Here is a 71,094-nt window from a genome sequence, read left to right as displayed (position 1 = left end):
TACCACTTGATGTAGACTAGGCCTGATCTTCCGAAAGGTATGATAGCGTCGATTGGTAGACACTCGACGTTTACGATCTAGGCTTCTGAAAGGTCCTTGTTTGGTTTTGGTAATTGAGTGACAACCTAGGTGGACTAATTGTGTTTATGTGAGATACACAGGTGATTAGTCCACAGGTATATGTGTGTGAGCAACATATGCCATGAAGGTGAAAATGGCTTGGAGATGTTGCAAAGCTCACACATGTGATGATGAAGGAGCTTAAATGCACATGAGACATGACATTGAGTCATGTGATCAAGGTGGAGAAGATCAAGACATGACTTGGCTTGATGGACCGGTTGCAAGCGTGAAGGGCAAGTCGAAGGCTTTGGAGTGATGGACCGCGTGGCGGTGAAGCTTGAACAAGACTTGGCACCGATGGACGATGGCAACGGTGAAGAGCAAGTAGAGTCAAGATCGATGAACCAATATGATCATGTGATGATATGAAGCGGATCATATCATTGTTGATCGTGTTGGTGCATGTGTTGCATCGACATTGAAGGAGATGGAATGGAATGCGCAAGGCAAAGGTATAACCTAGGGCATTTCATTTCACCGGTCATAGGTGTGTAGAGAAGTTTATGACCGGGTTTAGGATAGATGGCCGTACTATCAAGAGGGGCAAACTTGTTTGCATATCGGTCATCTAGTGCCACTCGAGTGATCTAACTTTGCATTGTCGCTAGGATCGAGTGGCGTGGCAAGTTGAGTGGCTAACATCCTTTGGGAAATGATTGTGAAAATGCTAACACACATACACATGATGGTATACACTTGGTGGTGTTGGCACATTTACAAAGGAGGTGGTGTTTGCAGGGGTGAGATGGGCGCTTTCGGGAAAATGGAATGCCTATTTTCTACTGCGCCGGATGCAAATTCTTGGTGGTTAGCACATTGGTGCAAGGGTGAAGAAGTTAGAAGTGAAAACAAGTTGGTCGCGAAGATGCTGGCGTCGGTCAACTGACCGGACGCTGGATCTGAATGCACCGGACGCTGGCAGGCTGCGTCCGGTCAGGCTGACGTACGGTGACGCAGAAGCTGGAGTGTGACCGGACGCTGGCTGCGTCCGATCGCGTTCGACCGGACGCGTCCGGTCATGCTCGGGAGCTTACTGGAAACGACCGGACGCTGAGGGTCCAGCGTCCAGTCAGTTGAAGCTGCTGTGTCCGGTCAGGTCAAGTGACCGTTGGAACCGGGACACATGGTCGTCTGTGGGCGACCGGACGCTGAGGTCCAGCGTCCGGTCAGCACGACCGGAGCGTCCGGTCGGCCCGACCGTTGCCCAGTGAAGGGGTAACGGCTAGTTTAGCCCTTGGGGCTATAAATAGAAGTGGCCCTCGGCCATGGCTGGTGTTGAGCACCTCAAGGGACTTAGTGTCCATGCTTGTGAGTGCTTGGGAGCCCTCCATCACACATATACTTGATAGTGATCATTCGATTGTGTGAGTGAGCGATTCTAGTGTGATTGCATCGTGAGGTTGCATCGAGTGGCGCTAGGTGATCGAGTTGCAAGCCGGTGGTGCTTGTTACTCTTGGAGGTTGCCACCTCCTAGACGGCTTGGTGGTGGTCTCCGTCGAAGCCCGCAAGAAGCTTGTGCGGCGCTCCGGAGAAGTGCTTGTGAGGGGCATTGTGCTCGCCCCGCGGGAGCCGCGAAGAGCAACTCTAGTAAAGCGAGACGCGAAGGGCGACAAGTGGTCCGGCCGGGTCAAGTGCTAGAGCTTGTGGTAAGCACTCCACGTGGGAGAGTGTGACTTGCGAGTCACCACTAGCAAGAGGACCGGCGGCAACCTTGAAGCTTGTCTCAACGGGGACTAGCGTGTTGGCAAACACGTGAACCTCGGGAGAAAAATCATCGTGTCAACTTTGTTCTTCCCGTTGGTTTGCAACCCCCTTACACAAGCTTGTAATTACTTTCACATACATTGTGCTTGTGTAGTTGCTCTTGTAATTAGTTAGCTTGTGTAGCTCACTAGTTACCTTCTAGCTTGTGTAGCATAGAAGTAGCTCCCTTGAGTGGCTAATTTGGTTTTAGTAATCTTGTTAGTCACATTGCTTAGTTTGTGTAGCTAAGTATTTGCGCTCTCTAATTAGGCGTTGGTTGCCTTGTTATTGAGCTTTGCTAGTGAGCTTAGTTGGCTTTGTGCTTTTGCTTACTAGCATGTGTAGGAGCTCCCTTGTTGCTTAAAGTACTAGTGGCATAGGTTTGTGTGACCTTGCTCCTAGAATTGTTTAGGAGAGCTCTAACTAGCCCGGCACCTTTGTTGCATAATTGTTATCTTTGCAAGGTGCTAGTGAACATACTTTGAGGGGTATAGTCTTGGCTAGACCGATAGTTTTAATTCCGCAATTATATCGGTTAGCCGACGCGATTAATTTTAGAAAAGACTATTCACCCCCCCTTTAGTCCGCCATCTCGACCCTTCAGCTTCAAACCAAGATTGATTCGGACCCCCGCAACCGTTACACCACTGCTCCATTGGTTATCAACCACGTGAACGCGATTGACCTCGCGGAAAGGCTTTCCTGCAAGCGAATCGAGAACACAAGCAAGAATGGGATGAACGTAATCTGAAATTGCAAATAAATATGAGGCTTATAAAATCAAGAAGGAGTTCAAGTCTTTATTCGAAAGGACTAATCGCCATAGGCGAACAAGATCAAGAACTAGGGCCCTGGTTCACAGCAAGCGGCCTTGGCGGCGACAGTTGCAGCAAACGATATCTGTTTCATGAGGAAATCAAGAACTAAACAAAACCCAAACACTAAGGAGAGCGACGGCTGCTATTTATAGAGACTTGGGCGTCACCCCCTTGGACGCGCCCCCTAATGGGCCCAAACACGATACACGGTCCAACGGACCAAAAGACGGTGTCGCAGCACCCTGGCAGATTCTGGACGCTGACTTGTTTCGATGATTTCCGTTGATTTCGAAGGTATTTTGACGTGAAACCACTTGGATTGGCTTCCTTATCAAATTAGCTTTCCAACCATATATAGATCGTCGAAAATGGAGTCCGGATGCGTCCTGGGTGACCAGTTTAAGACAGACTGGTCTTGGAGCCCGAACCGGACTCGAACTTAAGTTGGACTGGGCTTCCACCATGAAAAAGATGAATTGGATGCCCATGCTAGACCTCCTCCTCTACTTGGCTTGTATGCGATGAAGTAGTGATGTCCTCATCAGACTGTCTGCCGCTTGGTGGCAGACTGTCCGTGGTCCTCGGACGCTGATGATTGCAATGGACCGGGCACGCGGCTCGCACTGTTCATGGGCTGACAGGTGAACTAAAAGGTCCTTGTTTGGTTTTGGTAATTGAGTGACAACTTAGGTGGACTAATTGTGTTTATGTGAGATACATAGGTGATTAGTCCACAGGTACATGTGTGTGAGCAACATATGCCATGGAGGTGAAAATGGCTTAGAGATGTTGCAAAGCTCACACATGTGATGATGAAGGAGCTTAAATGCACATGAGACATGACATTAAGTCATGTGATCAAGGTGGAGAAGATCAAGACAAGACTTGGCTTGATGGACCGATTGCAAGCGTGAAGAGCAAGTCGAAGGCTTTGGAGTGATGGACCGCGTGGCGTTGAAGCTTGAGCAAGACTTGGCGTCGATGGACGATGGCAACGGTGAAGAGCAAGTAAAGTCAAGATCGATGAACCAATATGATCATGTGATGATATGAAATGAATCATATCATTGTTGATCATGTTGGTGCATGTGTTGCATCGATATTGGAGGAGATGGAATGGAATGCGCAAGGCAAAGGTATAACCTAGGGTATTTCATTTCACCGATCATAGGTGTGTAGAGAAGTTTATGACCGGGTTTAGGATAGATGGCCGTACTATCAAGAGGGGCAAACTTGTTTGCATATCGGTCATCTAGTGCCACTCGAGTGATCTAACTTTGCATCGTCGCTAGGATCGAGTGGCGTGGCAAGTTGAGTGGCTAACATCCTTTGGGAAATGATTGTGAAAAGCTAACACATATACACATGGTGGTGTACACTTGGTGGTGTTGGCACATTTACAAAGGAGGTGGTGTACACTTCGGGAAAATAGAATGCCTATTTTCTATTGCGCCGGATGCAAATTCTTGTGGTTAGCACATTGGAGCAAGGGTGAAGAAGTTAGAAGTGAAAACGAGTTGGTCGCGAAGATGCTGGCCTCGGTCAACTGACCGAACGCTAGATCTGAATGCACCGGATGCTGGCTGGCTGCGTCCGATCAGGCTGTCGTATGGTGACGCAGAAGCTGGAGTGTGACCGGACGCTGGCTGCGTCCGATCAAGTGTGACCGGACGCGTCCGGTCGAGGTCGGTACCTTACTGGAAACGACCAGACGCTGGGGGTTCAGCGTCCGGTCAGTTGAAGCTGCTGCATCCGGTCAGGTCAAGTGACCATTGGAACCGGGACACGTGGCCGTCTGCGGGCGACCGGACGCTGAGGTCCAGCGTCCGGTCAACATGATCGGAGCATCCGGTCGGCCCGACCGTTGCCCAGTGAAGGGGTAACGGCTAGTTTAGCCCTTGGGGCTATAAATAGAAGTGGCCTTCGGCCATGGCTGGTGTGGAGCACCTCAAGGGACTTAGTGTCCATGCTTGTGAGTGCTTGGGAGCCCTCCATCTCACACATACTTGATAGTGATCATCCGATTGTGTGAGTGAGTGATTCTAGTGCGATTGCATCGTGAGGTTGCATCAAGTGGCACTAGGTGATCGAGTTGCAAGCCGGTGGTGCTTGTTACTCTTGGAGGTTGCCACCTCCTAGACGGCTTGGTGGTGGTCTCCGTCGAAGCCCGCAAGAAGCTTGTGCGGTGCTTTGGAGAAGTGCTTGTGAGGGGCATTGTGCTCGCCCCGCGGGAGCCACGAAGAGCAACTCTAGTAAAGCGTGTCATTGAGCTACCCTCACTCAAGGGGTAGGTTCTTGCGGCGCCCGACGTGCGGGCTTAGCGGGTGATGCTAATTAGCCACCGAACCACCAAGTGAGCGGTCGACACAACGGGGACTAGCGTGTTGGCAAACACGTGAACCTCGGGAGAAAAATCATCGTGTCAACCTTGTTCTTCCTGTTGGTTTGCATCCCCATTACACAAGCTTGCAATTACTTTTATATATATTAAGCTTGTGAAGTTGCTCTTGTAATTAGATAGCTTGTGTAGCTTGCTAATTATCTTCTCGCTTGTGTAGCATAGAAGTAGCTCCCTTGCATGGCTAATTTGATTTTAGTAACCTTGTTAGTCACATTGCTTAGTTTGTGTAGCTAAGTATTTGTGCTCTCTAATTAGGCATTGGATGCCTTGTTATTGAGCATTGCTAGTGAGCTTAGTTAGCTTTGTGCTTTTGCTTACTAGCATGTGTAGGAGCTCCCTTGTTGCTTAAAGTACTAGTGGCATAGGTTTGTGTGACCTTGCTCCTAGAATTGTTTAGGAGAGCTCTAGCTAGCCCGGCACCTTAGTTGCATAATTGTTATCTTTGCAAGGTGCTAGTGAACATATATAGTGGGGTATAGTCTTGGCTAGACCGATAATTTTAATTCCGTATTTGTATCGGTTAGCCGACGCGATTAAATTTTAGAAAAGACTATTCACCCCCCTCTAGTCCGCCATCTTGACCCTTCATGAACGGCAGACTGTCCGCGCCCAGGTGGTGGACTGTCCGCCGGCTAAAATCGGTGGCGAGCAGAGTTGCTGGAAACTCTGTCCAGGCTGTTGGAAATAAACGGCAGACTGTCCGGCCCTATAACGGCAGACTGTCCGTCAGCTAATCTTTGAAGAACAGAAGTTCGGGACAGGTTCTGGACATGTTCTCGGTGCGAACGGCGGACCGTCCGGGCTCTAAGGGGCAAAATGTCTGGGGTGACCGTTGGTGCACCTAACGGCTAGTTTCAGCATAAGGGCGGACTGTCCAGACCTACAAGGACGGACTGTCCGCAGTTCACTTTTCAGCACACGTCCAAACGGCTAGTTTGAGGCCTCCCTCTATAAATAGAGGTGGTGGCCAGCCATTTAAGGTGCTTGGCACCTTGGGGACTTAGTGTCCTTGTGTGAGAGTGCAAGGGAGACCTCTAACTCACTTGTTATTAGTGCTAATCATATCCACTAAGTGAGAGAGCGATTCTAGTGCGGTGCATGTGAGATTACAAGTGTTGGTACTAGGTGATCGAGTTGCAAGCCGGTGGTGCTTGTTACTCTTGGAGGTTGCCACCTCCTAGATGGCTTGGTGGTGGTCTTTGTTGAAGCCCACAAATAAGATTGTGCGGTGCTCTGGAGAAGAAATTGTGAGGGGTATTGTGCTCACCCCGCTAGAGCCGCGAAGAGCAACTCTAGTAGGTGGTAAGCACTTCACGTGGGAGAGTGTGACTTGTGGGTCATCACTAGCAAGAGCACCGGCGGCAACCTTGGAGCTTGTCTCAATGGGGACTAGCGTGTTGGCAAGCACGTGAACCTTGGGATAAAATCATCGTGTCAACATTGTCTTCATCATCTTCTTAGTGGTTTGCATTCCGCGAGACACAAGCTTGTATTTACTTTTCATACATTGTGCTTGTGTAGCTTGCTAATTACCTTCTTGCTTGTGTAGCATAGAAGTGGCTCCCTTGCGTGGCTAATTTGATTTTAGTAACCTTGTTAGCCACATTACTTAATTTGTGTAGCTAAGTAATTTGTGCTCTATAATTTGGCATTTGTTGCCTTGTTATTAAGCATTGCTAGTGAGCTTAAGAGCTTTGTGCTTTTGCTTACTAGATTGTGTAGGAGCTCCCCGGTTGCTAAAGTACTAGTGCATAGGTTTGTGTGACCTTGCTCTAGAATTGATTAAGTGAGCTCTAGCTAGCCCGACACCTTTGTTGCATAATCAGGATCTTTTTAAGGTGCTAGAGAACATAGATAGAGGGGTGTAGTCTTGGCTAGAATGATAATTTTAATTCCGCATTTGTTTCAGTTAGCCAACACGTTTAATTTTAGAAAAGACTATTCACCCTCCTCTAGTCCGCCATCTTGACCCTTCAAGTGGTATCAGAGTTAGGTCTCTCATTTATGGTTTTTACCGACCCGAGAGGATGGTGGATTATGGTCTAGATGTTGAGTGTCCATACACTTTTGATGGAACACACTTTGCACGGTGAAAAAATTAGATGATATGCAATTTTAAGTTTATTTGCCCTCAATTGTGGTGGATGGTAGATATAGGCTTTTCTCATGTGTTGAATGAAAATAATCTAACTCAAGCACAAGAGAAATGCCTAGATCTCGACACCCAAGCTATCGACATCATGTATAGATCTTTGGAAGATAGCATATTTGGAGAAATCATTGACATGAAGACCGCCCATGAGATTTGGAGTTATCTCAATGAGAAATATGCGATGATTTCCAATGATGAGGAGAAGCCCAAGGAGAAGGCGCATGAGTGTGTTGAGCATGACCATGATTTGGTGATTGTAGAAGATTGCTCCATCTCATGGTCAAGCGATGATGATGATTCTACCACAAGATCGCATGACAAGATTGATGGTGATGATGATGGATCATGCTCGGACTATGAGAGTGATGTTTTTTCAAGCTCTCCAACTACATCACATTGCTTCATGTCACAAGGTGACACTAAGGTATCTAATGCAAATGTAATTGATCGTGATTCATATGAGGAGCTTCTAGATAGATATGGTTACATGATCAAAGCTTTAGAAAAAGAGATGGCTAAAATCGAGAAATTGAAAATTAAAAACTCTTTTCTAAAGGACACATATGAACAACAAAAGCATCTACTTTATGTTATTACTTGTTCACATGAGGAGCTAAAATTGGCTCATGAGGAACTTAGTGTTTGCTCATGATAATTTGGTACAAGACCTTGCTTTTCTCACTAAGAAACTTTCCAATGAAAAGATTAAAACTAGTGAGAGCTCATCACTTGAGTCAAATGATCAATCACATAATGTTGCTAACCCATGTGATGTAGGCAAAAAGCATGTATCCACCTCTTGTGATGATTTATTATCTATGCCATGTTCTTCACATATAGATGCTTATTCTACTTCTATGTCTTGTGAGACTAACATTTTGAAGAAGAACATTGAGCTCAAAAGTGAAGTAAAGAATTTGAGCAACAAGTTAGAGAGGTGCTATAACTCTAAAGTCACCTTTGAGCACATGTTGAAGACTCAAAGAAGCTACGGCGACATGAGTGGTATTGGCTTCAACAAGAGCAAGATCAAAGGTAAGAGATAGGACAAGAGAAGATATGAAAGAGAGATGAAAAAAGCAAGAACAAGAGAAGCTCTCTCATTTCATATGCTTCAAATGCCATGAAGTGGGACATCTTACAAATGGTTGCCCCAACAAAGAAAAGCTCAAGTTGAAGAAAGAAGAATAGAGGCTAAAGCATGTCAAGTGTTTCAAGTGCCTCACTTGGGGTCACCTTACCTCAATGTGCCCAACCAAGCAATTGGTGAAGCAACAAGAAGAGCCTCAACCAAAACCATAAGATGAGCAAGAGAAAACACCCCAAGAGCAAATCAAGATCAACCATGAAAATGGTGGTGACTTGATAATGAATAAGAAGAAGAAAACAAGAAGGGGTGGAAAAGCAAGGCATCCAATACAAACTCAAGATGCTAAGATGATGAGCAAGAATGAAGATAAGAAGAAAGTCTATGCTCACATTAAGTGCTTCATGTGTGGAGATACATAACACTTTGCCTCGAGGTGTCCTACTAAGCTTGAGAAGAAGGCTCAAACAACTCATGAGAGGCAAGGCAATGAGAAGCACCACATGAGCAAGGAAGAAAAGGCTCAATCAAAAAGAAAGTGCTACTCATGCTGGGAAAGGGGACACATAGCTCATTCATGTCCCATAGGTAATAATTCTAAGCCTATTTTAATTGTTGATAATGTTGTGCTTAGGAAGGATGGCAATGGTACCTCATTGGCTGCAATTGCAAAACATCCCGCTACTCATACTAAGGCATTGACTAAGTATGTTGCTCCTAACTTGAGAGGACCCAAATAAGTTTAGGTACCATCAAAAAGTGGATGATTATTTGTAGGTATCATAGCATTGGAGGCTTGATTCAATAGGTTTCTTATTATTCGTCATGTGTTGAATCATTATGAAGCTTAGTGCATATCCAAACCCAATGCCAAGTGAAAATTGAGTGAAGTTCAAATGTGCTACAACATACAAGTGTCATATTCAAGTTGTGGTAATTTATTGGAATTATTTGGTGCTTGCAAATATTCGAGTTGAAGCTTGCTATGGATGATCATGAGCTAACCAAGGTATATCTCTTATTGATCTTATTTATTTGGGTGCATATGAGTTGATTGAATTGGATATATATGCATATCTTGCTTGCTACGAGATGTTTGAATGGATAAATGCTTAGTAATAAAGTTTGGATTGATTTGTGTTGGATAAATTCATGAGATGACTTTTAATAAGTGGATTGAATGGATACATGTCCTATGAAAGTATTCAAACAAGTCTATTTTAAGTTTTGTTCAATTTGATGAAGAATAGCTCAAGTATTGAAATCTATCCTTTAATTGAGAATCTAAGTGAGCTATGATCTTAGCCATGTTTGAGAGACAAATTTATTTGGATTGGATTGAAATTTGGTATGCATGCTCTAGACTTATGGTATGAGATGCTGTAGAAATTTCATAAGAATTGGATAAGAGATGCTTTGGTTTTGAAGTAGATCTTATCATCTATAGTGCAGCAGTTTTCAACATGTAGCAGTGGTGGAATAATTAAAATCTGGTAGCATTATAGAAGTCAAATGAAGCTCAAATTTTTACAGCTGCTAGATAACTTAGTGAACCACATCTCCACCAAATATAGTGACATTTGAATCTATAAATTGGGAGATATGCATTTTTCTTTAAAGGGTACAGAATCTGCTAGAAAAGTGACAATAGTTGGATTGATCAAGAGTCACTTTGATTGAAAGGTGCTCAAGTTGGAATCATGTTTATAAGTGTTTGAAGTACCTAAGTTTGGATTTAAGATTATCTAGAAGCATGACAAACAAATAGTACAAGGCCATTTGTTTGTGGAGTGTACTTGGTACATAATGGGTACTCAATTGAAGATCAAGACCAAGCTCAAAATGAAGATGAAGTTTATGTTCTAGTGCTTGTTGGAAATCATTGGGTATAAAAAAAGACTTAAATAAGTAAAAAGAAAATGACTTAAAGAAGGATTCAAGGTTACACATCTAAATAAGTCCATCACTTGGATCAATCAATAAATTTATTTCAAGTTAGTATCAAGAATGGTTCCTTGGAGAGAGGTCACTTCTCCTTAGTGTAGGGGCTTGCTACCTATGTGTAGGTAAACCAAGTGTGGTACTTAAAAAGCTAACATGGAAGTGGTGATCTAAGTAACATTTGAGATGCTTAGTTGAACAAATCAAAAGGGTTGATCAAGTAAAGCAAGCAACATCCAAAAGAGAGCTAGTCATGAAAACTCAAATGGTATTCTAAATAGTTCTCTCATGCAAGCATTGATAAAAGAAGAAGCAAGCCAACCACATCATGATAGTGCACTTGATCATTAATGTTTCACATTTCATATGGGTGAAGAGTGGATTTCAATATTGATTATTGGTCTTCACCAAACTATAAATTGGACTTCACATTGCTATTGCGGAGCTTAATTAGAATCTATTGACTATCCTCTACTCCAAGATAGCAAATGTATCATTATAATGTGCATGATCATTTTTATCCCTTACTAGTATGCGGTTAGTGCATATAGTACATTCTTATTAGGATCATGTATGATAAGTGAAAATCTTTAAAATTCATTGCCTACTACTATTGCTTGAATGATTAATTGATCTAGTGGTTAGTGTATGAGTTTGTTCATGAGCTAGTGAACATATGTACTTGATTTATTTTGGATTGCTAACAAGTGATAAGTACAACATTGGCAAGATAACCCTTGAAAGAGGTGTGAAGAAGCTTGTCATTGGTTCAAACCGGACTTGGAAGCTTAGGCAAATCAATTTAGTTCAAGTCAACATTAGAAGCTCATGATAGTGACAAGAGTGCAAGCACAAGATAACAATGCAAATAGATATCTAGTTTGGTTGTTTTAAGTGGTATCTAGATTCAATTGATTTATCAAGTGGCATTCACAAGTGATGTCTAGATCAACATATAAGAGATATCCTACAAGTGGTATATTTTACAAGTGGTACTCATGAAGATAGCAAATATTCAAAAAATAGCCAAAGATTGACAAATCCAATAAGTGGTTCCATGGTGGCAAATTCTTTTAAGTGGTATCACATTTCTACACATGGTATCAATCATACAAGATGGTGGTTTCACAAGTGATCCTCAACTTTAAGTGATCATCAAATAAAGAGTGCATCCCTCACTACAAGAGCTCAAGTTTATCAAATGGATGACCCATGCAATGACTTAGGGGGAGGTGTCCCACCAATTGGTATCAAGGTCAAAAATCCTATATGTGGTATCTTAAGAGCTATACAAGTGATGTCATTCCAATATTCAAGATTCAAGTATCAACCATACTATCCCTAGAGCAACCCTTTGCATCAATAAGAAGCACACTTTTATGAAAATTGATGACAAAGGAGGAGAGATTAGTACAAAGATATTGAGAGAAGTTGGATTTAGACATGGATATGGACAAAGAGGGAGCAACATTGAAGAATATGAGGAGAAGCACATAAGTAAGGGGAGCAAGCTCATGAACTTGATTGTTTGCATTTGAGATGTGCATATTCATGTGCTTTCTTGCATTGCATAAGTTTTTAAATTTGATATGCATGCTTGTGTGTTGTATGCTAGTTATAGAACTTGAATGATGACATGATAACTAGCATGCATAGGCTGGTAGCTAGACTTATGCTTTTTCAAGTGGTACTAGAACCTTTCTTATAATGTTGATCTCACGGAGTTTTAGTATTTTTGTTGTCTAGCTACTTATGGTGCTAAGGATAAACTTAAAGGTGCAACTCTGATTAGTATCACGCTTTAAAGGTTCATTCTATACACCTTAGTATCATTTGGTAGTAATTACTCTCTCATAATTCCAATCTATGCATATGTGCAAGCTTCAAACCAAACACTCTAGTACATATGTAGGGGGAGCTAATACTACCAATTCAGGTTTGTGGTACTTGTCCAAAATTATTTACACACGGTAAAATTGCTTGGGCAAGCAACATGAATCCAAAAGTGCTTAATTTCTATATCTTTGTAGAGTTGTCATCAATTACCAAAAAATGCTCGGATGAAAGGTCCTTGTTTGGTTTTGGTAATTGAGTAACAACATAGGTGAACTAATTGTGTTTAATGTAAGATACACAGGTGATTAGTCCACATGCACTTGTGTGAGCAACTCATGCCATGGAGGTGAAATGGCTTGGATTTGTGGTAAAACTCACACATGCGATAAAGGAGCTCATTGCATGAGACATGACATGGAGTCATGTGACTAAGGTGGAGAAGATTAAGACAATACTTGGCTTGATGGACCGGTCGCAAGCGTAAAGGACAAGTTAGATGCTTTGGAGCGATGGATCGCGTGGCGGTGAAGCTTGAGCAAGACTTGGCGCCGATGGATGAAGGCAACAGTGAAAAGGAAGTGAGGTCAAGATCGATGAACCAACAAGGTCACGTGATGATATGAAGTTGATCATATCATTTGTGATATGGCTGGTGCATGTGTTGCATCAATATTGGAGGAGATTGAATGGAATGCGCAAGTTAAAGGTATAACCTATAGGGTATTTTATTTCACCGGTCATAGGTGTGTAGAGAAGTAGATGACCGGGTTTAGGATAGATGGTCATACTATTAAGAGCAATAAACTTATTTGCATATCGGTCATCTAGTGCCATTTGAGTGATCTAACTTCGCATCATTGCTAGGATCGAGTGGTGTGGTGAAAAGAGTGATTAACTCCTTAAAATGATTGTGAAAATGCTAACACACATACACATAGTGGTGTACACTTGGTGGTGTTGGCATATTTACAAAGGAGAAGAAGTTAGAAGTGAGGAGGAGGTCATAGAGAGCTTGGGCTGCTTTCTGGACAATGGTGGACTGTCTGCCCCTTGGTGACGGACTGTCCGCAGTCCTCGGACGCTGACGATCGGAAGGGATCGGACGCGCGGCTCACACTGCTCATGGGCTGATAGGTGAATGGCGGACTATCCGCTCCTGGGTGGCGGATTGTCCGCTGGCTAAAATCGGTGGCGAGTAGAGTTGCTGGAAACTCTGTCCAGGCTGTTGGAAATGAACGGCGGACTGCCTGGCCCTATAACGGCAGACTGTCCGGGGTGACCGATGCTGCACCTAATGACTAGTTTCAGCATAAGGGCGGACTGTCCGGGTCTATAAGGACGAACTATCCGCAGTTTACTTTTTAGCACACGTCCAAACGGCTAGTTTGAGACCTCCCTCTATAAATAGAGGTGGTGGCCGGCAATTTGAGGTGCTTGGCACCTTGGGGACTTAGTGTCCTTGTCTAAGAGTGCAAGGGAGCCCTCTAACTCACTTTGTGATTAGTGGTAATCATATTCGCTAAGTGAGAGAGCGATTCTAGTGCGGTGCATGTGAGATTGCAAGTGTTGGCACTAAGTGATCGAGTTGCAAGCCGGTGGTGCTTGTTACTCTTCGAGGTTGCCACCTCCTAGACGGCTTGGTGGCGGTCTTCATTGAAGCCCACAAAGAAGATTGTGCGGTGCTCCAGAGAAGAGATTGTGAGGAGTATTGTGCTCACCCCGTGGGAGCCGCGAAGAGCAACTCTAATAGAGCGAGACGCGAAGGGTGATAAGTGGTCCGGCCGGAACAAGTGCTAGAGCTTATGGTAAGCACTCCACGTGGGAGAGTGTGACTTGCGGGTCACCACTAGTAAGAGCACCGACGGCAACCTTGGAGCTTGTCTCAATATGGACTAGCGTGTTGACAACCACGTGAACCTCGGGATAAAATCACGTGTCAACATTGTCTTCATCATCTTCTCGATGGTTTGCATTCCGCGAGACACAAGCTTGTATTTACTTTTCATACATTGTGCTTGTGTAGTTGCGCTTGTAATTAGTTTGCTTGTGTAGCTTGCTAATTATCTTCTTACTTGTGTAGCATAGAAGTAGCTCCCTTGCATGGTTAATTTGATTTTAGTAACTCACATTGTTTAGTTTGTGTAGCTAAGTAATTTAAGCTCTATAATTTGGCAGTAGTTGTCTTGTTATTGAGCATTGCTAGTGAGCTTAGGAGCTTTGTGCTTTTGCTTACTAGATTGTGTAGGAGCACTCTGGTTGCTAAAGTACTAGTGCATAGATTTGTGTGACCTTACTCTAGAATTGATTAAGTGACCTCTAACTAGCTCGACTCATTTGTAGCATAATTAGGATCTTTTTAAGGTGCTAGAGAACATAGATAGAAATGTGTAGTTTTGGCTAGAACGATAAATTTAATTCTATATTTATTTCGGTTAGCTGACGTGTTTAATTTTAGAAATAACTATTCACCCCCCTCTTGTCCGCTATCTCGACCCTTCACCGGATTGTAGGGGCGGTTGGCCAGCCGCCCCTACAAGATATTGAGCTGCCCCTATAAATTATTTTGAAAAATCGCGATTACAGACCTCAGAAAATAGCAAAAAAATAGCAAAAGATTTTTTTAACCCAAGAGGCCCCCACTGGTCAGCCACCCGCCTGCTCCATTGAAGTCACAAGTCGCTCCATTGAAGTCACAAGTCGTGGCATTTTTCACGCAAGAATCGCACGCTACGCGGTTATTGGCCTTCGAACCCATGACCTTCCTCTCGTGCAGCTCTCCTCTACCACTGCACCTCTTTGTCACTTGTGTCTATAATCTATTTTGGTTCCCCACATATTATACTAAATCAAGTGTAAATTGATTGTTTGAGGCCCGAAATAAATTCAAATCAAAATGTTTTGAAGTACAAAGTTTCATAACTTTTCGAGATCGACAACTTTTATTCTGGTAGTTTCTCCATCCGAGGTCGTTTACAAAATTTGAATTTCAAATTTGAGAAATTCAATCGTAGTTTTTCTTGGCAAAATTAATTCAAATGAAAAAGTTGTCAACTACAAAGTTGTATAACTTCTCAAGATTTACAACTTTCGTTTTTTCTATTTGTCCGTCTAAGATCATTTAAAAATTCAAATTTTAAAATTTTGGAAATTAAAACTTAGTTTTACATGACAAGATGATTTCAAATCAAAAAGTTGTCAACTACAAAGTTTCATAGCTTTTCAAGATCTATAACTTTTATTTTGATTGTTTCTCCATCCGAGATCGTTTGAAAAATTTAAATTTCAAATATGAGAAACTCAAACGTAGTTTTTCTTGGCAAAAATAAATTCAAATGAAAAAATTGTCAACTAGAAAGTTATATAACTTCTCAAGATCTGCAGCTTTTATTTTGGTTATTTAGTCATTTGTTCAACCAACATAGTGGTAGTAACATTGTTCACAAATCTTATATCTCTCTCTTGTATTCATAAACTATACGAAAGATATGTAAATTTTGTGAACATGTTACTATCACTCTGTCGAATGAAGAAATGACTAAAATAAAAGTAGTAGATCTTGATGAGTTCTACAACTTTTATATTTATGATTTCTTCAGATAAAATCATTTCACATTTCAAAATGTTCTTTGAAGTTGTCTTTTTTGAAATTCAAATTTTAAAATGTTCACAATAAAATATGACCAAAACAATAGTAGCAAGAACACAATAACTTATTAGAGCATGATTTTAGAAAATTTTAAGAAAAAAAAACAAGTAATTTGATGTTAGTATGAGAGAGAAAACCTAGTTATAAGTTTTTGGCAGAGATTAAACAGAGAAAGCATAGTTCATCGAAAATTTAAAATTAAATTTTAAACAGCATTTTGAAGCATCAAACGAATTCAAATGTAAAAGTTGTAAATAACAAAGTTTTATAACTTTTCGAGATCTACAATTTTTATTTTGGTTATTTCTCCATCCAAGGCCATTTGAAAAATTCAAATTTTAATGTCTAATTTTAAATATTTGGCGTCTCGATTTGTAGCCACCCTTATAAATAGATATATTTATAGGGGCGGCTAAAAACACCAGCCCCTGCAAATAAGAGAGTGTGACATCTACAGCTATAACCCAGACTCTGATGCAGATCCAGTTCTAGAGAAAGGGGCCATGTATGTTCGAGCGAACTAAGATAGAATCGTGATGGTTAGCTTATGCATATAAATCATCATTCTGATACGGATACTAACCTCTTTCCTGTAGATGGTCGTTCAACTACTTCTACAATAGGAAGCTGAAACGAGTTGTGAGCTTTCGTTGTTACTGCACTAGGTAGGTGCTTGCTGGGAGCTGCAAGGTTCTGACAGGGAACAAAAGATAGTCAATAATGAATTAATGACATAAGATAGTCAATAATGAATTAATGACATACTCCGTCCGTCCCTTTTTATCTGTAGTTGTAGTTGGAGAGCTGGACTCAGGTAAGGCAAGTGGCAAAAGACCTTAACACCCCTACATGAGCAATGATTCACACTCTGCAGTTTTGGATGTATATGTCATTAATGTTACCTTTTGATGTGAAACGTCCTCGCTCCCGGTTCCTGTGGCCCGGCGGACGGAGATCTCGACGCAGGGACTCGATGGAGGGCGGCGCGAGAGGATCTCAACGGAGGGGATTGGATGGAGGGCAGGCGCGACGGCGACGTTGCGGATCTGGACGAGATTGGGGATGAGGCTGGGATTTTTTTTAAGTTGGGTGCGTGTGGTGGTGGGAGGTATACTTGACCATCGGGCCGGCCCGGCTCGGCACGGCCCGGGCACGGGCCACGCACGACCCAGAGGATGTCGGGCCGGCACGGCACACGTACCTCCCGTGCCGGGCCGAACCGGGCGCCTGGCCTGGCCAACGGCCTAAGCACGGCCTGTCGTGCCATTTTTCGGGCCAGGCCGGCCTGAAAAGCCAGAGCGTCTTAGCAGGCCGTGCCGGCCCAGCAGCCCGACGAGAGGGGAACGGAGGCGTCGTCGTCGCCTCCAGGCCGGGCGCGGGTGGCGAAGGGGCGGCGCTGGCTGAGAGAGGTGGGAGGCGGTGGCGGCGCTCGACGCCGGATCCGGTGAGAAGAGAAGGGTATGGAGAGGAAGTTCTGGTCGGAGTAGCGGACGAGGCAGGAGCCGTAGAAGACAGTGGGGAAGCAGACCCTGCAGGAGGAGGAGTCGGCGTCGCCGCGGCAGAGCGCGAGCCCGTAGACGGTGTCGGGGACCTCACCGATAGTGGCTGTTGCGAAGAGCTTCCCGGACGAGGAGGCGTTCGTGGGGAGCGTGGCGGCGAGCCGCTGGATCTATTCCCGCAGATCTGCCCCACGGGGTCGCCGGCTTCTAGAGGCGTGGGGGTGAAGACGAGGAAGAGGGCCGTGGCGGATCCGGCCGCACCCGACGTCGACGACCGCGCGTGGCAAGAGGAGGTAGGGCCGTAGGGGCACGCCGGTGGCGACGCTTCCAGGGTGTGGGTGCGGCCAGGTGGTGCGCCGCGCGCGACAGAGAGGAGGGGTGCGGGTGCGGCCGCGCCACGGCATGGGGGAGAGGAGGGGTGCGGGCATGGGGGAGAGGAGGACTGTGTGGGGCGGCGGGGAGGGGGAGGGGAAGGGAGTTAGGGTTCGGGGCGAGGGTGGGAGCGTGGGGGCGTAGGGCTGCGCGGGGGAGAGCCGGCCCGCGGCCGCGGCGTGCGGCTCCGCTTATATATGAGGACTGAGGAGGGGGAGCCGGGGAGGCGGGGACGGTGGGCTGGGCCGGCCGCGGGGAGGGGAGTGGAGTGAGCAGGGGGAGGAGGTGGCCGGGCCGCTGCCGGGCCGGCTGACTCATGCCGGGCCGTGCCGTGCCAGCCCACGGGCCTGAGCAGCGGCCTAGGCACGGCCTGCTGCCTCGGGCCGGGCTAGCCCAGGCCCGTATGTCACCGGGCCGTGCCGTGCTCGTGTCGGGCTAAAAAAGCTAGCTTCGTGCCGTGCCGTCGTGCCTCGGGCTGCATGGCCAAGTATAGTGGGAGGCCAGGGAAAAGGAAGGGACAAGGCATACGCATGCGCATGGTGCGGTAGCTGTACAGCTACGGCCTGATAGCCAACGACAGATATTGACATACGACTGTAGCGCCAACGACAGATAAAAGAGGATTGAGGGAGTATTCTTCTTTTAACCCATAAATTATCAGGAGATGACTTTTCTTAACTGGTGCTGGGTCTGATGGTGAAGAGGAAGATGCCTTGATTGACATGGACATATGACCGGTTCTGCTAGGCCTTGTTTAGATTGCAAGTTTTTTCACTCTCTTTCTATCACATCAAATCTTTGGACACATGCATGGAGTATTAAATGTAGATAAAAAAATAACTAATTACATAGTTTGATTGTAAATTACGAGACGAATCTTTTGAGCCTAGTTAGGCCATGATTGGACAATAATTGTCAAATACAAACGAAAATGCTACAGTGCCAAATACTGATTGCTAACCTCAATCTAAACAAGGCTGGTGCCTGATGTGCGTGTAATATAGAGCATGTTTGCCCATTCCTGTTAGGAAACTTTTAATATGACTTCCCTTTTATCGTAGCCTGTAAAACCCATGGCCACTGTTTACTTTGGCTGTATATGGCGATTTGAGATTTGGCAGCGGGAAACTTCCAATCCCCGAGGCTTGAACTGCCACGGTAATTTGGTACTCTGTTGTTTGCTAGAATTGGAGTCTAGGGCACCCTTTGGATGCCGAATTTTTTTTGACAAAATGCTATTGTAGCATTTTCGTTGTTATTTAGCAAATAGTATCTAATCATAGTCTAATTAGATTTAAAAGATTCGTCTCGTGGATTTCGTCTAAACTGTGTAATTAGTTTTATTTTTTATTTATATTTAATGCTTCATGCATGCATCAAAGATTCGATGTGACAGAAAATCTTGAAAAATTTAGCGTTTTGAAAGGGAACTAAACAGGCCATAGGTTCTGTCTACTAGTTAAAACAGTGTGTGAAGTGAATTGTCAAATTTGGTCTCCATCTACTTGCGCATATTCCCTGACAAGGATGAGTAGTTTTTTTTTTCTATGCCTTGTTTAGATGCAAAAAATTTTGCAAAATGAGCACTGTAGCGTTTTCGTTGTTATTTAGCAATTAGTGTCCAATCATAGTCTAATTAGGCTTAAAAGATTCGTTTCGTGGATTTCGTCTAAACTGTGTAATTAGTTTTATTTTTTATTTATATTTAATGCTTCATGCATGTGTCTAAAGATTCGATGTGACGGGGAATGTGAAAAATTTTGCAAAATTTTTAGGGAACTAAACTGGGCCTTGCTTTAACGTGGGCTCATGGTGTTTGGCCATCTGTACTGGCAGTCTATCTGTGCATAACAGGTCTCGGTTGCGTACGCGGTTAGTTCCGGTGAACGGTTCGTTAGCCAACACACAGCTAAAAATTGGAGAGGTAACAAAAACAAGCGCCTGATTTCTATTTTTTGGAGCTACGGAGTATCCACTTCTGTTTCTGTAATTTTGTCAAGTGCGTTGTTTCTGTAAATGCCTGAGAAGATACTACTCCTATTTCGAAAAACTAACAAAAACATGCGCCCCCCTACAGTGGTTTCTTTTTTTTCCCCGAGCTACCATGGGTGACGGAGCATCATTTCTGTGATTTTGTCAAAGATTGGATTGTTTCTGTAAATGCCTGAAAAGGTACGAGTAAAAATGTTTTGTTTCTGCTGAACCTTGTAAGGAGAATCGAGGTGTGTTTTGGTTTCAATCTGCGAAGCTGCTGTGCGCAGGTAAGTGATAGATAGCGGGAACAAGCCGGTTTGGTATCGTTCATCCACCCATTTCCTTTCCTTTCTCTCTGAACTCTGAAGCGAAGATGGTTGCAGAGCAAAACTTCAGAGTTCACTTGAGGAGTGGTTTCACAGTAAATGCTTATCAGAACGAAATTCAGAATGAACCGGGTGTACCATCTTTTCTCGGATTTTATTTTTATTTTAGCCTAAAAATACTACAATATTAAAAAGGGGCTTAGTAGCGCCGGACATCTGGACAGAAGCGCGTCCGGACGCCTGCAACGCGCTCACCGCTCAACCCAGCGCATGCTTGCTCGTCGGCCCACGCGGCGCACTCCCCCTGCACACACGGATGTGCGACCGAACAGCCAGCGCTGCGCACCTCCCTCGCCTGCCAGCTGGGCTCGCCAGTGGCCAAAATGGATCGGCAGAAAACGGCAACAACGCTCCGGCACCCTACTTCAGCGACGGATCCCACGTCGGGTGGTTATCTCCCACATGCTCCCTCCGGTTGCCCCTACTCACGGACGTGCATCGGAGCATGCACTTGCCACGCCCTGCTATTGTTTGCCCGCGCACCTGTTGTTGCTCGTCTATGCCCTGCTGCTCGGCCGCGCCATGCTACGCGTCTACGTCTACTCGCCCTGCTGCGCCCCCTACGCTCGCCCGCCGCGTGGGGACCGTGTGAGCCCGAGGGATCGCCTGTGTCTCATGAAACACTTGCAACATGGAGAACTTGCTGCAACATACGTCTTAACGGACGAAACATTTGGGATATATGTGCGAAGCCACTGCAACATATGCAACATTTAGATAAACACTTGCAAATATGTCTGTAAAACAAGTGAAACATTTGAAACACACACTTACAACATGGTTTTGAAACACTTGAAAAAACAACTGAAAGCCTTTGCAAACATACGCAACATCGAGATAAAACACATGCAACATATGTGTGAAACATATGCAACATCCAGATAAACACACTTGCAACATACGTCCAAAAACACAGATAAAACATTGGTAATAGACCTTTACAACATACGTGTACAACCATTGTAACATATGCAACATTCCGATCTCCTTTTGCAACATTGATATAAACACTTGCAACGTACCTCGGAGACACCTAAACACTCGAAATATACGTTTGCAACATGCTACTTCAGCGCAAACATCTCCTTGCTGCTTTGCAAATGGAGGCTTGTCTGTGCGTGGAGGTCATCGGTGTGCTCGCCGGTGGCGTGGAGCTCGCCATCAATGCAGAGTTGGACGACGCAGCACAGAGGGCCGGGTGGTGCGGCACGGGTGGCGATGATGCAGAGGGTGGATGGCACGTTTCCTCCTCGCATACGCCTTCCGCTGTAAGGGACATCTCTAAGCTTATGCGAGCCATCTCTAGGTACCTCCTCGCCTTTACGAGCAGCTAGACCTGAGGATCAGGCTGTGTCGCTTGGGGAAACAAAGCGAGTAGAGAGAAAGGGAAACAGAGTATAGAAGAACGTTATCGTAGTGGAAGCAGGGCCATGTTTAGATTGCAAAAAATTTCAACCCGATGAATAGTAGCACTTTCGTCTTATTTGATAAATATTGTCCAATCGTGGACCAACTAAGCTCAAAAGATTCATCTCGTGATTTCCAACTAAACTGTGCAATTAGTTATTTTTTTACCTACATTTAATGCTCCATGCAAGCGGTTAAAAATTGATGTGATAGAGAGAGTGTGAAAAAACTTGAAATTTGGAAGTGATCTAAACAAGGCCCAGATAAGAAATAGAGTAGTGGATGAAAATAAGAGACATGGAAATGAGTATAGAATAAAAAAAGACAGCTATGATGCACACATAATGCCACACGTCCCTCTGAAAAGAGTTGCTGGCGTCGGACGTCCTATTTATTCTGTTCCAACTAAATTTCTAAAAACTATCACTTTAATCACGCCTAAGATCATGGCGCGACAGCTAACCTTGATCACGCTCTTGACTTGACTAACTAGATATACTTTCAGGAAACACTTTCCACTTAAGCTATCGACGTGGCATGATACTAAATCGCAGCAAAACAAATGGCGTGACGAAGGTAGCGAGTCACGCCAGAACTAATGCCGTGACGAAATTTACGTCCGTCGGTTCCAGACTTCCAGCTATTTTATTTTTCTTTTGTTTTTTTGTCGTCGATCCAAAACAAAGAACAAATGTATCTCCAAAAGTCTTCAGAAATTTCAAGTAGATATTAGAAGATAAGTGTGACACATTTCGCTTGTATCTGGCATCATACATCTTGTAATTTTGAAATTAAAATTCTTTCTGTAATGCTATATTTGAATCTTAGGTTAACTTGTTTAGCCTTAAAATGAGCTTCTAAAATCTAGAATCTAAATTCATGGTTCAAAAAGTAGTATTTAGGTAAAATTCAAAGTTTCTTAACAAAACACATGCTCAAAATTAAGTTTTAGTTCGAAGTTAATTTTAAAAGCACAACCTAGGTATAGCCATGGTCATGGTACGCTTAATTTGTCGCCGACGATTTCAAAGCCATATAAATATCCAAATATTATAATTAGAAAACAAAACTCTTTTAATCTATCGAGATTGTCGCCAGTTAAATATGTCTTAGTTATAAAGCAACTGAAATCGCTTATAACTTTGGTTTTTATAGGGCAAGGTCATCACGTGGACATGCATGAGCTCCAACTTGATCACCGTGTTGCAAAGCTACAAGGCTTAAGTGGCGGCCGTTGGTATTTGGTTAGTCGTTGCATAGTGGTTCTGAGCTGCAGAGCTCGAGTGCATGCTCGACCAGTCAGAACCTTGATGATTTTCTCTTAGTTGGAAACACAACTTGTCAAACTGTGTTAGCCTTAGGACTTGTTTGGCATAGCTCACAATAACTTTATGAACTGTTGTAAGCTGATTTATTTGTCAAACACTCATTTCTAAAATAGCTTCAACCATAAAGCTGTTTTTCTCCCCCTCTCACAAAGACATGAGTTGCGATGAAACGAAAAAAGTAGCTTATCTCAGCTCCCTCCCTCATTTCTCTCTCACATCCATGCATAAAGCTATTGGTGAAGCTATTTTGTCAAATAGTTCTTTCAAAACAGCTTAGCTTCACCTATAAATTTGCTCATGAAACTATTTTTTTAAAAAAACCCAGCTTTACTAGTGAGTTGTGCCAAACAGGCCCTTACTAATTAAGGTTTGAAACTAGTATATTACTCTACAAACTTAATTTAAGCACTCAACTTCCACACTCCCTACTAAACAAGATCTATTTTAATAAATTTTGATCAAAGTCATAAATCCATTATTCACGCCTAGAGTTAATTACCATGATCTTAGTTAGCTTTGGTTAATCGAAAGACCACTATGTCTTAACCGTTGAAGATCTAGACTTATACCAAATGCCTTATCATATTACCTTCAGCAATTTGGCTCTAAGCCTACACTAGTAGAGAACAGACATTTGATCCTCGGTCAAAATGGACTCTAGTCCTGGCATTTTTTGCGTCCGGGACTAGAGATACCTTTAGTCCCGGTTGGTGGCTCCAACCGAGACTAAAGGTCCCTCCCAACGACTACTGCGCCAGACAGAGGTGGCAGGGACCTTTAGTCCCGGTTGGAGCCACCAACCGGGACTAAAGGTAGACTTTTACTCCCGGTTGATGGCTCCAACCGGGACTAAAGGTCTCTGCCACCTCTGTCTGGCGCAGTAGCCGTTGGGAGGGACCTTTAGTCCCGATTGGAGCCACCAACCGGGACTAAAGGTCCCCCCTTTATATCTCGGCCGTCTTCTTCTTCCTCCCCGAGCCCGAGCTCAGCACATTTTGAAGCTCACTGCACTAGTGTTCTTGCTTCCTCCCTTCATTGTTCCTCCATCCATTCTTCAATTCCTCCGTCGATTTCTTCGATTCCTCCGTCGATTCTTCAGTTGTAAAGGTTACCAATCTCATACTCTCATATTTCACCATTGTCTTATCTCATTTTGTTCACTATATATATGGTTCTTTATTGTGGTTTTTTTCATTTGTAAGCAATTTGAGCTCAAAATCACTTCAAGCTTGTATATTTACATGAAGGAAGGTTAAAGTAGCTATTAAAAACTAGTATTCACCGTTCATTTGTAGCATGCATAGCACACTTCATTGTTTAGAGATATAGAGAATTTTAGAGTTTTTTAATTTTATTTGTTTATAAAATGAGAAATTTATAGTGTATTAAAAATGAGTATAGGGACTAGTGCCTCCGACTAGTATGACAGATGCAATGCAAGGCCGTGCAATAGGAAGCAAATCCATTCTCTTTTGACGATACGCCCGAACAGCCGGGCCTGACAGATTTGGTGGTTGAACGGGTCCGTCGGCCGTCGCCGTGCGACTGTACGACAAAGAACGGCATCGATCGACCATAGTATTTTATTGTCCGGAGTCCGGTCCGGGGTGCAATGCAATGCAATGACAATTGACAATGCGTTGCTAGGTCAAAATATGGTCATTTCTATGGACTCCGCGACTAAACATTTTATTTTAACTTTTTATGAAATGAAAAACTTAGAAAATAGTTAGAAAATTATAGAAAATCCGTACTAGTTGAACTTGCGGACCGTGTTCAGCTCGACGAGTATGTTCTCTGCCAAGCGGTAACGGACATCAAGGAGGAGCTTTGATTCTACGAGGGAGAGCGGCAACGGTCGTGGAAGACCGTGTTCCCTTCCTCGTAGAATTGGAGCTCTTCCTTGACCAAGTACGGTGCCGTCCGGTGCAGAAATGCTCGCCGAGATGATCACGTAAGCAAGGTCAACTAGTACGGATGGTTATTTATTAAAACATGTTTTTGAGCTATAAATCCTGCTGGCCGTCTTCTTCCTCCCCGAGCCCACCCGAGAGCTTAAGTTCAAATTTAAGCAGTGTTCTTGCTCTTTCTCCATCCATTCTTCGATTCCTCCATCGATTTCTTTGATTTCTCCGTCGATTCTTCGGTTCTAAAGGTTACCAACTTCATACTCTCATGTTTCATCATTGTCTTATCCCATTTTGTTCACTATATATATATGGTTCTTTATTGTGGTTTTTTTTATTTGTAAGCAATTTGAGCTCAAAATCACTTCAAGCTTGCATATTTACATGAAGGAAGGTTAAAGTAGCTAGTTGAACTAGCGGACCGTGTTCATTTCGGCGAGCATGTTCTCTGCCGAGCGGTAACGGACATCAAGGAGGAGCTTTGATTCTACGAGGGAGAGCGGCAACGGTCGTGGAAGACCGTGTTCCCTTCCTCATAGAATCGGAGCTCTTCCGTGGCTAAGTACGGTGCCGTCCGGTGGAGAAATGCTCGCCGAGATGATCACGTAAGCAAGGTCAACTAGTACGGATGATTATTTATTCACACGTCCCGATATCATCGTAGTAGTCTGTCAATCACCGTACCCAAATATAGTATATATATAAATATAAACGATAATCGATTGTTATGTGTGTACACTCCCATTCTTCTGTTAATTTGCGGAAATATCATGTGAATTACTTACCTGCCACAGTAAAAGACGAGAACACAATGATCATTAAAAATATCATTGTTTAGAGATATAGATAATTTTATAGTTTCTTAATTTTATTTGTTTATAAAATGAGAAATTTATAGTGTATTAAAAAATGAGTATAGAGAGTAGATGGTAACTGCTTCCGGGTCCTCGGCCTCTCATGGGTTTCCAAAGCGACTTAGGTCGGGTCTCCCTCTCATTCCATGCGGCAAGTGTCGTGATGAGACGAAGATTGTGATGGAGTACCGAGTGAAGAAGGAGGGTCCCAACAAGGGTCGTATCTTCTACAAGTGTCCGGATCGCAATGTGAGTTATTTTATCGTATTTAATGATTATGGTTAGTTTATACCTATTTTCATGATGGTTGTGATTAAAGTTCTAATTTTTTATTTTAATTTTAGTGGGATGGCAGTGGACGATGTTCAGGCTTCTACTGGGAGGAAGAGTATATTGAACTCGTGCAAAAATATCTTGCACAACAGGCAGATACGGCGAATAATGAGGCAGTGATCTAGCCGAAGAAGCCCAAAGATGTTGCACAATCGGAGGATCTGTCTGTTTTAGTTGAGATTGGTCGCGAAATCCTTGTGCTCCTAAAATGTATTTTAGCTTTAGTTCTTTTAGTGGTAGTTGGGATTGTCTACATTGTAGCGATGCTTTCATAAATTTGTACCTTTTGTGGTGGCACGCATGTTGTATAAATAATTAATTATGATCTAAGTTTTAATATGGTATTTATGTCATGTAATGCAGATGAGCCGGTATTGGATGTACAATGCTGATCGCTACTCCCAAGAGTTCATTGACGGCGTGCATTCTTTGTTACGTGCGGCCGAGGCAAATAAACGCGATGGTTTCATGTGCTGCCCATGTGCCATATGTAAGAATACGGTGGAATATCCTTGCTCAAGGACTCTTCATTCACACTTGTTCAAGTCGGGTTTCATGCCAAACTATATTTGTTGGACGAAGCACGGAGAATCCGGCGTTGTAATGGAAGAAGGTGAAGAAGAACAATGGGACGACAATGATATTATTCCCGATGGTGCGTGCTTCAATGATACTGCAATGGGAGAAGCTGAAGAAGAGGTAGCCGCAGAAGATAAGCCTGCTGATGATCTTTGTTAGGTCATTCGTGACGCACAAAGAGAATGTGAAAGTGAAAAGGAAGAAGATCAAGTTTGAGCGGATGCTAGAAGATCACAAGAAATTGCTGTACCCAACTTGTGATGCAGGGCAAAAAAAGTTGGGAACCACACTAGAATTGCTGCAATGGAAGGCAAAGAATGGTATATCTGACAAGGGATTTGGAGAGTTACTAAAAATCCAAAAGAAGATGCTTCTGAAGGACAATGAATTGCCCGCCACTACCTACGAAGCAAAACAAGTTATCTGTCCTATGGGGCTAGAAATCGAGAAGATACATGCATGTCCTAATGACTGCATCCTCTACCGTGGCAAAGAGTATGAGAAATTGGATGCATGTCCTGGTATACCATGCATCACGGTATAAGATCAGGCGAGATGACCCTAGTGATGTTGAGGGCGAACGTCCTGCGGAAGAAAATCCCTTATGTGGTATGCTCCTATAATACCACACTTGAAACGTCTGTTCAGAAACAAAGAATATGCAAAATTGTTGCGATGGCACAAAGAAGACCGTAAGGTAGACAATATGTTGAGACACCCTGCTGATGGGTCCCAGTGGAGAGCAATCGACAGAGAATTCCTGGAGTTTGCAAATGACACAAGAAACTTAAGGTTTGCTTTAAGTACAGATGGTATCAATCCTTTTGGAGAGCAGAACAGTAGTCATAGCACTTGGCCTATTACTCTAAGTATCTACAACCTTCCTCCTTGGTTATGCATGAAGCGGAAGTTCATTATGATGTCTGTGCTCATCCAAGGCCCAAAGCAACCTGGCAATGACATCGATGTGTACCTGAGACCACTTATTGACGAACTTCTCATTTTGTGGAATAAAGAAGGTGTACGTGTGTGGGATGAGTACAAATAGGAACACTTCGATCTGCGAGCATTGTTGTTCGTAACAATCAATGATTGGCCTGCTCTAAGTAATCTTTCAGGATAGTCAAACAAGGGATATAATGCATGCACACACTGCTTCGGTGATATTAGAGGTGTATTCTTGAAAAAATGTCGAAAGGTCATGTACCTTGGCCATCGTCGATTTCTTCCTGCAAATCACCCCGTAAGAAAGAAAGGCAAGCATTTTAAAGGGAAGACAGACCACCTGACCAAGCCTCGCAACCGAACCGGTGAGGATGTACTCGATATGGTTAATGATGTGAAAGTCGTCTTTGGAAAAGGACATGGCAGCCAACCTGTTCCGAATGACGCTAACGGTCACGCACCCATGTGGAAGAAGAAGTCCATATTTTGGGAGCTACCCTATTGGCAAGTTCTAGAGGTCCGTAGCTCGATCGACGTGATGCACCTGACGAAGAATCTTTGTGTAAACCTGCTAGGCTTCATGGGTGTGTATGGAAAGCCTAAGGACACATTTGAAGCACGACAGGACCTACGTTGTTTGAGAGAAAGAGACAACCTGTATCCAGAGAAGATAGATGATGGACGCCATTACTTACGTCCTGCCAGCTACACTCTAAGCAAAGAGGAGAAGGAAATCATGTTTGAATGCTTAAACAACATCAAGGTACCATCTGGATTCTCCTCGAATATAAAGGGTATTATAAATGTGCCAGAGAAGAAATTCTGTAACTTAAAGTCCCATGACTGTCACGTTCTCATGATGCAATTACTTCTAGTTGCATTAAGAGGAATTCTACCTCCAAATATACGTCTAGCCACCATGAAGCTATGTGCATTCCTCAATGCAATTTCTCAGAAGGCAATTGATCCAACTAATCTAGCTAAACTACAGAATGATGTGGTTCAATGTCTCGTCAGCTTTGAGTTGGTGTTCCCTCCCTTCTTTGATATCATGACACACCTCCTAGTTCACCTAGTCAAGGAGATTTTCATTCTCGGTCCTGTGTTCCTACACAACATGTTCCCCTTAGAGAGATTCATGGGAGTCCTAAAGAAATATGTTCACAATCGTGCTAGCCCAGAAGGAAGCATCGCTAAGGGCTATGGAACAGAAGAGGTCATTGAGTTCTGTGTTGACTTTATTCCCGACCTTGACTCAATTGGTGTTCCTGAATCGAGACATGAGGGGAGACTAAGCAGAAAGGGGACACTAGGGAGGAAAACATATATTGGTACGGAGGATGATTATTTCAATAAAGCGCACTACACAGTTCTACAGAACTCTTCTTTGGTAGATCCGTATATTGAGACACACAAGGATCTCTTACGATCCGAGTTTCCAGGGAAGACTAAAGCTTGGATTACGCGTAAGCACATGGAAACTTTCGGCGGTTGGTTGCAAAAAAATATTAAGGTGATGAGAGCATCCATGAGCAACTGTATTTATTGGCTATGCAACCATCATGGCATATCGTCACATACAAAGGGTACGAGATAAATGGGAACATATTCTACATAGTAGCCCAAGATAAAAGGAGTACCAACCAAAATAGTGGTGTCCGCATAGATGCCACAGACCCGAATGGGAATAAGCAGACATATTATGGACGCATAGATGAAATATGAGAACTAGAATATGCACCTACTTTGAAGATCCCATTATTTAAGTGCCAATGGGTCAAGGTGACCGGAGGCGGGGTAACAGTAGACAACGAGTATGGAATGACAATAGTAGACCTTAGTAATATTGGGTACAAAGACGAACCATTCGTCCTTGCCAAGGATGTGAATCAGGTGTTCTATGTCAATGATATGTCTACCAAACCAAAAAGAGGGAAAAACGATAATGACTCAACCAAAGAGCCAAAGCGCCACATAGTTCTTTCAGGGAAAAGAGTCGTTGTGGGAATTGAGGACAAGTCGGACATGTCAGAAGATTATGAAAAGGATGACCAAATTCCGCCCTTCAAAGTGAACAAAGACCCCAGCATCTTGGTAAATGATGAGGACACTCTATGGTTACGACGCGATCATAACCAAGGGACATACGTAAAGAAGAAGTTCACTGCTGTGCCCACTTGATGATATAGTGATTTAATGTAGTGTGTGTTTGAGATATTATGTAATAATTATAAATTCAGATGTTTATTATGTCGTGTTTCAAATTAAATCAATGTTTGATTTGGTGGGATTTCTCTCTCGAAAAGTTAAATTAGGATACTGAGTGATGAAAAATTAAAATATTAACGTTAAAATGATGTGAAAACAAATTTCCTGTCCAAAACCAATAGTTTTAATAATTTTAATTAAACACTACATTTTTGCATTAACGAAATAATAAATATTAGTTACATTATGTTTTATAATTATAACAAAAAATAAAAAAGTTAGGTTATAGATTTTTCCCATGTGCAATAAAGAAAAAGAAAATCCATATTTTTAACATTTACTATGTATTTAACAAGACTATTGCATTTCTATTAAAAAAATTTGCTTAAAAACAGGCGGGAAACAAAACTGCAGCCCACCTTTACTCCCGGGTGGGAAGCCCACCCGGTAGTAAAGGTGGGCTGCAGTTTCGTGGCCCGCCAAAAAAACCTTTGCTCCCGGTGCGTGTTACCAACCGGGAGTAAAGGTATACCTTTACTCCCGGTTGGTAACTCGCACCGGGAGTAAAGGACTTTTACTCCTGGTGGGGGGATGGCACCGGGAGTAAAGGGGTGTGGCATATATATACTAGTGCCATCTTCTTCCTTGCGTTCTTCGCCGATTCCTCTCCCCCTACGCCCACGCCACCCGGCCCGCCACACCAAGGACGCCGCCGCCACCCACCCGCGGCCACGCGCCTTGCGCACATCCACGGTCCCCATGCCACCCTGCACGCCGACGACCTCATGGCGCCAGCTGCTGCCCGCCCCGGCCAGACGCGCGGGCCACACCGTACCCTCCAGCGCGTTGACACGGCGCGACGACGAGGCCGCCAACGCGCGTGGCTTCCTCTCCTCCATTCCCGAGGTACGTACGTACGTTCTACGACGGCAACGATTCTCCGCGACCGTCGTATGTGCGTGCTTGGTGGTTCGTAAGTTTGTTCGTGATTTGGCGATCTTGAACAATGCGGTGGCGGCGCTGATGTCAGACGATCTTGAGCAATTAGGGGAAGGGGTGCTTAGCTAGCTAGCTGCAGATCTGACATCGATCCTAGGTATAAGTTTCATGGCTAATTAATTCGTACGTGTATGTGTTATGTTAAAATTTTATTTTATAAATGAAAAGATCAAAGGTGGAAGTTTGTTGCAATTTAAAATGGAAGGTAGTTCGATGGCATCTCAAAATGCGCGGCATCTACTTAAAGAGCCAGCGAAATGGAATCGGAGTTCTCTTATGTGACCCAGCTGGGCTGCTTGAGTTATTATATATTGTTACAGTACATAACTGGTACAACAACGTATAGTTGGGGTCTAACGGCATGGAATACTGGATAGTTGGACCACAAGTTAGGGCCCCTTCAATTAGTCAGGAATGGAGCTGGGAATTATTTCGGCTTACCAACATTATACAAATTAGTGAACCATTTCGACCGAGTACTCCCGGCTGGTGGCTGGCATATGTATACGACCCCTGTTATATAAGCGCCATGCGTTTCTATGTATACAGCGGAGCACCGCCGCCCTCGTTCGCCCTAGGGTTTAGGGTTTATACGGCGGAGCACCGCTGCCCTCGTTCACCCATGTGTACAAACATATATACGGCAGAGTGGAGCACCGCCATTCTCGTCACACCGCCCTCTCTCGCAGCCTAGTCGATCAACATTCGTATTATCATTATCGTTAACGCTAAATAATCACACTAGGGCGAATTGCGTCGGTGACTAGGGCGAACCACGTTGTTGATGTCACCGACGTGGTTCGCCCTAGTCACCGACGCAATTCGCCCTCGGCCGTTTATGTATAGCCCTAATTCGCCCTAGTACCGACGCAGTTCGCCCTAGTGTGGCGAATTGCATCCGTGACCGAGGGGCAAGATTTAATAATGCATATTGTTCGTAGATTTTACGCATGTAAGCAAAGATTTGACGTACTATATATTAGTTTTGTTTTTTGAAGCTAGATGGCCGACCCGAGAAACATGGATAAGGAGGAGTTGATGATGAATTTGATCAACACTGGCACTCAAGTTGCCGACGATGATGGTGCTAAAAATAACGTGCAAGAGGATGCAGATGACGGGAGTCAGTACTTAGCTCTTGAACAAAATGAGCAACAACATATTGGCCAAGTATATATTTTTTATTATTAGCTATATATATTATCATATGTTTTATGTGTGCTCATGACATTAAAAATAATGTTTATATTTTGTAGCCCTCTGGATCGACATCAACAACTACAACGAAGAGTAAAAATGTTCGAGGTCCCAAAAAGCCATTGGAGGGCCGCTTCATCATCTCGGAGTTCAATGTGGATACAGGCGAACCGGGGGGGCCAAATAAAACGAAATTTGTGCACTACTGTGGTTACCTTGTACGGGACCGGCTCCCGATCAGTACCCGTGAATGGAAGAAGAAGACCAATGCTCCTCATATCAGTTTTGTCTCCGATCGTGACAAGACGTTAATTTGGAAAGATGTCTTGGTACATTTCACGCTCCGAACAGATGGTTATGATGATATAATAGATGGTGATGAATTGAAGGAGCGAGTTAGGGATTGGGCAATGAAGAAGATGGCCACCCAGTTTCAGACTTGGAAGAAACACCTATACACGACGTATGTCAAGAAGAACATAGCACCAGATTTTTCGCTCATGGGGGAACACTGGACCAGGAGACAGGGAAGTGCGTTTATGGCGCAAGACTGCAAGAAGTAGTAGAAAGATTGTTTTATGCTCAGAGAGCTACTGCTAGTGGTGCGTTCAGGCCCAACAGAGAGAAGGATGAACTAACATACGCCATCGGGATTATTGAACACGGTGGCCGAACTAGAGGCAAACGAAGTGTCTCATGGGAGCATGGATTCCCTCAGGACAGACCTTCCTACAGATGCCGCTAGAGAAAGAAGGAAGAAGAGGCACAGCGGCTCCAGAGGTTGGAGGAAGCGGTGCGTGAAGCACAGGAGCGGGAAAAAAACCTTGAAGCGAGAATGCAGGAGGAAATCAGAAGGCAAGTGCAAATAGCAGTGAGTGCAAGCAAGCAGGCATCAGAGCCAGGAATCAACATTAGCCAATCTGTTCAGTTGAAAAGCAGCTGCGCTTCCACGGAGATACCAAATCAAGGGGACACAGGACTGCGCTTCCCTATGGATGACGTCACTGAACCTTATACATCGTGTGAGCTACACATTCCGAAGGGGAATTCCACAATCAAGGTGGCTATCAGTCTTGTTAATCCTATCGACCGAACCAAGACACCAAGGATTCATGGGAATATAATCCAAGAAGGATATGCTACCATCTCGGTAGATAAAGCTGAAAAAGGTTTTAGTGATTTGCCTCTTGACATTCCTGGAGGTGATGGCAAGAAGACTCTAGGAGAAGCAGAGAAGACATTCATTCTATGGCGCAAGCGCTACATCATCATTCCTGGGATGTCGCCTCCACCTCCTCCTGAACTACCTCACCATAGGTGCGGATGAAAACACTACATCATTAATTTATATTGGCTTAAATAATTAACAATCTGCTCATAATAATATGTCATTCCTTTTTTTTGTAGCAGATCCTCCCCAACCTAAATCCAATTGTTCAATCGCCAGATCATCATAGTGCTCTGTACGATGACAATGTGTTGGAAGGCGAGGCTGCATCCACACCATCTCCAAGGAGGTCTCCAACGCCGCAGCTGCCACCTCTAAGGAGGTCTCCAACGCTACTGCCACCACCTCCAAGGAGGTTTCCAACGCCTCCCCCGCCCCTGCCTACTAAGAAGCCAAGTACTAGCAAGTGGCCAGCCCCGCAAACGAAGAACCAGTCCCCGCCGGCAAAGAAAGCCACCGTGAAACCAAGGGCTATTCCCAAAATAATATCTGAAGAGAAGGAAGAAGTAACTGATGCATATAAAAAAAATATGTCCAGATTCTATGACAAACTTAAAAAGGATCAAGAAGCAAGGAGAAACCCGGAGAAACCGTACTTCTTCGTAGCTCCAGATATTCTAAGAAAAAAGGTGCCTTCTTACCAGCAACAACAATGGGAATCTCGTAAGCCGTCCAAATCAACATTAACGGACTATGACCGCACTCTCACCAAGTCAATTGAGGCGGCATAGAAAAAGAAGCGGGCAGGGAAAGGAGTTGCACAACTTGGACAACAATCGCACCAATCAGTCCCCCCGCTAGTTGTTGGTAATGAATATGGTTCGAATTTAGGATTAATGCATCAGGCAAACATACCTCCGGATGTCGATTTGGATCACCTTGGTGAATTTATTGAAGAGACTGGTCTCGACCTTTACCAGATGTTTGGTGATAGAAACATTGAGAGTGCGGCGGAGGTTGATATTTGGAAGAAAAAATTTGTACTAGGTCAGAGTCTATACAACCCTCAAGCCTTATGTGATCTGGGGACACAAATATACCTACTAAACAAGTGGTACATGCAGGCGTCTACCAGTGGAGACTTCTGCGTTTGTGTCAGAATTAGAGACGAACATTGGTTCCGTGGCGATGATATTATGTATGTTGACTTTGCAGAATTTCATCAACTATGCCACCTGACCTCTCTAGATAAAGTTATCATTAGCTGCTATTGCCTGTAAGTAATAATTCTTTCGATCTATTATTAAACTCATCATATGTGTGTATATGCATATAAATTATCCTAACAAGTACTATATATATGTAGATTTACAATAACAGAGCTCAGAAAGAAAGGCTGCAATGAAATTGGTTTTGTTGATCCCCATATAGTATTCAAAGACCCAGTTACTCCAAAGGCTAATTGGAAGTCTGAGTCAGAGAGTAACCTCATGAACTTCTTAGTGAACCAACGCCACAAGAAGGATATACTCTTTCCCTACAACTTCAAGTGAGTGTTAATAATGTCGATCATCCTTAATGGCTTATATGTTGATTCTAGTTAATTAATGAGTGTTATGCGTTATATCCTATAAACACATGCAACAATCACTGGATATTGATGGACATCGATTTGGTGAAAAGTCACTTGATAATCTATGACTCGATGAGAAAACCACAACAAGACTATCAAGATATGATAGATATTATCCAGAGGTAATTTCGGTATCTCTAGCAACTATATATACACACAAACATGATGATTAACTATATCTGATGACGTGACAAATTTTTTATTGGGCAGTGTTTGGAAAACCTTTATTGAGAAGCAACACATGGGAAAATGCAAAGCGCCACTGAATGTAATCCCTTTGAAAGTAAGTCCCCTAAATCGCATCATCTTTATTAATTAAACATATAGCTTTCACCGGATCACTAGATTGGATGATAAATCTTTTTCTCGTAAAGTGGTGTCTGAGGCAGGAACAGGGAAACAACTACTGTGGTTACTATGTTTGCAAGTTTATCAATGTGGTCTCCCAAAGAACTCCTACAGAGAGACTCAAAGTACGTTAAAAATACACTATATATTCATTTAATTATTATTATTGATTGTGTTACTATGTCTTTATATATATATATATGTATGTACATATATTAATTTATTTTCCTTTAATTCAAACCTGTAGGCTCGAGCTGGATTTTTTAATGACTAGGTCATCAATTCCAAGGGCGAGTTCTACTTCGACCCAACACTGCCATGGAAGCCAAGCTAGAGGATGAGAGGAAACTTGTTATATTACAGCAACTGTAATGCAATCTTTTGTAATATATGCACATAAAATAATATAATGTAAAATACACATATGCATGCATGCATGTAAATATATATATGATGCATGCATGCATATATATATATATATATTTCTATGCTTGAATTGTGTGATTTAATACGTTCATTGTGCTTGAACCAAAACATACTATACGCGCGTATAAATATATAATTAGCAGCGTACAATACGACTTCGAAAACCTATTTTGAAAAGAAAACAAAAAAATAAAAAGAAAAGAAAAAAACCTTTAGTCCCGGTTCGTATTACCAACCAGGACTAAAGGGTGCCGGCCATCGTGGCATGTCAGGAGACACCTTTAGTCCCGGTTGGTGTTACCCACCGGAACTAAAGGTCCCCCTTTAGTCCCGGTTCCTGACCCGGGACTAAAGGACCCCCTTTAGTCCCGGATGCTTGCTCCCGGGTGGGGAAACGGGATTAGAGGGGGTTCCCCACCAGGAGTAAAGCTCTGTTCTCTACCGGTGCTATGTCAAGTTTATATACAAACTTATTGTTTTATCAGACCCTTAATACTATCTTTTAACATTTTTCACTCACTATATCTATCTAGTACCCATATCATTAGTTTGTGCATACCTTGGCTGCTTAAAAGAACTACCATACATTTCTTGTCAACACGAGATACCTTGGATTAAAGATCTTTAGAATATACTCCAACTTTGATTATATGTTTTTGTACAACTTAAATATAAAATATCTTTAAAACCAACTCTAAATATTGATATAGTTGATGCGATTTTCCAAACTTGGAATACTTTGGGTGCTAGATTAAGGCTTTAAAATTAAATTGGCTTTAGTATAAATTTTCAATTTTACTCCATATACTAAGATGAAGTATATCACTTGTGCTACAATTTACATGTTACCACTTTGAAAAGTGATTATGTGAAAATCAATTTAAGACCTAGATCAAACTAAGGTTGACTCTTCAACCCCTTGCTTAAATATCCAAACATCATAATTAGATAACAAGACTAAGTCTATCTAGGGTTGTTTCAAATGCTTTTAAATTATATTTAGTTTTGAATTAAAACTTAACTTTGAGCATGTGGTTACTCAAGAAATTTCGGATTTCATCTAAACATGTATGATGAGAAATTGCATGCCAAAATACTACTTTCCTAACTATAAATTTATATAATTTTGCTAGATTTCTGGAGTCCATCTTGAGGTTAAACAAGTTAACCTAAGACTCAAATATAACATTAAAGAAAGAACTTTAATTTCAAAAGTACAAGAGTTATAGACACAAGCAAAATGTGTTGCGTTTATCTTCTAGTATCTACTTGAACATTTTGAAAAAATTTAGACATACATAGGTCCTTTGTTTTGACAAACAAAAGAAAAGACTAAAAATCAAAATAGATGAGACCAACGGACACAAAATGTGTCACATTACACTATACGTGATCAAGGTAACCGGTTGTACCACATCTTTGGGCGTGACTGAAAAGGCTAATTTTTGAAAAAATAGTTTGAGACATGTTCTTTTAATATTTTAGTTTTTTTGGCTAAAATAAAAAAATCGACTTGTATGGGTCTGTCCGCTAGGTTTGGTTTTTGAGAAAAAAAAAGAGAATCAAGGCCATTCTTCCCTGTGCTGCAAAGCGTAAAGTAGTTGTGCGTGGACTATCTTTGAAAGCGCTAGCTGCTAGAGCACGCACCTGAGAAGGAGAGGGGAGGAGCGCATTCCTCTCTGCCTCGCACAGTTTGGTTTGTTTCGCTAGGGGAGGAGAGAGAAACAAAGAGAGAGGAAATAGCCATTAGCCCATGGAGAGGAGGAGCTCCATTTCCCTTCTCCGCATGCGCAGCCCACGAAAAGAGCGATCTTTCGCTTCTTCCCCGGTATGATGTATCGCTTATTCTCTTCCCAATCCTTTTCTCGTCGCGCGGTTGTTTCGTTAGGATTTTAATATTGGTGTTTAGGTTTTTGGGGGAGTATTGCAATTGCGTTTACATGAATTGTTGATTATGTGATCCTTGCCGAACTGCGACTTGGTGGATGATACTGAGCCTGAGTAGAAACGTGCCATGCCCATTTCGATGGCAGGGATGAAATTGCATTTCCTCCCCACAACAAAAAAAAGGGCCATACATGACAAACGCTTGGCAAGATGAAGATTAGTCCTGATATCTTTCAGCCGCAATTCATGGTTGTGTTCGATTTGTGAATGTCTGATTTTCTTCTAGTTGAAATGTTAATGATCTTGGTACGGGAATTATCAGTGACAGTTCGTGGTTGGTTTTCCCTAAAAACTACTTGTGTATTTTATTTAAAACACAAATTCTTCATTGCAAATTTACCGTATCTTCCCAAATTAGCAGTTGAGTTATCAAATGTAAACCTCAAATGGGGTATGTGCCCTACGTGGAACTTGTATGTCAAACTTTTGTATTTGATTCACATAATTAGAACATACATTCTCTTGCTGGGCTAAATAAAAATTAGCACTTAATTGATGCACCTATATTTTTGAGAAAAATGGATATCTGGAGCATCTGCAGTACTGAGCCTTTTATACATATTGGAAATGGGTCTGGGTATCCCAATATATTGAGGTTGACTTTTAGGGTGTTCTGAATCTTGCCCTTTCTACACTGATGCTAGGTTTGCTGAAACAATGGCTGAGAGCAAGCGGTTTGATACGAAGAGCACAGGCTGCCTTGAAGGCCTGTTCAACTTCCTTGCCCTCAACCAACGGCTGCAAATGCCGAAGATGATTGCCTACCGAAAGCACAGCGAAGGAAGTAACAATACGCTCAGTAAGGTTTTACATATTTCTACTTTCAGTTTTGCATTTTTGGTGACGCCTTTTATTATGTCCACAGGATTGTCTGTGCCATGCTTTTTCCCTGGTTATGAATTGGATCTTGGCCTTATTGCCCTAGATTTATCTTTGCTGTTTTTATCTGAAAGCTGACCATAGCAAGGGCAGGTCTCTTTATTTGGTCATCTAAAATTGTAGTGTGCTCACCACATTTTTCTATTTGTTGTAGGAGTGAAAGTCCCAAAGCCCAAAACTAGCAGTGAAAAAGATGAAAATATCCCGGTAGGTGCATAAACTGCATTTCTTTTATGGTAACCACAGAAGCCTCATAGATTTCTACTGGTATATTGAAGTGATGGATCTTACAATATCATTCGTATAATGGCACAACCAACAAACTATAGTGATGAAAATTGCCATGTTTGCAATCTATGAGAGCTTTGCAACCTTTGGTGATAATTTTCTAGTTGTCAATGCTAAATCACTAGGACTCTTTACATGTATATTTCAAGTTATTGATGTAGTTCCAGTCAAGTGTTAATGCACCTCTCAATTTTTTTTTCTAACTCTACTTGTGGTGTTCACTTGCAGAAGGAAACTAATAGTGACTCTCAAACTGGTAAGTCCCATATGTTCATATGGAGGACACTCATGTTCAAGAAAAAAACACCCGGGAAAGACAAAAAGAAGAGCAGCTCACCAGCCAGCTCCCCATCCTCATCACGTCTTCTGCGCTCCAGATCAATCCATCACTCGAAATGCTTTGATTATGAGGTTCCTGATGAGTTAGCTGCACATTATCATGCAATGAACAACTCGGGCTCCAATGAGATGGATTCTTCTCACAGTGAACCGCCACCACTGTCACATGAGATTCCAGAACATCCCAATGTGCAAGAGCCCTCCAGGGCTTGTGGCAGCATGGATGGCAAAGATAGCATAGATCTGGAGGCACCCTGTGAGACAGCACCTGGAAATCTCACTGGTGAGAGTGAGGCTCCCTCTACACAAAAAACTCGTGATGCTGCAACACATCACTCGAAGGAGTTCTTGGATTTTCTTGAATTGTTTAATGCACATAGGGAACTATTTCTGAAGATTCTTCATGATCCTTCATTACTAGTACCACCTGAACAGCAAGGGCAAGAAGCTTCATCCAGTGGTTCTGTACCACTGAACAAATTGGAATCATTTCCAAGACCAGGAGGGCCATCAGGGAAACGTAACCCTATATTTGATCGGAGTGACAGTGAGAAAAGCAGGAGGTCAGAAATCCAAAGGTCACCCTCGAGACCTACCGCTGACCTGGAAGCTGCAAAAGTCATTAGTACAAGAATGCCTACTGGTGTTGACAGCTCCGCAGTTTCTCTTGCAGAATCAAGGAGCCTGAAGAAAGCTGGAACAGCTTCAAACCGTTTTAAAGCTATCAGTAGAAAGATCAAAGATGTCGTAAGGGAGAACCGGAAGGAGCTTGCTCGGATTACCAAGGATGGAGTTTTCCACAAACTGCCGTATGGCCAAAAAATGTCTGGATTGACCAGGAGCTCCTCCACGGAGAAGTTTGTCCAGGAGGAGAAACAAATGCGAAGATCATATTCTATTGCAGAATCAGTAGACAAGTATTCAACACTTTATGAGTCAATCTCGAGGGACTCAAGAATTTCTCCAGAAAGATTAAACATGACAATGGAAGGCGGTGCAAGCTTAAATGATAAGAAGATGCCAATGGGCCTCAAAAGAATAACTTCTCTTCCAGAGATGCGGTTATGTTCATCTCACCAAGAGGCCCTGCCTGAAGTTTCAGCTTCTCAGATTGGGTCCAAGACTTGCAATGTGGAATCTGATCAGTTTTCTTCACATGGAATCGATGCCTTCAGTATCTTTGCAGAAGGAAATTTCTATCCTGATGATATCACAGAACAATCAGAAAATATTCACATTGAATTAAATTGTGGAGGTAAGATGACAAAAGAAAGTTAAGATTAACACAGTTTTTCTATTAGAAGACTTACAATATTGTCACAATTTTTTGCACAAATTGCTTTCATAGGCTTCTTGGAAGAGGATTTCCGCAGGATCCTTCGAAGTCCAAGTCTGTCTTCTCTTGGCCGGTCTTTCTCCCACCGCCGCATTAATAGTTTACCTTCCTTCGATCGGTCATTCTTTCAAGACCGTACTCGTAGTTTCACAGAGTGTTCTATAGCAGGTGGATTATATTTGAACTCTTCGTTTACTATAAAATGCAAAATTACTAGTAAAAGTTCATGATTTTTCCCCCATTCAGAAGCAGACTAGTTACTTTTGTCAAGCATATCTTCTTTTCCTATCAAATTGCATCCTTTTCCATTACTAATTGTATTTTCTGCGCTATGCTGAAACTCTAAAACCCATTGCTTATATGTGTTTTCTAGTACTTCAATCCTTGTGACACTTTTCTTTTCTTAATACAATTTTTAGATTCAGAGCAACCATTCGAAAACTTGCAGCTCGAGGACGAGGACTGGTTAGTCAAGCCACCACTGTCTGCAGGAGCATATGCTGCCAATTTCAATGATGAAGAATGGCTGGTCACGCCACTGAAGCACTCTGGTGTCATGAATGGTATTGATCGTGAGGATGAAGAGTGGTTAGTTAAGGCGACACAACTGTCTGGTGCCAAGGATGTTGATCTTGAAGATGAAGAGTGGCTAGTCAAGTCAGGGCAGCCCATAACTAACGATGCTTTGGATTCGGATTTTCGCTTCATACACGAGTTTTCTGAACAAGGTGCTGCGGAACCCTTGCACATTTATGTCAGTGACAAGAACGAGGCTGATTTCCAGTATGTCAAGGATATCCTCAAGAAATCAGGATTCAGCTGCGGCGATGTCAACTGGTACGCATCCAATCAGCCAGTCAGCCCTGTGGTCTTTGATGAGGCAGAATGCTCATGTCAGGAGGTCAGCATTGCAAGCGATGAGCCGCACAGTATTGTCAGGCGCATGCTCCTGTTTGATCTCGTCAACGAGGTCCTGCTGGACATCTATGACTCTTCGCTTGTCATCGGCCCATGGCACTCACGCTTCGACCTGCGAACCAGACCCATTCCCATGGGGTATCATGTCCTTGAGGAGGTGTGGGCGAAGGTGAGCTGCTACCTGAGCCTGCATTGGAAGGAAGGCCAGACGGTGGAGGACATTGTGGCACATGATCTTATGAGGAAGGACAGCTGGATGAACCTGGTATATGACGCGGAGTGCACCGCGTTGGACATGGAGGATCTGATGGTGGAGGACCTGCTGGATGATGTTGTCATTCAGATAGTGTTAGAATCAATTGATGAATGACTGTCCAGATCTTTTTTTGGGCAGCTTGAGCTTTGGAGTAATTTGATCATAAGGCTGAACAGTAACATGCTATCTGAAGAAAGGTACTAGCTAGATGGATCGCTTGTCTCGCATTGTGCAACAGTAACTGTGTAGATAATTTTACCAGACTGGCTATTCTAGCAACTGTCAAATATAGTAGATGTTAGCCATTCATAGAAAGTCAGAAACAGGAGGTAAACAATAGACAGGAAATAGATAGCATTATATACCTGTTAAGTTCATCCAAACTGTCATGAGTTTTTATTAGTCAATGCTGGTACATATCTAGCTCGTGACTCTTATACAAATTCTGGTGTTTGTCCTCTATTCATGAATATGTGGAAGGCACAATTCTGAATGTGAAAAACACTACTCTGTTAATCTGTTATATATGTGTGAGTGTGACTACGCGCATCTTTTTAGTGGATCGTCATATATAGTTATAGATCTGTACTTGCAATCTTCTTGGCTTAATAGGCAAAGAGGCGTTTTTTTTTCTTTGATGTGTAATCTGGAATGCTTTTAGCTGCAGAGGTTCTGTGAAATTCAAGCTGAATGTTTGAAAAGTTGAAGAGGGTGCAGGAGGTACAGGATCCTATTATTCGCACAATCGCACCAGATCATTATGGCTTCACTAGTGCCCGTGCGTTGCTACGGGATAACTAACAATTTATACTAAAAACACACGGATCGCACGATAAGATAACAATACTGTTAAATTAAATACCAACGTTAAAGTGACATTTAATTCAAAAAGCAAAGTTCATAAATTTAACACAGTCACGGAGTGCGCGGCGTCACAAGCTCATAAACTCTAGAGCTTACAGAGATTAGGTTGAATCCAACCTAAAGTCTCGGAACCCTACATCTTTTCCTGGACGGGCTTCACTTCGGATACGCCGGTAGCAATATCAACGATCTTCAGTCGATGGACCAAGTCGTATGGATCCTCATACAATGGCTCAGGCATGTAGATTTTGTTCTCCTTGTACTTGGATACACTTGTTCCACTGAAGCTTTCATTGAAATGTTTAGACACGAACAGTGTCTGATCACCGATGTCCCTCACCCTGGACCACTCCGGCGTACGGTCGTGGAGGTTGCACTTGTAGATCATGCTGCTGTAGGTGAAGCTTTGTGTCTCGTGGAACGTGCTCACCATGGCACCCACAATGTGTAGCTCACCGTTTGATTCCAGGTAGCTGCGGTGGCAGAGCCCCGTAGGTGGCGACAGCGATGGCAGAGCCCCGCAGGTGGCGACAGCGATGGCAGCAGCGTCGCAGTTGGAGTAGTGCCGGTGGCGTTGCTGCTGCAGACGAAGATTTCTCCAGTGCAGTCGATCGCCAAGAACTTGTCTTGGCAGTTGACGATGGACCCCACGGAGAACTCCAGTTTGGTGTCGAGCAGCGTCCATGCGCTGTCGACTCCAACCCGACAGAACGCGACCTCCGTGGAGCACCCAAGCATGGCCATGGCCACGCACTCGTGGCCGGCGGCGTCAGGCGGCGCCGAGAGCACGATCTCACGGAAGAACACGTCCCTCATGTCTTCTAGCTTGATGGGTCTGTCTGCGGCATCTGCGTCCCCGTAACCGTTGGTGGGATGGAGGACCCACCGGCCGTGGACCCTAGACACGCGTTCCGATGAGGACGCCGCCGCGACGTGTTCGCCTGCTGGCGGGAGCTCAACGCGGGGGGCACGGGCACCGGCGAATGGATTCAGCAGCGTCACGGACGCCGCCTCGTCCATGAGCGCCAGCCACCCACACGAGGAGCCACACGCCACCTTACCGCGCACGTCGGGCAGCGTCTTGGACAAGACCTTCTTCTCCGGGACGCAGTAGAAGCCGACGCGGTCCGAGTCGGGGTCGAACGGGAGCAGCAGGAGCGCCCTGAAGGTCGCGAACGGGACGTCGGCGCACCATGGGGAGCAAGCGGATCGGAAGGACGTCGCGTCGTGGCCTGATGCGAGACGCTGCCCGATGGACTCGAGGAGATCCTCTAGCAGGCCGGATCTCCAGTCAAGGAGAGGTAGGGACCTTCTCTTGAGATTGGGAGGCTGAGCCATGGAAGACAGATGACATCAACTATGGTTCACGCAAGAAACAGCAAGCGAGGGCGATGGAACACGTGAGCGTGAAACCAAATGAAAGGAGGAAAAAGCTGTCCCTTTTGCAAATGCAAAGAGGGAAAATAATTAAATGTAGGCAGATTTGACAAGGTTATCAGAAATGCAAAGAGGTTTCTTTTGTCTTAATTCTCTTTTCCTTCTGTGTTAATTCTCTTTCCTTTTGCTCGTTGCCATGTATGCTGGTGCATGCAAACATGCAATGTGTATATGGATAGCACAATAATTTTCTACTTCCTATTTTGTTGTGATTCCTCTATCACATGACATGCAATATTCAATCAAGGAGATGTCGTGGGATCGCAGGCGTGGGCAGATGGACGAACCAAAATAAATATCGCACCAAAAAATGTCCACACTTTGTTCTTTTTAGTTGTAGGAGAAACGGTGTGTGCACAAATGTGCTTCCTTTTAAGCAAAAGTTCTGCAATTGCCATTTGTCTGAAAGACGAATGAAGTTCAGGTGAAACGTCTGAAATACGGAGAGAAAAAGAAAAAAAAAAGGGTATAGGATGTTACAGGATCCAGTTGTTTCCACTGCCTAGTATCTCCATTCTCGTGAAGTAGCATATTTTATCAAAGTCAGATTAGGAAGCGGCACTACCATGCTAAAGATTTTATTTTAGAAAAAAAAAAAGGTGCAATATACAATTTGTAGTTGCAAGGTGGAATATAAAATTTCTAGTGGAAAATACAAGCCTTAGCACCAAGCCCGCCTAGATCAGTCGGTAGAGCGCAAGGCTCTTAATCTTGTGGTCTTGGGTTCGAGCCCCACGGTGGGCGATTTATTACATTTTTTTGTTTATTTTTGTTAGCATGTTTCTTCTTTCTTCGGTAGATTTTCAGCAATGCTGCACAGAGGATTCGATTTGATTCTATTTTATCTTCCTCACTTTCTCACAAAGTTTCCGTCCTTAGCTGTACACAAGCCGTGGAACCAAATGTGAACTCAAAACAGCTAGAGATTTGTCCCATTGTCTGCATGTTTATTTGAATTCAAGCACGTCTTATTGGAAGTAAATATCTCAAAATCTCTCACTAGTCCAGAGATGATGTACGTTTTTGAGTTCAACTCTTGCAAGCAACGTATTAAATCTGAAACAATGGTCGGCATCAAAGTCTGAAAAGCAAGATTCGAACAGATAAGGATTTTGATCACATTCAATGCACGTTGTGCTGCAAATTTGAATTCAACTCTTGCAAGCAACGTATTAAATTTGAAGACGTCCAATAACGCATCAATTTAAACAATGGTTGGCATCAAGGTCTGAAAAGCAAGATTCGAACAGATAAGGATTTTGATCACATTCAATGCAAGTTGTGCTGAAAATTTGAATTCAACTCTTACAAGCAACGTATTCAACTTGAAGACGTGCAATAATGAATCAATTCGGGCAATAAGTTGGCATCATGGTCTGAAAAGCAAGATTCGAAAAGATAAGGATTTGATCAAATTCAATGCATGTTGTCCAAAAAAATATCCCAATTCAACTCTTACAAGAAACCTACTGATTTGAAGCTGCGCAATGATGCATCTATTTAAGCAACGTGTTGCATCAAGGTGTGAAAGCGAGACTCCAAACAGCTAAGGATTCGACCAGATTTCATGCAAGTTGGGCAAGAAGTTTGAATTAAGTTAGCTGAAGAGACACGTTTTAAGCAAAGAGGTGGCATCTCTGTTCTGGAAAGCAAAGAACAGATAAGGTTTGAACCAGCAGAGGGTTGAATCCGGTTCCATTTGCACAAGAATTTAATCCCAACTGAAATAGAAGAATAGTTCAAATTTTGCAAGTACCTGCTATAAAAGTATATTGTGCTACAAAAGTCAAAACTACCCAACACCCAGCAAAGAATTGTATTTTCATGCCATTTCAGTTTTTGCAGCAGCACCACAACCTTTATCTTACTCTGAAAACGACAGCACACAAGAATCTGTCAGGGTTTGGAGTCCTGGAATCCTGCACGACTATTTCAGACGACCTGTAAAAGCTTGACACGTCATGCAGTTACTTGGTTACTTTTTTTTTAACCAGTTACTGTTACTTGGTTAGTTGGTTTCCCTCTCAAGCCCTAGGCCATGTTATTCCACCAAAAACCAAAAATTTTCAAGATTCTCTGTCACATCAAATCTTGCGGCACATGTATGGAGTATTAAATGTAGGTAAAAAGAATAACTAATTGCACAGTTTACCTATAATTGGCGAGACGAATCTGTTAAGTCTAAATAGTCTATAATTGGACAATTTTTGTCAAATACAAACGAAAGTGCTACAGTAGGCAAAAGCCAAAAATTTTCAGAACTAAACGCGCCCTAAATAGCAGGGACATCTGTGCTCTTCTTGGCAACTGCTCTGTGCTCATCAACTCAAGCTTCCCGTCTCTGCATAGGAGTTCTCGAGGTTGCAGGAGACCGAGAAGTTCAGAAGATGTCTTGCGGTGGAAGCTGCAACTGCGGTTCCAGCTGCGGCTGCGGCGGCGGATGCGGGTACGTTTCACAACCACTAATAAACTGTTCAGAGATAGCATCTGGTTTGACTGATTTCGCTGGTTGGTTTCTGAACTGGTTTGGGCTGGCTGATGCTGATTTAGTGTGAGAGGAAAACACTGTTGGCTTGTTGAATAAGCCTGGCTGAAACCAAACAGCGAACGGGTGAATGTTTCTGATGCTTCAATTTTGCCGGACGCAGAAAGATGTACCCTGACTTGGCCGAGAAGAGCGCCGCCGCCGCCACCCCGGCCACGGTCCTCGGCGTTGCACCCGAGAAGGGGTATGCATTCTCACCATGTGTGATCTAAGATTTGCGCCACAATTCAACACAGATGCCAAACTCAAAACCTGAACTTGTCTATGTCAATTTCCATGCCTGAAATTTTTTCACCCCTTTCTTTGGCAGGCACCTCGAGGCCGGGTTCCAGAAGGCCGCGGAGTCCGGTGAGGCCGGCCATGGCTGCAGCTGCGGCTCCGGGTGCAAGTGCAACCCTTGCAACTGCTGATGGAGAAAAGGTGATTTGCGTTGCGTGCATGCTCGTCATCGTCAGTTCGTCACCCTGTATGTGTGTGTGTGACCGTGTGAGTAAATAAGGAGCTATCCAGACACCCGGTGTCAGGTACGGTGAACACTTGTGAAGCTGTGATGGGGCGAACTGTGTGTTCTGTGTTGCTGGGGAATCATGTGGCTACCCAAGCTCCTGTTCACCCAATCTGTGTGTTCTATGCTGTAACAGTGTCCTGTTCACCCAATACGTGGTTTGCTTGTGCATCTTGGCCACCCTTTTTTTTTCCTTTTACATACAGTAATTTGATGACAGCAAGTAGCTTTTTTTTTTCAAAAAAAAAAAATGACAGCAAGTAGCAGTTCGCTCTGCTGAGATTACTGGATCACTTGTTTTTTAAGTAATATATAAACCTTACAAGAATAGCCACATAATTATTTCCCCGAGAGAAAACCATATGAACTTTGCTGTAAAGATGCGATTTCTCGCAAATGTCTACCAAAAATCATCCAGAGTAGACCTGAAATCACATAAAGTTGGGCTACTTATCTACTGGGCTTCACGTGTGAGGCCCATAACGGCCCGGCCCAATCCGTATGTCCAGTACACCAGGTCATCGATACAATTATTATGCAACAAGTAAAACCCTAGCGTTCTTGTTCTCCGGGCGGCGGCGGCGGCGGCCATGGACAAGAGCATGCTGGGCGACCTGGACAGCCTCCCCGAGGAGGACAAGATGCGCATGGCCGCCATGGTCGACCAGCTCCAGATCCGCGACAGGTTCGGGCCATACGAACGCATCCCTGATATTTTACCGTTTCCTTCGCGCCTAATCGCTGCTGGCCTCTATTTTAAGTATTCTTTAGCGGCACCTGGTAGAGATCGTGTGGGCGCTGAGCGCCTGTTGCTCCGACGAGCTGGATTTGGAAGCATAAAATGGGGTTTGGGGAAAGCCTTCGAAAATTGAAGTGATTGGCGCAGGCGCGCAGCGCACTGATGCGGTGCATTGTAAGAGAAGCGTTTTGACTGTAGGTGTCCACTAAATTTATGTGATTCTGCACCTTATACGTCCCAAATCATGCGAATCAGTATAGGTTTAGCGAGTTCTTTTGTTGATTGAAATTGAAGTACAATTTTCAGACGTTTGACTCTGTATGACTGTATGACAAGCTGCTCAGTGATAAATAGTTTAGTTTGTCCTGCTGTAATGAGTTCAGTAAAGGAACTGAACGATCACGGTTGGGAAATGGAAAAGTTCTTAGCTAGTCCTATTGATACCAAGTGCTTTAGTTAGATTCAGGAATCACAGGGTGCCAAACTATCAGGTGAATTCATACCCAGAATTTCTAAGCTTGAAAAATTCGTCTGCTCACTAACCATAGCGACTCTGTATGACTGTTTGACTCTGTATGACTGTTTGACAAGCTGATCAGCTTCAAAATTGGTAGTTTTGATGCTTGTCTGCATCTATTTTGTTGTTTGTGATGTTAAGTTCTGCCACATTGGATTTGTTGGTCAATGGTTCTAGGCTTCTCATTTTGTGGTTCACAACTGTTACATTCAAATTTCCCATTGGTTAATTCTAGTTCAAGGTGATGATGCTGGAGCCAGAAATGCAAGTGTTGTTGTCCTGTTGCTTCAGGCTAGGGCTAGAAGTCACAGAGTGAAGTTATTCAAAAGTGTGGACAAATAAGTATGCAATTATGGAACAGAATACTATTTCCCAGTTGAATGAATGAATGATCCTTGATTCTAGCAAGTACTTTAATTCTGGACTTAATTGTAAGTGGTGTTTCCTCCTAAATTTAACTTTTACCTTTTGTCTAACTCAAAACTCCTGCAAATACTGTAATGCTTAACTTAATTTCAAGTGGTATTTCCTCGTAAATTTGATTCCTTTTCCTTTTGTCTAACTCGACACTCCTGCAAATACATGCTGCAATGCTTGACATAATTTCAAATGGGGTTTCCTAAAATATAATCACCTTTTTCTAATTAAAAACTACGTGAAATGTCTGATAACTCATTGATTCTTCACTCCTTTCACACCTTTGCTGTATCACTTTGCAGTCTAAGAATGTACAATTCCCTGGTGGAGAGGTGCTTCACAGACTGCGTGGACACGTTCCGCCGCAAGACCCTGGACAAACAAGAGGAGTCATGTGTTCGCCGCTGCGCCGAGAAGTTCCTGAAGCACTCCATGAGGGTTGGCATGAGATTCGCTGAGCTTAACCAGGGCGTGGCGACGCCTGACTAATCATGAGGGTTTCATTGCCCCTGCCAAGTATCTAACCTTGGGGATTTTGTCAGCACCAATTTTTAGTCCTAAAAGTATTGTAGCACTTTCTGAGATATGCAGCCAAATTAGGTTGCTCTTATATCTAATTGAATAAAATTACCTTGAATCATTGTATCCATGGGTACATGCTGTGTATATTGTTGTTAATTCTGTATCCATTGATCGGTTGCCGAGGAGTGTCTGTTCCATACTCAACGAAGCAGTTTTTTGAGCCACATGAAGTGCATACTATTGCTGCTATGATCAGATATTGTTGTTGTAGAAGACATCATGTTACAAGATCTGTAAAGGTACCTTTCTTCATGTGCTTTCTTTTGACAGCAAAGAACGCAGGACCATTGCACATGAGCTCATCATGTCATGAAGCGATGCACCTTTTTTTTTTTTTGAAACAAATGAACTGATGCACTTGGAATTGGAATTTAAGAAGCCCAAAAGGGAGCTGGATCCAGCACATGTGTCTACACCAGATTTCGGTCTGGGATGGCGTACGTTTTGACTGTCGGATCACGCTGCTGATGGCTTTAGATCAAGCTGCCTACCCAAGCTGCTGAAGGTTGAAGATGGTTGGGGGAGTTTGGACATGATCAGCTTGGCATTTCGTGGTTTGGAGCTTGTCCATGGGCAATGTGGGCAGGTTGGCCCTCGGCCCTCGGCCACCTTGTTGTGCCCACCACGGCACCACCTGCTGCGCTCTCCCCAAGTTGCCGTGTTGTTTTCTCGTGTGGGACAGGCCTGGCTTTGTTTTCTCATGCGAGTACACAGGCGCCGTGGTGGTGCCATGGAGAAGCAGCGAGCGATCGGGCGGCGTGGCATGTCGGTGCTGTAGCACTGTAGCCTAACCTGCTGAAGCCGCACGGTGTCGATGCGTCAGCCGTCGGTACTTGTTTGGGACCAGCATCATACGTCGTCATGATGTGTACAGGGAGCATCTTGAGCTCCTCTTTACTTCTTTTGGCTCTTTTGTTTCAGCCGGGGCTTGTCAGTCATAATACAATGTTTTTCTTTTATAACAAACCAGCACCAATCAGACTTATCAGCTTAGAAATCAACCAACGAACAGGCTGTTTGATTGATCACTAGTGTTGGCATCAAGAATTAGAGGCTGTCATAAACTAGAATCCCATTCCCGTTCCCATGGCTGTAAAGTACAGCTCATCTTGAAGCAATGATAGGAGTAGGAGTTCAGATCAGTTCAGTGTGGACGATGATGCTCCCCAACAAAATTCAGCTCTGATGAGGTTTGCTGCCAGTGTTGTTCGTAATCAGGGAGAGTCAACTGAACAGTCCTATGGGTTGGTCCTTGATCGTGATCCACTGAAGACAGTAGACAGACAATGAAATTCACGAACTGAATTTTGACAAATTGTCTACAAATGAAACGCTTTGCTCACGAAGCATGAAAACTAGGCACACTCATTATCTCTTTAACTGAAACGCGAAGCTAAGGATCAGCTTGTCTTGTCACTCCACTCTCAATCTGAAGAGAGAAATGCAACTCTGACTGGATTTCCTATCAGCATCTTATTAGGAGTGAAACTTCCATGGCATCTTCCAATGCTGTTGAACAATTTCACACCAGAGAACCAAGGAATTGCACAACAAACACCGATCTCAATCAAAAAAAAGAAACTGCCACATTCAGAAACCACCAATGCACACACCGCAAGGAAACAAAAAGAAATTAAAGAAAAAAAGAAGAAAGGATCCTATGCACAGTTCGTCACAAGCCGCCACCGGAAATCAGGCGCGTCGGTCAATGCACGACGCCCACCTGTGCGGCGGCGGCGGCGACGTCGATGCTCCTCTGTCCCGGGAGCGCGAGCATGGCGGTGTGGTCGAGGAAGTCCTTGAGCCTGGCGACGGCCTCGACGACTGCGCGGAGCTCGTCGGCGCGAGCGAACCCGCACGCGCCGGCGGTGCGGACGGCGTAGACGTAGAAGGTGACGCAGCCCTTTCGGAACTTGAAGCGCGCCATCTCGGGGCTCCCCGGGGCCGCGCGGATGAGGCGGCGTCCGACGTCGCCGAGCGGGACGACGCCCGGCCACGCCGCGTCCGCGGCGGCCTTCATGGTGGCGGACTCGAAGACGAACACGGCGGCCTTGGAGTTCTTGGTGCCCAGACCCAGGGTGAGCGTGTGCCACGCGTGGTGCGCCAGGATGGCGAAGTTGGTCGGGATGTAGGCCGTCGTCGTCGGCGCGAACGACAGCGCGTCCCCCGCTGCGGCGGCGGCGGTGGCCGGGGAGGGGGTGGGGGTGGCGCGGAGGAGGTGCGGGAGCTCGAGCGGCGCGGCGCGGCGCACGGTGAGCGCCCGCGTGACGAGCTGCACGCCGAAGCGGAGGCCCTTGACGTCTGCGCACGGCGCGAAGAGCGCGTCCAGCGTCCCCGGCGCGGCCGCGGCGGCGCTGGCCTTGGACTTCTTGGACGCCGCCCCGGCCCCGTCGTGGCTGCTCTTGGACTTGGACTTGGACTTGGACTTGCTCTTGGATGCCTTGGGCTCCGCCATTGTCGACAGTGGCTGGCAAGGCCTTACCTTCTCGGTGGCTGGTTGGCTGCCGGCTGTGCTACTCGTGCTCTGTTGCGGAGCGGCAGAGGGAGAGGTGGCTCGGAATCGGAGCTGTCAAGAAGACAGAGGTAGAGGGAACAGGGCAGCTGGAAGAAGGTGGGGTTGGTCAGAGCAGTTAAGGGAGAGAGAAAGCGCGCGCGCGCAAGGTTCCTCATTTCCTCTCATATTTTTATCCTTCAATTTTTCTATGAACATACAGTATTTTGATGAAACATTTTACTATTGTCGTTGTCGCCTATGAATACTTTTGAGGAATCACAATTGAGTGTGCAGGGAAAAAAGGTCTCTGAAGATTCCAGCTGCAGGACAGACATCACCTTTCCTTTTCATTTTTCTTCCTCCATCTCCGAAGAATCTGAACTTGTTCCTGTTGCAGCATGCCCTGCAACTGGACCTGGTTTAGACTGAGGTTAGGAATCAGTATTTGACACTGTATCACTTTCGTTTGTATTTGATAATTATTGTTCAATCATGACCTAACTAGGCTTAAAAGATTCGTCTCGTAATTTACAATCAAACTATGTAATTAGTTATTTTTTTATCTACATTTAATACTCCATGCATGTGTCAAAGATTTGATATGATGGAGAGAGAGTGAAAAAACTTGCAATCTAAACAAGGGACTTGTGTAGATTGCAAATTTTTGCAATCCGGATACTGTAGCATGTTTCGTTTGTATTTGACAAACTTTATCTGATCATGGACTAACTAGGCTTAAAAGATTCGTCTCGTGATTTACAACCAAACTATGCAATTAGTTATTTTTTCTCTACATTTAATGCTCCATGCATGCGTCCAAAAATTGATGTAATGAAGAGAGAGTGAAAAAACTTTTGTGGTCGATGGGTTCTGAAATTTCCTTGTCGCTGTACCAATATCTGTCTACACTACAGCTTCCCAGTACCCAGCCAATCTCACGACTCGGCTTCATTAATCATTACAACTCAAATTAATCTGATGGATGAACTGAACTACTACTAGCAGACATATATACCGTATCTGCAGTGCACCCAGATCTGGGGCATGCAGATTTGGAGGAGCAGTACACTGCATAAAGATAAAAAGAAATGCAATCTTTTTCCCAGAAAGAATCAAGCTGCAGCCTGCAGGCAGGCAACAGGATCGATCGAGCTGGTATGGTAATCAAGCAGAGCAGCACTGTCTATCTGAATATATAATAATACTACAGCACGCCCGTGGCTGCATCGCGCTAATCAGTGCCGCCTCATGTGCAGCAGGGCCTGTGCCATGTGCCGCTGCTGCCCTTACCTTCCCTTCTCTTCGGATTTTTTTTTTAATTTTAACATGTTTTGAAAACTAATTTTAAATCTAACATGACCATTTTTTTTTAAACTAACACTTTTGGCCGCGCCAATTGCCCTGGCGTGGCCAAATACCTGTGTCGCGCCATGTATGGTGGCGCGGCACAGGGCTGACGTGGCGGTAACTGGGTCCGCTGACCGCTGACGAGACAGGTCCTGCCGTGCCACCGATCTTGGCGCGGCTGCGCCAAATAAAACCCCGCAGCGAGGCCGCCCGCCCGCTGCCCTGCCCTGCCCGCCCGCCCGCCGCCAGCCGCCTCTGCCCCGCCGCCGCGCAGCTCCCGCGGGCGCCTACGTCGCGCCCGCCGGCCCACGCCATGCCCGGCCACTCCTACCGCACAGCACCAGCGCCGACCGCGCCCACCTGCCCACGCCGCGCCCGGCCAGTCCCGCCGTGCAACGCCCGTGCCGCGCCGCGCCACGAACGCCGACGCGTCAAGGCCGTCAGCTCCTAAGATGCCTCCCTCTCGATTTCATGTTATTTTGATTATTATTATTTTAGGATAATTAGTGATTTATGATAGTTAGTAATTTAGGATAGTTATGGTTTTATGATTGTTATTGATTTATGATAGTTTGTCAAATTTAGGATACTTATTGATTTAGGATAGTTAGGTTAGTGAATTTGTTTGTGATTTACGTAAGTAGTTTTTAGGTTCGAGGTTTTGTGTTCTAGTATAGTTAGGAATTTGGGTTTAGGGATTGATTAGGTATTTATTAATTAGTTATAGTTAGTTATTTAGTTAGGGATTTTGGGTATACCTACTAGTTTACAAACGTCGGTACTTACTAGTGCGTGATACGTGAATTTTAATGACTTCATGAAGTTTCGTCAAATGCTTATATTCCTAGTGAAGTTGTTTATGTTACAAGTGCGTGATATGTCTGTTAATGTTACTTTGAATATATACATGTGCTTTCATATTGTGTTCGTATTGCATAACAAGTAGTTTAAATTTTGCAATGCTATATAATGTTAATTTGAATTTTGTTAATTTGAATACTCTAACGTTTTTTTATCAATTTGTAACGGGATGGCCCTACCCACGTAGCACCCGTTGTATCCCATTCTTGAGGTGGAGTACGACGACCAGCACCGAGCACATATCTTGAGTGACAACGATGCAGAGGTGGCCTTGCCTCCTTTGAGGCCCCGCACGCACACTAGGGCGCACTAGTGGGACGAGCATTACGCGCCGTACATATGGCGTGCCGGCTTCCTCGAGCTTGTCCGTGTTGTCAACCACGGTCTTCTGCCCCTTGACCCATCACTACTTACTGAGCTATAGACAGGTGCGAGTGCATTCTTTGTACGTAAACTTTCTTGTAACAAATTTGAGACAAGTAACAATCGTTCTATTCTTATATCAGGTGGAGGTCTGAGACCCACACGTTCCACCTATCTTGTGGCGAGATGACCTTGAGCATGCAGGACATGAAGGCTATTTTTGGCCTTCGGTTGGGGGGACTTCCAGTGACAGGGATAGTTGACAACGATCACTAGAGGGAGTTGGTGGCTTAGTTTACTGGCTTTCTTCCACCGGATGACGAGGCTTCCAAGAAAAATAAGTGAGAAATTGAAGCTTGTTTAATACTTGCATTGCTTTCCTGCAACCATCGGGTCTCATTTTGTTTGGTAAATTTCAGTAAAACTTCCGGTGTTTCGTCGTTCTGGATTACGGAGCGCTTTGATTACTTGGACCCACATGCTGAGGAGGCTCAGATCGATAGGTTTGCTCGAGTTTGGCTCTGGCACTTTCTTGGTGCTTTCCTCTTCCCAGACGCCTCGGGCAACACCATCAGCTGGATCTTCCTTGACATACTATGCCAGCCGTGGGAGAACATAGCGGCGTACAGCTAGGGTAGCGCAGTCCTGGCATGGATGTATCGACAGCTATGCGTTGCCTGCCGTCGCACGTCAGTGTACGCGAACCTTAGGGGTTGCTCGTACCTACTCTAGGTTTGGTGTTGAGAATGATGGCCCGTTGGGAGGCCACTTAGTACTGGTTTACCGGTAAGTACTTCGGTTCATTATATTCTTCGATATGGTTACATATGATGAGTTTATTAATGGCTAATTCATTATCGTGTTCAATGCAGCAATGGAACGGGCAGGATACACTCCCTACATCTCTGTTTATCTGGACGGAATCAAAGTTAGTTAGAGGGAATGTGAGGCGCAAGTACAGAGAGTACACGGACGGTCTCGACGTCCTGACACAGCACCAGGTTACGCTCTCTTTACTATCATACATGTGTCTTGTTCAATCTACACTATATCACAACCTAACTCAATTACGAAATTTCAGGTGCATTGGTGTCCTTGGGATGCTCCGGAGCTCCAGTACTATCTCAGTCCTGTCACTAGGGACGAGTCAGACAAGTATCGCTACAACGTCTCTCTTATTTTCTTCCACGTGGTCGAGATTCACTTGCCCATTAGGGTCTGCAGACAGTTTGGAAGAATGACAGGCTGCCCACCACCGCTTTACTCCACCAACCAAGGATTGCACGAGTGAGTTATCGATTAATAACAGAGCTACAATTTAGAGGTGTGTGTGGTACAACTAATATCGTTTTATTGCAGGTATGACCGCAGGAAGAGGTACAAGATCAAGGATTGGCGCGTGACACACAATGCGCATATCCACTTGTGGGAGACCAGGGAACGGCAGCCGGTCTATGCGGGTCCTCCACACAACCAGTACACCTTCGACGAGTACCTACGCTGGCTTCATAGGTCTATGAGGACACATATCAAGCCCCCGTACACTGAGGAAGCAATTGATGAGGACTCAGAGGAAGATGTGATCGAAGATGTGTACGACGTTGCCACTAGAGAGGACACACAACTACAGAGAGCCCCGCTACAAAGATACGTGGTAAGATACTTGAATGGTACAATTTGTTATCCATTTGGTATTAAGTATGTATACTAAAACTGTTCAACCGTGTTTCTGTACCTAGGCGACACAATTATCGAGGCTGTCCAATGAAGCAGCGTACCGGCTTCACGAATCTAGAGGGCTGGGGCCAGGCGTTCTCGCGGCTTTTGTGGAGGTAAACATAAACTTGTTCGTTCCAAAAATATTTGTTCAGTGTATATGCATTTGGAAAATGCACTAACTTTAATGTTTATTTATGCAGAAGGTGAAGAAGAGCTGCAGGAAGGTAGCTCAGAAGCTGAGCTGCATGGACACTCCTTATGAAGAACCGCCACTCTCGGCGCGGTCGGGTGCCACGTCTTTAGCCTCTTTGAGGACACCAGCCGGCTCTTCTCAGCGGATGACAGGTGCCACTTCCGCGGTACGTACACCACCACATCATAGCGCTGGCAAGGACCCTGCAACCGAAGACGAGGAGGACGACGATGACCAGTGGGAAGATTGGCCGCAGGACGAGATCGGCATGTCTCAGCTAGGTGGTGCCCCGCTTGGTATCCAAGGAGCCTCACAGGTACTAACAAAGGTAGTTTCTTTAAATACGTAGGCTACATGAACAAACGATCATAAAGAATTCTAAGTAATCGTGCATATCACATACTTGCAGGGTACGTGCCATACGCATCGGCAACGTGACTACACCGACGTTGGCTATACTCCTAATGTGTTGCCAACAAATCCGAAGAGACAAAGGCGTCCGAGAGATCCTTACGCTCCTAGGTCTTAGTTTGTTAGGTCGAACTATTATTGGCGTCCGAAACTTGCAGGCTTAGTTGGTTATGTTATGCCGAACTTATGTCAAACCAATTAAAATGTTATGTGGCAACTTGTCAACTTATGTTATTTGCTTCATATCTGTTTCAATGCGTCGCGTCATCACTGCTTGCAAGATTAAGTAGCAACTAGTTTGGAAACCGGCAGTCCCGGGGTATCTCGACGCCGGTGGCCGGCGTCTTGCGCGAGGGGTCGAGGAAGCCGGGGTCCATGGTCGCGTCGCTGCCGATCCTACAATATGGGGCCAAAAATATCATTGGCTTATCAAATTCTCTATTCGGCCGTGAAAAAAATTTAACAAAATATAGAAACAAATTCATTATTGACTTTACGTTAAGCAATACTTATAATAACTCCCACTATCGGCGCGACGCGTTCCGGGATGGCGGCGGGCGCGGCGGCCAGGCTTGCTTGCTGCTCGGGCAGGCATGACTGGCAGCGGGGTTTTATTTGGCGCAGCCACGCGCATGCTCCGTGGCGCGGCACTGCCGCGTCAAGATCGGTGGCGCGGCAAGACCTGCCCCGTCAGCAGTCAGCGGACCCGGTTACCGCCACGTCAGCCCTGTACCGCGCCACCATGCATGGCGCGGCACAGGCATTTGGCCGCGTCAGGGCAATAGGCGCGGCCAAAAGTGTTAGTTAAAAAAAACGGGCCGTGTTAGATTTAAAATTAGTTTTCAAAAAATATTAAAATTAAAAAAAAATCTCCCTTCCCCTGTTGTGCCTCCCTGCCTTCATGAGTTCATGTGAATAGCTAGCGCAGCACCCGTGCCCATAAACGCATATCACTGCAGGATTATGCATTTATCTTATGCATGGAGATGACAGCCGTGTGGTGTCACATTACATCATGGTTCTTATGATGATCAGTTGCAGATGGTGACCCGCAGCCTGTTCGTTTTGTCGTAAACGATCGTGAATTATTTACTGCTAGTTATTTTGGTGTAAGAGAAAAATACTATTCCAGCTTATAATCCACGATTGTATACGAGCAAGCGAACAGACAACCGCTTGTTAGCACTTATTACTGTATATATATTGTTCCTAGGTTCAGAGTGGGCACGTTCTTGACAGCAGAAAATTAACTCTGTCCTAGTCTGTAAAGTCCGTACTCTAGTATGTAGGCTACAGCTTCCTTTCGCAGTAGCAGCAACTTCACATAGCAAAGCCGGTAGCGTTAGGGAAGGTAGAGCTGTGTCCTATTCAATTGAATTTAGTTGAATGCACTGTAATTTTTTGAATTTAGTTGAATGCACTGTAAATTTTTGCTAAAGCACCGTATGGGCATCATGTTTATATGACAATGTATGTAAAATGGTGTGTAAATTAATTTCTGTAACTCGAAATGATCGACGGAAACGCGAAACGAAAGTTACCTTTCAATGTCGCGTTACATCACTTAGGGTTTTAAATTAATTTTCATTAAGCGAAAATGCTATAGAACGTATATACGTCATTTTAATAAAGTTTGTGGTACAAACTTCGTAGGTGACGATGAAATACTTGAGGTCGCGAAAGGAATTCACTACCTAGCGTGCCGAATAGCTTGGAAATCGAATTCGACGCGAATCCGATCGAGACTAGTCGAATTTCCTAAGTCGGGAAACGCTTTGATGGAGCTAAGTTCAGCAATTCTTGTAGAAGAATCGGGTTAAGTAGTGGTATGGTCCTAGGGCTTGTTTTAGTAGCATAACATGTCATCTCGAGTGTAAAATAGGTGGTTTAGAAATTGAAGCACCGAGTTGGATTTTTTGGGCGCTTTAAAAATCGTGCATGGCACGTTACCGCCGGATTCAGCGTCTGGGCGTGGTCATCGTGCCTCGGCCCGACGTCGCCGCTCGTTCACGCGCGCACACACGCACCGCCGCGCGGGCTCCGCATCACCGCTGTTGGGCTCACGCACGCGCCCACGCACGTACTCACGTGCACGCCGTGCTCGGCGGGACGCTGGGGCCGGCGAGCCTGGCCGCTCTGCCACCGTTGTTGTCGTCGTTGCCAGCACGCGCACGTGCCTCTGCATCGCGTTGTCACCTCGCGTGCGCTCACATCACTTGTGTCGCGTCATCGGTGCTGCTGTTGCGCGCGCCCGCTGCGCCGTCACGTGGCCTGGCCACCGTCGTCTTACGAGTCAAGGCGCTGCGGTCGCATGTCGTCATGCCTGTCTCGTACGCGCCTGTGGAGTCATCACCCGTCGTACCATTGTCCTCTTTCATTTAGTGGCTGCGCCACGCCGCGCTCCCCATCATAGTCACCTTGAATGGCATCGCGCCGGCCGGCCGAGCCGCGCCAAGGCCAACCCGCATAGCCTAGCCCTATCCGTGTAATTGTGCACGCCTGGAACTTGAATTGGAGCCTAGCTTCGCGCCAAGCTGACCACTGCTGCAGTCGTACGGTGTTGGGCTTCAATTTGAGGTTTCCCCCACCGGCGACCACCTTAAGACCGAACAACGTCATCCACCCAATTGGCCTCACACCGTCCACCTCCGCCTAGTTAATCGTGCACCCAACTAGCTCTGGTGGTTAGCTCGCAATTGGAGTCGACCCGACGAGCTTTCATCCTCCAGTGAGGTACTATGGAGCTTTTCCCTCGTGGCGGTCCGCCATGGGCGTCGGGGTGGGTGCTCGGCTAGGACGTCGTTCCTTGCCCTTTTGTCTCAATTGAGCGGTGATTTTGCGTCTCCGTGACTTGGTTGCCTCTCCTGTGAAACAGTTTCACCAAGGGTGTAGCGAGTTGTCGAGAATGCCATCGCCGTGATTGCCATGAACCAGAGCAACCCCGCGCACGTGGCCAACCACCTTGCTGAGCCTCGCAACTTCATCCAGGCCGTCCTTCACGTCTCTAGTGAGGCCCTCCTGCTCCTAGGGTAGATGGTTGAATCGGTTAGGGCCTAGGCTCGCCGGAGCGCATGGCCACCTCCAGCGAACGTGGTGTAGAAGCTGTGTCCATGGCCGGTTCGTTTGGGAGTAGAACGGGTATATCTAGGACCTCTAGAATGTTATCAGTACTCTAGGCATGGAGTCTAGGTAGTGATGGTAGCACTGGGCTTGATGTTTTCGTCAGCGTCAGTGTCACCACGGCCAAACCCCGCCGTGGTGCATGGCCATGCCTCTGTGCGGTACCAATCATGGTGTTTTATACCTCTATCGACTGCGCTTGTGATGAAGAGTGTCACGGTGGTGATGTTTGCTGTCGAGGAGGTCCATGCTCGTCGGCGTTTGGCCGGAGATGCCGTGGCCTCTAATAAGTTCCGGCCAGGGACTTTGAAACGAGAATTCGAAGTAAGTCAGGGGGGTTAGTGAGAGCGTTAGTGAGAGAGTGAAATAGTATATAGGACTGCGGGTCCATTTAGTTGAAAGTCAAGGACTCTTTTGCATAATCGTCGGCGCGCGTGGTGGTCTCCCCTCCGTGGGCCACTATCGCGCGTGGGCCGCGCCAGAGTGCTACGCGTGTGCGCGCGTGATGCGTGGGAGTGGGCCGCGCCGCTCGCTCGCGGGCCGCGCGGTGGATGTTGGTTTTTCATTTTCCAATGAATTAGTAAAGGTTTATTCAATTTAGTTTTGAGCTGAACTTTGAAAAATTATAGTAAATTATATAGATGTCCAAAAATAGTGAAACAAAATTTATTAGGTTCACAAAAATGCTATCTAGCTGTTGGTGTAGTTATTTTATAGTTATCTGTGATAATGATAGATTCATTAATTTATTTGGGAGAGCTTAGTATTATTTAGTTTAATATTTGTAGGAATTTTTGTGGTAAATTGGTGATAGCTTTAGCCATAAAATTTTTACAGTAGGTTCATTAGATTATTATGTGCTCACCGTAAATTTTGTATCCCTTGAGTAAGTTGATAAATAGAGTAGCTAGTACTCCTTGTTTTAGTATACATGTAGTAAATCGGTGTTAAGAGTAAGAATGCCTTTAGTTGCTAAGATAATACATGACATATTTCATACCTGTTGTGGTAACAATAGGTAACTTAGCACCTTAGCCGGCAGAACTAGCTTAGTAGCTTGATAGGTGTATTCATATTTTAAGAGTTGTTGTCGCCATATTACTAAGTTTTGCATCATCATTTCATGCATGTAGATCACGAGTTGGTAGAGTTCGTACCTGTAGACGAACAGGACTACGAGGAGATTATTAAGGAGTACGAGGAGGAGGTTCTCGTATAGGAGGTAGCCCTGGAGCCTTTCATTGCTGACTTTGTTGACACACCATCTGCCCAAGGCAAGCTCCGGTACATAACCCTTATTTTGAATGATCACTGAATATATATGATGTGCATTTACGTTACAGGCATTTTATGGAAACTACATGCATAAATATATCTACCTATGAATCCTACTAGTATAGGTCAAGTAGCTGCTATGCTCAGGATGTTGGTAGCGTGAGTAACCTGTCGTTACTCATAATAGGTGATTATTATCACTCATAATAAAATGGTGGAAAGAAAAAATAGAGACCGAACAGGGATATGGTTTGGGTATTGGTGAGTGCAAGAGGTTGTGTCCTGCGGCCAACGGGGCATAGCTTGGTTATACTTTTTCCCTGTCTGTGTTGGTTAAGGACCGACCGTTGCAATGGACGCTAGGCAAGTCACAGATTTATTATTCTAAGCACATACTTGGGTATGGGCGTAGGGAAGGCTTGTTGCTCTCTTGTCGTAGGTTCTGGCTCTTTCTGGACCGACTGATTGAAGGCGGGGATGGTAGAGGTCTAAGCACCGCACTGAGTCCGAGACTTAGGAGCGGGGGCTTGGAGTGTAAGTTTGGATGGGGACCTAGAACCTAGACCCCTTGACAGGAGAGTGGTGGGTTGGTCCTTCTTGTGCCTAGGGTACAAGCAGGACGTGTGTTTTAGGGTACCTAGCTGGGCACATTGATTCGCGAATGGCCGCCATGTCGGTACGATTTGTCTTAACTCTAGCCTCGTAGTAAGAACTGAAGGATGAAAGATGATGCAATTAAACTGTTTGCTCAACCCTTGCATGAAAATAGAACAGGTGCTTATATAGAATTGCTAGATAATAAATTAATCATGACTGCTAATATTAACTTACATAAGGATTCACTATTAGTATTGCTTTCTGCAAAAAAGGGAACCAGCAAACCATAAAGCGTATCATATTCCTTGGAGTCAGGAAATTATTCCCACAAGTCGGATAAGTCTTGTGAGTACATTATGTACTCTGGGTTTATTTACCCCTGTTGCAGGTACTGCTTGAGACGTCGCTATTGTGTGAAGGATTCTTCTGGTGGGCACAGACGAATCCTTGCTTATTATCGATAGATGTTTACTGGATGTTTATTTCATTCTGCTGTTTAATATTCCGCACTCTGAATTTGGTAATATAATAATATAATTTTTAAGAACTCTAGATGTATGAAATGGACTAAGTTTGTAACTCGTTCTCATTATTGGATCCTTGGGTGAAAATGTGGATCTTTCGGGCTCTTTCTTAGGGTGTGCCCGACGGAACCTGCCCAATGTGGCTCGCTCTCAGGGTGTTTAGTGTCAGTGAAAGACGAGCGCTTCCGTAAGTGCGTTATCTCGGGTGGTTCTGCTACATTGAACCTCTATACTAGCATTAGGGAAGGTAAGTCGACGTCTGTGGTTTTGTTTTTGTTGTTGTTGAGAAGAAAATGGTATGAAACCGCATGATTCTATTGCTGCAAATTTGTTGGCTATCTATCCACTCAAAATAGATCGCTACGACCCACGAATACCTTTACACCAGAGCAAATCTGGCCTGTCCTTACAGCCTTACCTAAGCTAACCAGGTTAAGCCTGGCCCGTGGCCCTTATAGGACCACGCTTGGACAGAGGAACGCAACAACAACCCCCAAGCACACAAAAAAAAAAAAAGAATAAGAAAAGAAGAGTCTCGAGCCTAGCCAGAAAAGACAGACCAGCTAGATGTTTGTGTGTTTCTCGCGAAAAAGCTAGATGTCTGTATATGGCATGCCAACTAAGCTGTTGCTTGGTCTCGCAAAATGGACAGATCTAATACAAGGCCCCATGTAAAAAATTATTACACCTATATTGCATCCCCAGCGTCGTCTCCGCGTCAGGGTGGGCGTTCGGTTCTCGGTTTGGTTTCGGTTCGGTTCCTTCGGTTATCGAAGAAATCCGGTTCCTAGAAAATAGGAACTGATCGGTTCCAAAAATTTTTAGAAACCGAGCATTTCGGTTCTCTGTTATTTCGGTTCGGTTCCGGTTCTAACCGAACTAACCGAATTTTTTCAGAAGACCTCAAGATAATAATAAATATACTTGTTCTAAGGCAAATTTATGCAACACTATATTCATTTTTAATAATAATAATATATAAGAAAACAATAGCAATATAGTAACACAAATATATAGCAGTTCAAATATAAAACACTACACATAATCCTACAAAATACAAGTAAGTGAAGTATAATTCATGTAATTCGGTTCTTTCGGTTCTTTCGGTTAACCAAGAGTAGGAACCGAATTTTCTTCGGTTATTTCGGTTCTTCAATATCAGAAACCGAATAAGGAACTGAAATTTTCGGTTCCGATTCTTTCGGTTTCGGTTCCGGTTCTTTCGGTTCGGTTCTCGGTTCTCGGTTATTTTTGCCCAGCCTTATCTCCGCGTGAGGGGACTCAAGGGGCAACGAATACATGCCTCCGAAGCCCTGCCTCTGGCTGCTCCCTGGCCACCGCCGCCACTCTCCGACGAGCAGCGGTGGCAATCGCGGCGACGCTCAGGTAGGCGGCTGTCTGCAGTCCATCCCTCCTGCCCTTGCTCCTCTCTTCACCCCTCCAGCTTCAAATCCGATCGTCTTTTACACCACTGGTGGACGTCGTTGCCGGCCACCAGAGGCCTGATCTGGTCATGCCCCACTCGATCTGCTACTCTCGGCACCGGATCTGCTTCCTCCTCGCAGGGGTGTGCTCCCTGGGCCAACTTTGGGCCCGCCTTGGCCACGCCGTCCCCAGCGGGCACTCCTCCCAATGCCGTCCCTCACCACACGTAGCTCATTGGCGCTTCTCCCCCACGCATGCGTCTCCTTGCCATGGAGTAGCCCATGCCCGGAGAATCCTACTGGATGCTTAGGGTCTAACGCCGCCTGCTGCTATGGCCATGCCGTGGGGTTGTAGCGCTAGCATCGCTCGATCTCATGTCATCGCGTGGCCCCTGGGCGTTTGCTTCTGCTTGGGCTGGGGTTTGCTTGCGTCCTGGGTGACCAGATTTGCCCCTTTGGGTGTGGATCTACATTTGGTGCTGGTGCATGTAGTGGTCCAGAAGTGGGTTAGGTGCTAGGCGAAAGCCTTGCTGTGAGGCCAACGATGGCGACACCCTTTGGGCGCCATTTTCCTCCATGGAGGCATCTATCGATACACCTTCCTATCCTCCCATTGTGCATCTTCCGAGTAAACACCTCGTCCCTGTTGGATGGGAAGCGGCAGCACTGTCTGCGTCATCACCCTCCTTGGAGGCGTTGCCTTTGAAGTTCCCTTGCCATGGCACTCGAGGGTGGCCTCCCCCCTCCCTTAGTGTTGCCTGTGGTTGTCGCCGTCACTTGTGGTCAAGCTGCGTCCTCCGTCTATGGAGCTATTTGTTGTGCCTATGCGCGCTTCATATTCTTCAATGCTTGTGTTTGTCATATAGTGTGGTCGCTTCTCCGGCAGATGCTTTGTCGCTTCCTTTATCGTTTCTTCAGCAGATACTTTGCCACCGGCGTTATGTTAATGTTTTCTGGTGGATGCTTTGCCTCCAATGTTACTTGTTCTCGCTGAGCGAATTCTTTGCCGTTGTAGTTTTTGCTGATTGCTTTGCCGTCGTTATTCGTCTTTCATAGCGGATACTTTACTGCTACCGTTCGTCTTCGATAGATATTTGGCCACCGTGGTCTCTGCTCTGGCGGATGCTTTGCCGCTATCGTCGTGCTAGCTTTTGGCGAATGCTTTGCCGCTGAGGTCGCTTTGGTCCTTTCTCCAGCGGATGCTTTACTGCCACTGCTATTGCAAGCTTGTCTTGTCTTCTCTGGATTGATACTTCGCCACCATAGTTTCACTGCTCTGTAGACTACCATTGTGCTTATGTCTTTTTTGTCATAGGTTGAGTCTGTTAGGGTGTCAAGGCTGAGGGTCATTTTCCTTCCGCTTTTCCCTTTGGACTCGCGTTTTCGGGACTTCTGTTGCAATCCTAGGATTATTTGCGAGCCCTTTTCTCTTTTGCCACTTTTTTGCCCCCTCTTTAACTGTTGCTTCTTCTTCTTTCCTTCCTTTTGAGTTGTTTTTTGACGTTGCTCCTTACCAATTCACAAGGTAACGATGGAAGACTACATTCATTCCCTAAACTGACAGGTAAATTGGAGCATGGACTCGTATACTCATCCATCCTGGAATATAAGGTACGAAGCATTCAAAATTTATCCCAAAGGCATTCTAGATGAATTAACTCTCTCAAAGTTTCCAATCACATGTGTACCTGTCATTAGTGTCTACAACCAGGCTCAAAATATGGTAAGCATAGAGTCTCTATAGTTAAGGGAGGATTACATGGGTCATTATTTGTATTACTTATAATTTGTCCCAAACTCAAATACCTTATATTTTAGGACCAAGGGAGTAGGTACTAAGTACTTCCCCCGTTCTAAATTATAAGCCGCTTTAACTTTTTTGATATATAGATTTTACTATATGTATCTAGACATACGCAATATCTAGATACATATCAAAATTGATGTACAAAAAGTCAAAATGACTTATAGTTTGAAACAGAGCGAATAGTACACTATTTAAAACATCATACTAAAACATAACGCAACCTCCAAATAAATATTCCTAGTTTGAGTCCTGATCCTGATGTAACCTCCAAATAATATTCAGAGTTGTTTTTTCCTGCTGCTAATTTGTTCATGCTTGGTTATATACATTGCTGTTACTTGTAATACTAATTACATATTTACATGCCACCTCCGAGCTAAACAATATTCTGGTAGTTTTTTGCAGCTGCTACAACTGATTTGCTACAGTGATTGTTCAAGGAAATATTAATGGTGCCAGGTAAACTTCAAAAACTGAGTGGTTTTCGACCGATAACTCTACCATCACTCACAATTATCAAGGTTAGCACGAACTCAGGAGTCCACTACCAGTCTACTCTGTCTAAAACTTGCATGACCAAACTGATTCAGAATTCATGAAAGAAGTATTTTTCCCCATCTTTCAGGATTCAGGATTAAAAAGCTTGTCATGAATTACTCATTAAATTTGCATCAATTTTTACACTCCAGCCTTACAATTTCTCTAATGGAGCTATATATAAAATATACTTTTCAAATACAGTGAGATACAGTGATACTATATCTATATGAACGGCATTTGCTTGGATCCTTTGATGTAAGCTAATTAGAGAGACGGTGGAGGTATGAGAGGTAGTTGAATACTTGAATTCAAAGTGAGCGGCGTCAGCTTCACTGAACTGAATAATTGGCTCGTAGGACAAAAGCTCCTGCATATAGTCGCGTAAAACCAAGCTGCATCACGGCCGTTGTTGACGCCTGTCAGGCATCGAAGGCCAAAGGGGCTGGCCGCTGGCCGCGCAACAGGAAAGGCAACAAACCCCACGCTAGATGTCGTGATTGTTGGGCTCCCCGGCCGTTCTTTTTTTGTTAGACACACAAGGTTTAGGTTATATACATGTTTCTAAAACTATTCATAATAATAGGGTGTCTACTTTAATAATCTCTTTTATCCCTTATTTCTGTCTATATATTATATATTTATATATTACCCAGGCTTGGTGCAGGCGCCCTGTGATCTGTGCCTTTCCGGTTCAATTCCCACTCCGCTCCACCTATTTTTTTTTTTTCCGGTTCGGTTCCTTGCTCAGATCTTCAAGCGAAAAAAAAAGGAAACAAGAATAATTGGGCCCTAAGTCATTTCGAAACAAGCTCCGATCACCGTAATCGCATTTTGCCTAGACAGATAAGCGTGAGCGATTCTACATTTTGCCAAAAAAGAAAAACCCTGCAATGTGAACCCTACCCTATTCCTTCGTCGTTTCCTCGACCCCAGTGCCACTTTTCCCCAAATCCTTCGCATGAGTTCCTCAACGACACGACCCCCACCCCCTCCCACAATTCCACACTCCTTCGCGCAGAAGTCGATCTCCACTATGAGAGGAGAGGAGGATGCCATCAAGGTACTTCACCCATGTCATGCCGTCAGCTGATGTCGCCGTCGTGGCGCCGCCCCCTGCCTGAGGAGAGGACAAATCGGCGCACATCGAGGCCCCCTATCGTCGGCGTCTAGCAGCAATTAGCATCGCTCGGCACGTGCCATCGCTGACTAGGCGACGCACACCGAGGCGTTGGCCGTCGCCGCCACCCATGCGAAGATAACCTGGCGGCGCACATCAAGGCCACCTGTTGGGCGTGTCGTCAACCGCGAGCTAGGCTCACCATCCATCTGCTCACGCCCCGATCCGGTACTAACGACCACAAGGTAATCCATCCAACCATCTCTTGATTGAGTGTAATCGCCGTCACAATGGAGAAGCAACAAAAAAGTTTGCTTTGCCATCACTCCACAACGCTGTCGGTCGTCCTTGGGTTGCTAGACCGTTTCACCACCATTGCCAAGCTGCAGCGCCTGAAGCTCGTTCACGATGCTAGCTAGGCTTCTCGCCCCACAGCTGTGCTGGCTTTCCGGCCTTGTTTCATCTTCTTGAAGGGTGGTTATATCCACACCGTAACCCTTTTCCCTGTTCCGCTCTATGCTGCTTTGGTACATAACTGCAGAGTGAGCCTAGCACATTTTATCTTAGAAAAAGGAGTCTTTTTAGAAGAAAAAAAACAGAATAAAGTAGCAAAGTTGAACACACCCCTACGAGCACAACAAATAGAGAAAAATAAATGAAGTGATTTGATTAGAAAAATCTATATGTGTTACCATTAAATATTACGATGGAGGATCTTCTTGAACCCTTCTTGTACCCTTTGTTGCAGTGAATGTCGTTCACCTTCGGCATGCAGGTCCAGGAACCAACCAATAGAAGAAGAATAAAAATATTGAGAAAACAGTAAGAGACATGGAAAGTGTGATAGAACATAGTTGTGCTGCTATTTCTATCACACGCCGCATGTGTCTTGCTGTATTCTCAACATTTTTCTCTTCTTCTGTTGGTTGGTTCCTAGACGTCTTTGCAGAAGGTGAATATTCACTGCGACGGATATGAGAAGGAGGTCAAGAAGATCTCCACAAGATTTGATGGTAACAAATAGGAGATTTTGTAAAATAAATAACTCCATTTTCCTTTTTTTTTCGTGTTCTATGTGCTCATGGGGTTTCTATTCAACTATCTACTTTATTCTTCTTTCTAAAAAAAGCTCGCTTTTTCCTAAGACAAAATATGCAGGGATAATATATCTATATATAGACTGTTTTACTAGAGCAGCACAGATGCGGATTAGGGGAAGGTGATTGTGGGATCTGGCCACCTCCCTCAAGAAGTTGAACAAGGTCAGCAAGCCAGCATAACTATGGGGCGATAAGCCATGTCATGAGCCAGCTTCAAACGCTATAGCATGGCACTAGCGGTGAGATGGTAAAGCAACCCAAGGACCCGCAATGGTAAGGACCAGCAACCCAAGGACGGCAGGCCGGCACTAAGAGGTGATGGCCAAGCAAGCTTTTGGTTGCTTGTCCATTGTGGCAGTGATGACCCTCAATCACGAGATGGTTCGATGACTTACCATGTGGTCGGTGGTACCAGATCAGGGCATGAGTAGGATGGGTGGCGAGGCCTCGCAACTAACGGCACACCCAACAGGTGGCCTTGATGTGCTCGCTAGTTTTCCTTCGTGTGGGCGGCGATGACGGCCAAGCGCCTCGTTGTGGCGTCGCCTGGTGGGTGACGGCGCATGCCGAGCAATGCTAGCTGCTACTAGAATCAAGCTTGCCACGACTGATAGGCGACCTTAGTGTGTGCTGCTTTGTCTTCTTCGTGGGTGCGGCGGCGATGGTTAGACGTGCAACATGGGTGAAGCACCTTGTTCACACCTCAACATCCTCCTCTCTTCTCGCAGTGGAGACTGATGTCGGCATGAAGGATTTGGAGGTGGGGTGCGGGTGGAGGAAATCGTGAGGAGGTTTTAATCTGGGGGAAGAATGGCACCAGGCCTGGGCAGCAACGAAGGAACAGGAGGGCCTGCTGGACTTTTTTTTGGCAAATGCGCCGAGATCGCTCACGCTTGTCTGTCGGAGTGTGCTCACTATAAGAAAACCTCTTAATGCCATGACGTATTCAAAACTGTCACTACAACAAACCTCTGCATGCGCTTGTGACTAATTCATGCTTAATTTCTAGTTGGACACTAAAGAGATGACTTGCAAGAAAACTAACAAACAAACTTCAAGCATGCATCCTGAATGGAGGATGAAGTCAAGTTTCAAGCCTTCCAAGAGAGTTTTTTTGGGGCAGAGCTACCACCATCCTACAAGTTACAGAGGTCAAACAAAAGCATTGCCCACCTAGATGCAAATTTGATACCAAGTGACATCTGAAAGTGGCCAACCTTCACGTAGCCTAATAAGGAAACAAAACCTGACCAACCTGTGTTGATTACTCTATTCATGGGAAACTCAGTGGTAAGTGCATTCTATCTCCGTCTTCCGGATGGCCCACATTCATCTCAATATAAGAACCATTGTTTGTAAACTGTTTATTATGCTTATGCCAAACATTATTGACACTGGTATTCTTTCTGTATACATGTGCTCTATTCCATTTGATCAGTCGAAGTTTCACATTGACATAATGATGAGACAATTCAAAAAGGCTTGTCTTTAGATGATGAAGTCCGCAATTCGCCAACAAAGATACAAGCTGAAGCAAGAATATTTTGATTCTTTTCCACACTACATTTGGTTACCAAAATTCCTCCTACCAATGCATGACTACTGAGCATGGGCTGAACTTGTGGAATCATGGAAGAGTCCCCAAAGATGGTATGTGTTCGGGTCCTAAAACTAAATTGTTACCCTGTATTACTGCTATATGTTACGTGCCTTACATGTATATTGTCTTTGATGTAGAAGACATGTCAAAAAGATAAAGACAACCGAGGCCAATGTTAAGTACCATCAAACAACTAGCTCCCGTGCCTGCATGGTTCATGTTTAAAATTTGGTAAGTGAGCCATATCCATGAAGATTCATTTGTTAGCCCGTTATCTTCTACATGTGGAGCTTCTTAAAACATCTTCTAACAGAATCCCACACAGGGCTCACCGCAGCAGAACGAGTGGGAGCTGGGAGAAGCTACTATATTTTAAGCTCCATCTTCCATTCACCGCTTGTGAGAGCATGTTTTAAGAAAGAGAGAATTACCTATTTGTCACTAGAAAAATTGATCTTCCTTCTAAGGCACTTTGAAAATCGAAGTTACCTTATTTCCCTAAATGGCACTACCGTCCATTTTCTCCGTTAACGGTTTTAAAGTGGCCGCCAAAATGTCTCATATGCCCCCCTTTGTATCAAAACTATATGGTGTCAAATAGGAAAGCATGAATGTTCTGGTTGTTAAATAAGAAGATATTAGTGGTAATATCCAGAAATATATTTGTGAGGTAAACATGAGTTGTTGATAAATGAAGACTGCAAATAAATATTCAATAAATTTTAAATACTAGGTAACAAGCAGACGGCATATTAATTTCATACACAAGCTTGACAAAATGACATCACATCATCAAGCATACTAAAAGACAGGCACCTCACCTTTCACGCCTCACAATAGGTCCACATATGCATACACTTTATTGTCGTACTAGCCATGGATAATAATCATACAAACCATGGACATTAACATCGTATAAAGACATATTGAACAATGAGATAAAAATATATATTAAAATTCAATGATTTATTAATATGATTTCAATTGTATGTATTACAAAAAAAATATCACTACATGAAAAAGTCGTTGTAGGCACGCTTTCACAGTAACACACTAAAAGCGTCTCATAAATACGTCATATACAGACACTACCAGAATCTTCAAATTTGCCGAGTGTTTTATGTTTGCCGAGTGTATTTCCTCGGGCACTCGGCGAACAAGTTCTTTGTCGAGTGTTGCGATAAAAACACTCGGCAAAAATAAAATACTCAGCAAAGAAGGGGTTTGCCGAGTGTCAAAAAAAACACTCGGCAAAAATAAGGTTTGCCGAGTGTCAAAAAAAACACTCAGCAAATAAATAAAATTTTTTCTAGAAATGAAGGAGAAGAAAAAAATAAAAAAAAAACTTTGTCGAGTGCCCAGATCTAGAACACTCGGCAAAGAAACAAATCTTTTTTTCTGGAAAAGAATGAGAAGAAATAAAAAGAAAAAAACTTTGCTGGGTGCTCCGATCTGGGACACTCGGCAAACAAAAATATCTTCTTTAACACACAGCGCCCCACCCTCCTTCCTCCACACGCACCCGGTCCCCAGCGCCCCCTCCCTTTTCTTCCCTGGCACCCGGCCCCCCTCCCCTCCTTGCCGTCCGCCGCCGGCGGCCGGTCCCCGTCGGCGCCCCTCCCCCCTCCTCTCCCTCTCTTCCCCAGCGGTGGCCACCTCCTCCTCTCCCTCTCTTCCCCGGATCCGGCGGCCGCCCCTCCTCTCCCTCTCTTCCCCGGATCC

General features: G+C 44.5%; 4 protein-coding genes and 1 non-coding gene across 7 annotated transcripts; 4 read left to right on the top strand and 1 right to left on the bottom strand.

The window, feature by feature from the left end:
• The first annotated feature begins 36,983 nt into the window (after positions 1-36,983).
• On the top strand, positions 36,984-41,769 carry LOC136504969 (uncharacterized). 3 transcript variants are annotated; one of them, XM_066500024.1, is made up of 6 exons: positions 36,984-37,139; positions 37,903-38,057; positions 38,292-38,344; positions 38,654-40,019; positions 40,113-40,268; positions 40,520-41,767. In XM_066500024.1, the coding sequence occupies exons 2-6, from the start codon at positions 37,916-37,918 to the stop codon at positions 41,386-41,388; spliced, it is 2,586 nt and encodes an 861-aa protein (XP_066356121.1). In that variant the 5' UTR covers positions 36,984-37,139; positions 37,903-37,915; the 3' UTR covers positions 41,389-41,767. The 3 variants fall into 3 exon arrangements, with proteins under 3 accessions (XP_066356121.1, XP_066356122.1, XP_066356123.1); XM_066500025.1 differs by lacking the exon at positions 40,113-40,268 and having other exon boundaries at positions 40,520-41,769; XM_066500026.1 differs by lacking the exon at positions 36,984-37,139 and having other exon boundaries at positions 37,930-38,062.
• A 2,477-nt stretch (positions 41,770-44,246) lies between these two features.
• Positions 44,247-44,319, top strand: TRNAK-CUU (transfer RNA lysine (anticodon CUU)). The gene has a single exon. It is a non-coding gene; the product is annotated as a tRNA-Lys (tRNA).
• Positions 44,320-45,900: 1,581 nt separating this feature from the next.
• On the top strand, positions 45,901-46,809 carry LOC136505916 (metallothionein-like protein 4B). The gene is made up of 3 exons (XM_066501043.1): positions 45,901-46,021; positions 46,224-46,304; positions 46,431-46,809. The coding sequence occupies exons 1-3, from the start codon at positions 45,963-45,965 to the stop codon at positions 46,528-46,530; spliced, it is 240 nt and encodes a 79-aa protein (XP_066357140.1). The 5' UTR covers positions 45,901-45,962; the 3' UTR covers positions 46,531-46,809.
• Positions 46,810-47,161: 352 nt separating this feature from the next.
• LOC136505529 (mitochondrial import inner membrane translocase subunit Tim9) lies at positions 47,162-49,037 on the top strand. The gene is made up of 2 exons (XM_066500699.1): positions 47,162-47,310; positions 48,601-49,037. The coding sequence occupies exons 1-2, from the start codon at positions 47,216-47,218 to the stop codon at positions 48,785-48,787; spliced, it is 282 nt and encodes a 93-aa protein (XP_066356796.1). The 5' UTR covers positions 47,162-47,215; the 3' UTR covers positions 48,788-49,037.
• Positions 49,038-50,225: 1,188 nt separating this feature from the next.
• LOC136505852 (uncharacterized) lies at positions 50,226-51,501 on the bottom strand. The gene has a single exon (XM_066500989.1). It carries the CDS (start codon positions 51,333-51,335, stop codon positions 50,586-50,588), a length of 750 nt encoding a protein of 249 aa, XP_066357086.1. The 5' UTR covers positions 51,336-51,501; the 3' UTR covers positions 50,226-50,585.
• Between the last annotated feature and the right edge of the window lie 19,593 nt (positions 51,502-71,094).

The sequence above is a fragment of the Miscanthus floridulus genome, chromosome 14 (assembly GCF_019320115.1).
Source record: "Miscanthus floridulus cultivar M001 chromosome 14, ASM1932011v1, whole genome shotgun sequence".
NCBI lineage: Eukaryota > Viridiplantae > Streptophyta > Magnoliopsida > Poales > Poaceae > Miscanthus > Miscanthus floridulus.
Note: the sequence above shows the minus strand (reverse complement) of the source record. Positions and strands in the feature narration are given on the sequence as shown.

What these genes read in the sequence shown, in the direction of transcription:
- LOC136504969 (XM_066500024.1), top strand. Translation starts at nt 37,916, where the DNA reads ATGGCTGAGAGCAAGCGGTTTGATACGAAGAGCACAGGCTGCCTTGAA. An exon ending in AGGAAGTAACAATACGCTCA is followed by an intron (nt 38,058 to 38,291) that starts GTAAGGTTTTAC and finishes TATTTGTTGTAG; the next exon opens with GAGTGAAAGTCCCAAAGCCC. An exon ending in AAAAAGATGAAAATATCCCG is followed by an intron (nt 38,345 to 38,653) that starts GTAGGTGCATAA and finishes GTTCACTTGCAG; the next exon opens with AAGGAAACTAATAGTGACTC.
- LOC136505916 (XM_066501043.1), top strand. Translation starts at nt 45,963, where the DNA reads ATGTCTTGCGGTGGAAGCTGCAACTGCGGTTCCAGCTGCGGCTGCGGC. An exon ending in GGCTGCGGCGGCGGATGCGG is followed by an intron (nt 46,022 to 46,223) that starts GTACGTTTCACA and finishes TGCCGGACGCAG; the next exon opens with AAAGATGTACCCTGACTTGG. An exon ending in GGCGTTGCACCCGAGAAGGG is followed by an intron (nt 46,305 to 46,430) that starts GTATGCATTCTC and finishes TTTCTTTGGCAG; the next exon opens with GCACCTCGAGGCCGGGTTCC.
- LOC136505529 (XM_066500699.1), top strand. Translation starts at nt 47,216, where the DNA reads ATGGACAAGAGCATGCTGGGCGACCTGGACAGCCTCCCCGAGGAGGAC. An exon ending in CAGCTCCAGATCCGCGACAG is followed by an intron (nt 47,311 to 48,600) that starts GTTCGGGCCATA and finishes ATCACTTTGCAG; the next exon opens with TCTAAGAATGTACAATTCCC.
- LOC136505852 (XM_066500989.1), bottom strand. Translation starts at nt 51,335, where the DNA reads ATGGCGGAGCCCAAGGCATCCAAGAGCAAGTCCAAGTCCAAGTCCAAG.